Genomic DNA, 72,089 nt, shown 5'->3' on the forward strand with positions numbered 1-72,089 from the left:
ACCGGAAGAGCTATCCCTCCTCTAGATTTTAATCTTTTTGGACCTGAGGGATTATTGCACAAAAAGATCGAGCGCTTGTTTTGCTCGGCTCGTTAAAGCAATCGAAAATTCATCCCTTCTGTATTGTTTTATACTTTTTCGGACTTAAGGGATTAGATGACGAAAAAGGAATTTTGGAGTTGACTTTATGTACCTTTTCAGACTCTCTAAAAATGAAAAGGACCGAGTTATCCTTGTCGTTAGACTCGTTAAATTCATTAAATAGCGACAAACTTGTCTTTAGACGAGAACGAGTTTCCCTATCGCTAGGCTCGTTAAAACATAGCGATGGGCTTGCCCGAAGGGCAGGTTATAGAACAAGCATATGTTATCCTCCTCAAGCTTGACAAAAATAAAGAGGTACTGGTCAGCAATGACTGGGGAAAAATTGGGAGAACCTCACAGCTTTAATGGTAGCAAGTCGCTCTTGAACATGACACTTTGTCCTCCGTATCACATCGGGTTGGGTTGTTTCATTCACCGGTCTCATCACCATGGTCCTCGCCACACCATCCACATTTGGGGTAATGCTACCGATCCATCACATCAGTGTCGTTATATGTTCAAGAGATGTTGTTCTGCAAAGAGTCAACCGTGTCCCATCCACTGCCATACATTGTCCTTCATCCATTTCATGACCGCCACCCTGGACCATACGTCACAGTTTGTTTTCACCTCATCACAATCACTAGCTCCATTCCGTGTCACTGATGTGGGATTCATTAAGGCCCTCCTTTGACGGATCGCTCCTTGTCGACATCAGCTCATTATCCAAGGAGTTGATCTAGGAACAACCCCTTCAGTACTTTGAAGCTTGCATGCCTCAATGGCAAGTTTCTCACTTCCGGCGACAGGTATACATCAATGACCTTCGACCAGAAGATTTTGCATGGTGGTCGACGCCAAGTCCTTTATTCCCACCATGTGAATTGTACTGCTGTACCTTGAGGGTCATCATCCTTATCGGTGATTCCTCTCGCGCTTGTTAACGGTTTACATCATTGACCGGTAATCAAGCGATGTCTTTCCATGTTCAACTTCAAGAAATTCTCACATGGATCGACTTGTACATCGAGTGAAGATCGGAAGAGATTGAAGACCCCGGATCTAGTTTCATCCATCCGGGCTGCGATATATATTCAGGATATAAAGACATTTGATATGTACATCATTGCAGCAGATGATCATCCTTCTCAAAGGATGATAATTTCAGCAGAGAATTATCAGTCTACCATCAGACGATCGTCTGTTCTATGTACCAAAATGAATTTATAAAGCTGAGCATGGGAATGCCCGCCTCAGCTAGATCATGAAAAAGTATGAAAAATAATGTATTGTATTGTATCTTATTACAGGACACTTCTCAGCAGATTGAATGAACTTCGGATCCTCCTAATAAAGCATTTCACCCGATAAACGACCTCATACTTTAGGGGGCATCTGTTATAGACAATTTTGTGCCTTGCAGCATCAGGCATGAATTGTCAATAATCCAAGGGATCCAAAGTCCCTAAACATGATGTTCCTACCCCTAGAGGAACAAGGTCAGCAAACCAACAGCTCTCAGATCAGTTCTCCACCTGAAAACACTCAAAAACAAGCAATCCTGAAATCAAAGCAGGTGCTCCACTAGGCTTCTGCGCTGAAACTCAACTCCTCCATGGTGTACCTGCGTTGCAAAGCAAGTGGAACAAAGGCCACCTGCGCTGAGCGAGATGGGACAAGTGGCACACTGAGTCATTGCTCTGGAATCTTCCAAAAATGACACTTGGATCAGGGATTTCGCCTTGTGATGAGTCAGAGGCTCTGTTTCTCCAAGTGGAAGCAAGGTTCTCCAAGTGGACTCAAGAACTGAAGATCAACTGAAGAGAGAGAGGACACAAGGCAGCTACACATCAGTTGCAAGCTGACTCATCCTTTCTCAATTCATCTATATATTGAGCTCTCTCCTATGAGCTCAGCAGGCTGGAATTTTGTGCAAAGTAATGATATGCTGTTGGTTTCACTATAGAACTATTGGGTGATTGCTTGAAGGAGGTGAAGAGGAGAAATTCTTTCTGCTGGGAGGTGTCGCTGGATTGGGGCCTTCAATGGTTGTAACACTCTCAGAACTTTACTTCTTCTATTAATAAAAGCTATTGAGGTTCTTCTATATACATTTGTTTCAATGATGTGTTGTGATAATTGTATATTTGATTTATGCTAATCCTTGAATCAGTTATGATTGCATGCTTCTTGTAGTTTCCTTCTTTGTTATTTTACAGGATCTCATTGTAGCTGGGCCAGTAAAAGAGCAAGGAGCTGGGAGCAAGCAAGCAAAGAGAAGAGTTTGGATTCGACATTAAGCGCAAGGCAACGGTTAGTGCATTTCTTCATTCTCTCTTGCTTTCATAAAGAAGTAAATCTTAAGTAGTTTTCTTTACAGTTGTTGCTGAGGTACTATCACCCTTAGAGTGGGATAGGGTCATCCGAATCGGATACTTTTCCCTACAACAGTAAACAGAGGGAAAAATAAGAGGGTTGACATCTTCTTGTGGTTTCTTCTGTTTAGGAGGCATACTGACAGAAATTTGACGGTGGATTTAAAATTATAACAACAAAACTGAGTTTTATAATGGAAAGAAGGTTTCTGACCAATATATGAAGAGGGGAAGTGTACTTGTGAATTTAGACATTTCTCAGACAAGTGATGTAGCTTTGAGAATCAATGGAGTACTTGTGATCGAAAATTGACAGCAATTCTGGCTCTGTAGACTGTAGTATGAAAACAGGAAGTTCGCAGAGGGTTTGAAATGGGTTTATAACAAACTTATTTTCAACCATTGATGGCGCGGGGTTAACGGGAAATTGTAATAAATGAATAACGGGAGCATGGAGGGAGATGATTTTATTCGTTGATGAGAAGCTACATGGCAGCGGCGGGATGGAAGAGTAAACAACGGTCAATGGTAAGTTGTTTTGGAGAAACAACCTTCGGAGGGGGGGTAAGGTTGTTTATGGTTTTGATGGAGGGGGGTTTGAAATCTTGTTATGGTGACATGTAGCGAGCGGGTGGTATGGTAATACAACTTATTTCGGACCCCCCTGCTGATAAAGGTTAGACAATGGAGGGGGTCTGAAATCATATACGGAGCGTTGGATTAGTTTAATCAGTCAGGGATGAACAGTAAACTAGTCAACTTTTAATGGCGCGGCCTGAAACCACATTAAAACTTTTATTCCAATGTTCATATGACGAGATATATGAGGTAAAATGATAGTATGTCAGGAGTATAACTTAGGAAAGTTATATGGTAGGGAGGTAGGGAGTGAAACATAATGTGTCGGGAATAAATTATTGGGAAATAGAAATTAGGATAAAACTATGAGGGGAGTGTGTAATGAAGAAGGGAATTAGGGAAACGAATTTATAGGAGATTATAATGTTGTAAGGTGATTTTTAGTGTAACAATGGGAACATGAACTCCTTTGACAATTCTTCCTTACATATGGCATAGGCTTAGCATGATGATGGTGCATTTGAGCTAGCAACGTTATGTATTCCAAAAATGTTTAAATGAAGCTTCTTTTTCTTTTAGCTTGCCTAACATTTTATTATGCCTTTGTTTTTTAAAGAAACTAACACCTATGATTTTATTGATGTGGATGCCTATCATAATCAATTTTTCCTAACACTTTTAAAACTAATATTTTTATTTTGCATCCATGTCCTACCTTAACATTTTCCAAATTCATATATCTAATATACTAACTTATCAAAACTAGATATGTTACAACACCAGCTCCATCTGGGGACTACTTCTCCCTGTGGGATGCTAAGAACAAGCATATCCAAGTGCCTTCGACTCAGGCTATGGAGTCTTTGCTAGAAAAGATACTCACTTGCAGATTTTGAAATTAAACCCTCTAAATATTTACATATGGTGGATGAAATGAGAAACTAATACTGAATGTAGTGTTTCAAGTATTTCCCATTGACTGGCAATGAGGAATACTCTCCTTCCAGATTCTGCAATATAAATGTGTTGTTTCCTTTGACTTCTGCAATGATGAATGGACCAAACCAGAGATTGTCAAATTTCTGATGCTTACCTTTGTCTTCTCTTCTTGAATCCCATCTGAGCACAAGATCATCCTTTCTGAAATTTCTTTCTCTTGCCTTTCTGTCAAAAAGGTCCTTCATTTTGTTTTGATACTTCTTCAGCTGATACTGAATTTCATCTCTATCTTCATTTAGCTCAATGATTTGATTAATTCTCCTTGAAAAATCATCCTTTTCTTCATAATATTCTTGAAGAAATTTCATTACAAGTAAAGCTAAATGAGTGGGAAAAATAGCTTCCTTACCATAAACCAATTGAAAAGGAGACTTGCCTGTTGACCTTTTAGGAGAAACTTTGTTTGCCCAAATAGCATGGATCAAATGTGCATCCCAGCTCCTTTTGTGATCTTCAAGAGTCTTCTTTATAACCTTAACTAAGCTCTTGTTGGAAGATTCTACCAACCCATTACCCTGTGGATAGTAAGGTGAAGAATGATGCAATAAAATTGAATATTTTTGACAAAATTCAATCATTTTTACACTGCTGAAAGCTGTTGCATTATCTGTTACAATTTGCTGAGGACATCCAAACCTTGATAAAATATTTTCCTCAAGAAACTTAATTACAATAGTATCAGTAGCATTCTTTATAGGTATGGCTTCTACCCACTTGGTAAAGTAATCAGTAGCAATTAAAATCCATCTATGTTGGTTGCTTGATGGAGGATGGATTTCCCCAATGAAGTCTAACCCCCATTGTAGGAAAGGAGCTTGAACTGACACTGGAACTAAAGGAAGTGATGACAACTTTTGTTTTCCTGCAAAAAGTTGGCATGGCACACAACTTTTTACCCTTGCTGCAACTTCTTTGAAAAGTGAAGGCCAATAAAAACCTGCCTTCAAAATCTTGTAGGCTGTTGCTCTCCAAGCATAATGTCCACCACAAAACCCTGCATGGAACTGATCTATTATTTTTCTGTTTCATTTTCAGTTAGAGAGAGAAGAAGGATATTTAAATGATATTTCCAATATAGGTTTGCATTGATGATGTAATATTTAAGTGATTTCAGTTTTAAATCTTTGCATTGTTTCAAACTAATATCAGCTGGACATTAAAAATCTCTGAGGAATTGAACACTATCAGAATTCCAATCAGAAGGAAGATATTTCTGATCTATATGAACAAGAATATTCTGACTTGAAGGAAGAGGTTCATGTGGATTCTCTCCTTCTATATAAGGAAGAGGTTCTTGTGGATTCTCTCCTTCTATATGAGGAGGAGGTTCTTGTGGATTCTTCCCAGGTGAAATTTCAGCAACCAAATTAATTCCCAGTACTTTGCAATTAGATTCAACCAACAATTTGGCTAAACCTTGGCCCTTCACAAGCTTTGTAGTTTTGATGTCAAGGTCAAATTCAAGGATTTTGGCAATCCATCTCCCCCTTTTCCCATCAGTATCTGGTTGAGTTAAAGGAATCTTCACAGCATGACTAGGGACATATGCAGTAATGTGTGAATGTAGCACATAAGTTCTGAAAGCTTTGAGGGCTTGAATAAGGGCATATGCTTGTTTCTCCATGATGTCATATCTAAGTTCAACATCCCTCATGACTTTGGAAAAGAATGCTATGGGATGATCATCATCATTAATGTTTTTCTGTAGGAGTACAACAGCTAAAGTGGTTTCAGATGCAAAAGAGAATATGCTGAAAGGTAGAGAATAATCAGGACTAGCTAATGTAGGGGCTTCAAAAATAACTTTTTTGATTTGGTCAAAAGCAAACCTAGCAGAAACTGTCCATTTTACTTCGTTATTTTTCTTAAGCATGTCAGTTACATCCTTTACTATCTTTGCATAATTAGGAATAAATCTTCTAAGGAAATTATTTTTTCCAAGGAAAATTTGTATTTCCTTCTTATTTCTTGGTAGAGGCAATGTTTGAATGGCTGATACTCTTTTTGGGTCAATTATGACTCCATCCTTTGAGATAATATGCCCTAGTAATTTCCCTTCCTTGACAACAAATAAGGATTTCTTAGGATTAAGGGAGATACCAAATTTCCTACATCTATCAAAAACCTTGCTCAAGTGCTTTAAATGATTTTCATCAGAATCAAAAAAGACAATTAAATCATCTAAATATATAACAGTGAATTCAAAAGTTTTACCCATAAATGCTAGGTCCATGGCTCTTTGAAAAGTGGCCCCAACATTGGTCAATCCAAATGGCATCGAGGCATACATAAATGTACCCCAGGGAGTGACAAATGCAGTTTTATCTTGATCTGCTTTGCTCACCATGATTTGGTTATAACCTGAAAAACCATCAAGCATAGATATCCTACTAGATCCTGAAACCTTTTGAAGTAAATGATCCATTTTGGGTAATGGATAATTATCTTTTAAGGATGATTTATTCAGATTCCGGAAGTCTACACACAGCCTAATCTCACCGTTTTTATTTATGACTGGAACTAAGTTAGCTACCCAATTTGAATACCTCAGAGGTAGAATAATGTGAGCATCAAGTAGTTTTTTTAGTTATTTCTCAATAGTTGGGAGTAATATGGGATTGATTCTTCTTAATTTTTGCTGAAAGGGTTTTGCATCTGGTTTTAAGGGAATTTTATGTTCAATCAAAGCTGTGTCATAGGTTTTTAACTCACTATAAGACCAAACAAACACATCTTTATAGTTTTTAAGAAGATTCAGATATTTAACTTTTACATCCAAAGGTAGGGTTGATGATAGCTTGATATTTCTAACATCCTCTGTTGTCCCAATATTACATTCTTCAACTTCTTCATCAAGTGTTTTAGACATAGGTTTCTTAAAGACATCATTATCATAAAAAATCTTCTCTAATGGAATCAATCCTTTAGGAATAAAATTATTGGACAGTTGTATGATTTCATGATCAAGAATTTTTGACTCAAGTGGTTTATCAGAATTTTGGTGAATTGTTTCATGGACCTCTTTTTGATCTTCCTCAATCTGCATGTTTGAAAATTCTTCAATGACTTGAAGAAAGGATTTTAGTTGTTCATCATCTTCAAAAACCTTCCAATATTTTAAATTGTTAGGTATTGATGGTCTATATTTAACTTGGGTATGATATTCTAACAGTGTTGGCTGAGGAGTTTTAAAAGAACTGGCTGAAACAACAAGTGAATCTGCATGCATGTTTCGATCTCTAGGAATTGCAGTAATGTTGAAACCAAAGAAAAATTGTTCAATGACATCCCAAACTTCATTCCTATAGGATCTTAGTCTTGGGTGTTTGGTTTGACAAAGGTTTCTAACTTGTTTTACAATAAGTTCAGAATCTGAAAACACAACCAAGTTTTGCACCTTTAATTCTTTAGCCATCTGAAGACCAAGCAGAAAATATTCATACTCAACCACGTTATTAGTTACTTCAAATTCTAGTTTACATGACTGAGTAATATTTTCTTTATTTGGTGATATTAAAACAATTCCTGCTCCAGCTCCATCCTTTGAGCAAGAACCATCAAAGTAAAGTTTCCAAATATCTGATTTTTCAATTTCTGGTTTGGAAACAATATTTTGAATAGCAAGTTGAGAGTTTGATGCATTTTGTGAGGATAATTGAAAATAGCTGAAGTCTTGATCAACAACATAAATAGGGGAATTCCTTGCTTGATCAACTCTACAAACAGTATGAAGGAATCTAACTTCCCTATATAACCTCAATTGTTCACCACCAAAAATTGGAATAGTTGCATAAGACATGTCCATCTGTAGAGATCCTCCAAGTTTGGCACAACATGATCTAGAAAGAAGCATGCCAAATTTAGGTGGGATGTCAATGACAACAATGTCTAAGACTATACTTTTAACATGAATTTGAGCCAAGGTGACAACTAGGTCTTTAATCAATCCTAAGCAAGGTACTTTCTTGTAATTGAATTTGTAAATGTCATGATAAGATCGTGTGACCTGTAACTAAAACTGATCCATAATTACCTTAGGCATAATGTTGTGTGATGCACAAGAATCCAGCATACAGTTATATAAAAAATAATCATGAGCTTTCACAATCACATAAAATGGTGGAACAAATTCATCAATTATGACAGAGCTAGGACCAAAAACCACAGAAGGTTTTTCATCCTGCAAACTAATAACATCTCCTTTAGCATCAACCCTGGAAGACTGGATCCATTTTGAAACTTGGTTTTTGTAACCAGGATTCTTAGAAAGTTCAGCCAAGGGAATGGGAATCTTGACTCTTTCCAACTCTATTTCAATATGGAAAGCTGTCAGAATAGTTTTATCAGGTGGAAGAGTTTCAGTTGAGGAATCTGTAGTTTGAGGTGTTGGGGTCTGGGTCTGAATAGACTTTACTGCAGGTGGAAATGGTCTTAGGAGGTCTACCAGGGCCTGCTCTTGGTCTGAGATCATATATTTTATTTAACTTTGGAATAAGGAATTCAGAGAAAGCTTGATATTTGGAGAGTTGAGTGCCTTCTTGTTCTTGTTCCAAAGATTGAGATGAAGATGAAGGGACAATGGCCATTTGTACTAGTGAAGAATCAACAACATTGATATCTTCAGTAATTACAGGAATTGTATCTTGTGGCTGCTGATCATAAATCAACAAAGGAGGCTGAATGTTTAAATCTGTCCTTTGAAGAATTTGAAGCTGAGGAGTTCTCCGCTGTTGATTTTGATTTTGATTTTGAGGTCTGACAGGAACATGTTGCGAAGTCCTAGGCTGTGTTTCAATTTTGGAGATCCTATTAGACAAATTTCTGAGTAAAGATGTGATTTCATCAATTTTTTGATCTTCAAGTTTGGATTTAGAAGAAGATGATTCATCAAGTTTAGCTTTTAATTTTCTTTTCTCTTTCTCTTCTTTAGCTTTGATTTTACTAGAAGCTGACCTATTAGCTTCTACCTCAATGGCATTTGTTTGCATGTCCTGTAATGTATTAGAAACTCTTTCCCTCAGCATAACCGCAAAGTCATCATCAAATGCTTTGGAAAATCTGACTTTTGCAGCTGCTACTGGTGGTTTGCAGTCAGCAGGCATTTTGTGGTAGAGTTTATTAAATATTTTAATAAATTCAGCAACTGGTTCACCAGGATTCCTCTTCAGTTCTTCAAATTCAGTGAGAAAATAGACAACATCTTTCTTTACCCCCCATTGGTTTTTAAAGATGGAAATGAGTTCATTCCAATTCCTAATTGAATTAGCAACAAGTTGTCTAAACCAAACTCTGACATTTCCCTCTAAGGATTGTACAAAAAGTCTCATGTAGACATTTTCTTCTTCTATGTTCATATTGTCAGCAAAGTCTAGGAAGGCTGAAATGTGATCTTCAGTTGAGGGGCCTATTTCTCCATTGAATCTGGGTAAATGTTTAAGGTAACCATTAGGAAAATTACCCAAATTCTGAGGAAGGAATAATGTAGCATATCTTGCCTGCACAATAGGCTGAACAACCATAATAACAGGAGGAGTATGTGGTGTATGAGTGGATGATGAAGATCTAGGTAATGATAGAGGGGGTGAACTACTATGTGGAGGTGAATTAGGAGGAGATAAAGAAGGTGGATACCTCCTGAATGATTTTAAAGGAGTTTTAATCAGCAACTTGTGGACCTGAGAATGAATATCCTCTTCCGTTTCAAAGAGTGGATTTGAATATATAGCAAAGGACTCTTCAAGTTTTTTAGAAGTAGAAGATTCTGCTGGTTTAGAGGTGGAATGAAATGAATAGGTGGTGGGGGATATAAAATCTATAGGTTTGTATTCAGGTAGATGAACACCCAGGTCAGACTCAGATTTAGGTGATCCCAATGGACGTGGGGGTTTTGGATGAGATTCAAGTGAATGAATAAGGAAAGCTGATTTGAAATCGACTCCTCTATCTAAAAGTTGAGCAACCCTAGGAGATAGGTGAGTGTACTCTCGATTGGAGGGAATGTTACTATAGGGATCAAATTGTAATATGTCTTTAGACTGCAAGGTTGAAGTAGAAGAAGATGGTTTATGTCTTCTTCTAGGACTAGCCTTTCTCACAAGTCTTTCTAGATTTGATAGAGGACTAACTGTGCCATATTCAGAATGAGATCTAGTGTGCTTAGAAGGTGCCAGTTTGATATAGTGGAGTCACTAGGTGAAATATTTTGACCAATGATCTAACCTTTATTCACCTTAAAGGAAAGAAGAATTTCATTTTCCCAGAGAAAATTTCATTTCCCTGACAACGACGCCAATATGATGTTGTCCTTTGAGATAACCCTAGGTCAGTTGGCTATGCCAAAGCATCTGGAATATTTTGGGGTTTTTAATTTTGTGGATGACCAGAGAACAGTTAATTAAAACAGGTGTTTCTAAAACTTAGAAAGATCTTAAATATAATGAAGGGTTGTTTTTTATTTGCACATAGTAATTTAAATTTGATGTGTGATGATTTTTAGAAGAAAAAGGAAATGTAAATGATCATATACTCAGACAGAATACTTAAACATTTACAAGAAGAAATCATTAAAATTGTGTTTCAATGATCAACATAATACAACCAAATTATAACATAAACCTAATGCAATTTAACATTCAAGAGGAGGTAATAGAAGAAAATAGCTCTGTAACTTAGTCTCTTAATTAAATTACAATTCACAATGAATTAAAAATGAAATTGATACTCAATTAAGATTTTTAATTGGATAACTGTCTATAAGATGAATTACATGAAGAAACAATTATGATAAACACAAATAAGAACTCACTAGAAGACAAGCCATGTGTAGATAACTCAGAATTATTTATTGACATTCAAAAAACTCCAGCTTAGTACAATTCTGTTTAAAAACTAATTCCAAGGTGCAACCCCTGATTCATTATCAAAATGAGGTATTTATACAAAAAAGGAGATTTACAATTAATGCCTTATTAACTAAGAGTGCTAAAATATCTAAAACTACAACATAATTGAAGGATTTGATCTTGGAAGAGTGCATCTGCGTTCTGTCCATGTTCTGTTGGAATCTGTTGCTGAGTCGCCTCTTTTTTTTGATATGTCGGCAACTGATTGTTGTGCTGGAGTGATGTGCTGGAATAATATGCTAGCAGGTTTTACTCCTTTTGATATTCTTCCAATTTCTCCCAACGTTCGGAATTTGGGATTGTTACCTTTATAGCCTTTCGGTAGATTTCATCTACCTTAGTGTATTTAGTAAAGGTAGGCTTTACTAGAAAAACATGTTGAATCTCATTTTGAATAAGACAAATATTCCCAACTGCTTCATACAAATCTCTGCTAGTGATTGATCCCTTCATTGAAGATGAAGCAGCAATTCAACTTTTCATCTTTTCCTGTAATCTTTGAAAATAATTTGTTTTTTCCATCAGCTTGTCATTCAACACAAAAATAGAAGTCAGTCCTTTATTAATCAATGCCTCAATTCTTGACATAAATATGTTAATCCGAAATTCCAGAGGATGGCATTTTTCTTCTAGTTGTGTTACTAAGTTCTTCTTAGTAAGAACCTTTTTTACTTCAAGGATTGTTTCAGTCCTGTCTTCCACTCCCAATTCTTCTAGCTCATATTTTATCCTTAGAATTTAGAAACTTAATGATTTTGTTTGCTTTTGCAGGCATTGTTCCTAACTGATTATTTATTTTAGAAATAACTTTGTTGGATTTTTCTACCAATTCTCTTTGTTCAAACATAATCTGGATGCAGGGCCAAATTTGTTTCATTTTATTGATGATGCTATTCCAAATGATTTCTTTTACTGAGCAAGGGGAGAACCAATGGCATTTTCATTTGCTGACTTCTTCCAATTCTCTATCTGAGTTTGGGCTCTTTGGAGTTCTATTGAACGATTGGTGTTAGACCTACTTTTAATGTCTTCCAGTTGCTTTACCTTTTTCTCCAACTTTTGGATTTCTTCAGAGTGAAGTGAGATCTTCTGAACTGCTTGGGCCAGTTCGATAGCATCTCCTTGAGTGCTTGTGGTAGGTTTGGATGAAGGCATATTAGTGATTGGAAGTGCTTGTAGAGGAACAACTAATTTATTAGCTTCATTAATAAGTCTTTCTATTTGAACTTCCATCTACTTTATCTATGAATTTTGTTCAATAATGATCTTCATCATATCTAATTTGTGGTTCTTTGTCTCACTTATTTCCTTATCCAAAGGATCTTCAGTTGCTGGGAGTTTGAGTAGTTTCTTGAGTGCAACAATATGTTCATTCTTCTTTTTGATTAATTCCTCTGCCATTTTAACATTTGCAAGGTCATAACCCAATCTGATTACCAGGTCTTCTAGTGTTTTAATTCTAGAGTCTTTGGCCTAAGAAGAAATCCTTTCCATGTCAAGGTGTGATCGAATGGTGGAAACTGTAGCCTATAATCTAGACAATGTCATGGCAGTGTTAGTAGCAGAGGAAAATGTTGACACCTAATCATCAGGATTGGGTGAATATAATGTAAATAAATAAATAAGTAATATGAACAGTCATCTGGAGATGAAGTGAACAGTCTCTCCCTCATGTATATAATGAAGACCAACCTGAAGGAATAAAACATATGAATCAATTTTGCTTTGAGGAGTTACTAGCTGGTCTGAAATGGTATTAAAGCCAGCTCCCAAATTAGTTGTAACTCCCTTCTGCCTACTGTGCTCTCTGTCCTCTGCCCCTGTGGAGTCTGCCTACTGCGCTCTCTGTCCACTGTCTACTGCACTCTCTGTCCCCTCCACAGTCACTGCCACTCTGTAGTCACTGCCACTGTCTAACGCATAACCATTCCACCATTTCGCTTCATAGATGCTCTGTTGAAGAACCATCCGTTGAACAAAATCAAAACCATTGCCGGGATCTGTGTGCGTGAATCAGGTTCCATTGCTGGGATCTGCGTGCGTGAATCAGCTGTGTATTTTCACGCTGGTCTCATATTAACGCTGTGTATTTTCACGCTGGTATCAATGTTGTGTATTAATGCTGTTGTGTGTCAAAATTTTTGAAGGGCTGCATTGGTGCCTCCACGCAGGAGCGAACTACGTTGGTCTTGCATCTTGAACGCTGCTCCAGTTATTGAGTTGGCATATCCGTTGAAGAAAATTGGTGTTGCAGATTGGTGTTGGCATATGCGTTGATGCTTGACTGTGAGGGTGAGAATCTGAATGTAGCAAAGATGAATGCGCCTGCGGAGCTATTGTCTGCAGCAAATGCACATGCAAAATACTTTACTCCTTACCAATCGAGGTAGCTCAGGATTGAATCAAGCATATTGAAGGCAGTGCTTATTTAGTATCAGATCATTCTGTCTACTATGATCGATGGATGAGCTGTAACTCTCTGGCTTTTCATGGTGGGTTGAAGTTTTTTTGGCATATAAAAATCGTTGAATGCCATAAAGTTTTTAAAAACGCTCGGTATTACAATGTTGTTGGAACGCTGATATATACCTCTGTTGTATGCGTAGTAAAGTTTGTGTCCAGCGTTGTAATTTTTTTTTTGTATATATTTAGGCTGCCATATATATACACAATCATTCACCATATATTTAGGCTGCCTCACCCATATATATTCTATACTTTAACACTATCCAGATGAATGCCAATTGACATTTGAATTTGCTGTCCCGTCATATCAGATTTTTTTTTTCCCATTAAAAGTAAAAGTTTTGTAGCAAAAGTTTTTTTTGTTACAGTATGCATTCAATCATATCCATCGTGGGAATAGTTCTCACTAGCAAAGAGAACTATCCTGAGTGGTCCCGGATGATAAAACACACGCTCATTTTCAATGAGTTGTGGAAAGGAGTGTGTGTTGGAGACGGAGACAAAGAACCAGAACAACCTACCTCAGACAAAGAGCTCGTCATTTGGGAAAACAAGAACAACAAAGCTTATGCATTAATCGCAACATCTGTAAATGAAGAGGTGAGTCGCCATATTTTGCCATTTTCAACTGCTTTTGAAGCCTTACAAAAGCTGAAAGAACTCTATGACTCACATTCTACACTTGAAGTTGTTCAACTCATGATTAAACTCTTCACTCTTGAACTGCAAAATAATGATCCTCTTGCTCTTGCATCTGAAGTAAAGTCTATAATGCATGATATCAAATCCACTAAGGTTGAATTGGATATTCCTCTTATCACTTTTCTCAAGGCACTTTATCCTACTTACTCCAATTATCTTGAGTCATTGCAAGCAAATGGAAATCTCAAAGATATCAACTTTGACTCTCTTGTGAAAAAGTTTGCTGAAAGAGAGAAAGCTTTTGGAAAGAAGACAACCCTCGAATCTTTTGAAGAGGCTATGTGTCTTGCTCATAAAGAAAAGCATCCTGCTCAAGATTCTTCAAGAGGAAGAGGTGGTCAAAGAGGAAGAGGAAGATATTTCAGAGGCAGGGGGGGCAAACACCCTCAAGGAGAAAAGGAAAATTTGCACTGCATATGCTGCAAAAGAAATGGATCACATGATGCCTCTACATGCAAGTTACCATGAGACAAAATTGAGCAGCAAAGAAACCAACAGAAAGGTAAAAATGATGATATAGACAAAGGTAAAGCACCTGAATCTGCTCACTATGTTGTGGTACAATGTAATATTGGAGTACATGAAGATTTATTTAATGCTTCACTTGCTTCTGGGAAAAATGATTGGTTGCTTGATTCAGGAGCAACCTGCCACATGACTCATAGAAAATATTTTTTTGAAGAATTTACTGACAATGTTGATGGAGTAGTATTCTTTGCAGACCAATCAAAAATCAAGCCATCAGGGCTTGGCACAATTAGGCTTAAACTGCCTAGTCTTCCAGACTTTCTTCTGCATCATGTTCTATATCTCCCACAGCTCAAGAGAAACTTGCTGTCCTTGGTTCACATCCGCCAGCAAGGTCACTCCATTCATATGTTTGATGGCAAGATTGACGTAAGAAAAGCATCTGACCGCTCACTTGTCATGAAGGGAATAAAAGAATATAGGCTTCTGAAACTGCAAGGTACCTCTGCTCGTGCACAACATTTCTCATACAATTCTCATCATGAAGAAGGTACACTTCCATCAAGTTTATTATGGCATGATAGACTTGGACATTTGAACTATGACAACCTCCGCTTGCTGAAGAAAAATGGTGTTGCTGGTTTACCTACAGTTCCTAAGAAATTTAAGCAATGCGATGCTTGCATTCTAGGAAAGCATAGCAAATAGTATTTTCATGATTCACATTCAAGAGCACATAGAAAACTTGAACTCATTCATTTAGATTTATGTGGTCCTATGCCTGTTCCTTCTGCAAATGGAAACAAATATATGATGACATTTATTGATGACTACACCAGAATGTGTTGGGTTTATTTATTGAAGAACAAATTTGATGCTTTTCAAACATTCAAGAACTTTCATAAATGGATTGAAAATGATGCACAATCTCATATTGGGTCTATTCGCACTGATAATGGAAAAGAATACACATCAAATGAATTTTAAAACTATCTTCGCCAACATGGGATCAAACATCAAACAATTGTGCCTTATAATCCCCAACAGAATGGTGTAGCTAAAAGAATGAATAGGACAATCTTAAATATGGTACGATCCATGCTTTTCTTCAAAAATGTAAAGATAATGTTTTGGGTTGATGCTATTCTATGTGCTGCATATATAAAGAATAGATGTCCATCTAATGCTGTTAGAAACAAGACTCCATATGAAATGTGGTATGGACATGTTCCTTCGGTAAAGCATCTCAAGGTCCTTGGTTCCACCTGTTATGCCTTGATACCAAAGGTACATAGAAACAAACTTGGTGCTAGAAGTCGTAAATGTATCTTCCTAGGGTATTCAAACACCTCCAAAGCATATCGTCTCTATGATGAAGTAAATAAAAAGTTTGTTGTATCTAGAGATGTAATTTTTCTTGAATCATCCGAAACTGACAATTTTGTTGAGTGGCAACTTGATTGCTTGGATAGATTCACAAAAGCAAAATCATTTCAAGAATTTGATAATCAGATTCCACATCTTGAAGGGGGGATTCCTATACTATATCAACATGTGGACTCTTCTTCTGAAGAACACTCTCCCCTGCATGAAACTCCAACAACGGATGATGCTTTAAGTGTTTTGATTGACAGAATTGGGAGACTCAACCTTGATTAAGTCCCAACTCAATCAGCAGAGCAGCCTGGACCATCTAAGAAAGGTCCCCCAAAGTGGCCGATAAAGACACTTGAAAGTGTTCATCCTGATGAGGTTGGAAAGATAGGAACTAGAAATTCAAACCAGCAAAATGGAGGTGATGTAGATGATTCTAATTCACATGTTGATATGGATGTTTCTTATGATTGTGAATTGAACTTATCTACAGATTTTGAACCAACTTCCTTCAAAGAAGCTGCTTCTCATGATGAATGGAAAGAAGTTGTTAGACTCCGTCTTGTCAGCCCGCTGCAGTCAAATTCACCAAGGTTCATTTCTCGTCATTTATAGTCATGAATGGCAAAGAGTCTTTAAGAGTTTTTAGGTCTAGAGTTTTGTTGACTTAGCCGCATGAAAGGTTCAGTTTCCATTGCTAAGTTTCATCGTCAATAAGGCTTGAGATTGATTCTTCTTCAAAACCCTGTTTTGAAGAAGAAATCATTAAATGTGTTTTTTTAGAATATGTGATTTGTCAAAATGTTTCAAATTCTCTAGCTCTTCAAATGGCAGCAGCTTCAGCAGCTCCTGTCCCTACAAAAGCACAAACAAAAAGAACATCATCAGCAATCAGAGACAAAGAAATCAAACAAAACAGGGTTTTGCATCCAAATGTCAGAATGCCAAATTATACAACGCACCCAACTGTTTGGTGGAGTTGATGGTTATAATCTTGAAAGTGAACCATGTGTGGGTTGTAGCTGGCCAAACATTGGCAAGAAAACTCATGGTTTCTCTCATAGATAAGGCACAACATAATCAACCTTTGAGTGTGGATCCAAAATTTTTTAATGGACTAAGAATTCTTCTCTGTAATTCGAGTTTGGACAAAGGCAATCACTGGAGAGGGAACAATGTGATGGAGTAAAGGTCGAATTAGAGAAGTGGAGAGCGAAAGTTTGTTTACAGAACCATGGAGTGGAGGTATGCGTTACCCATACAGAGTGCGCGCTACCCATACACAGTGCGCGCTACCCATACAGAGTGCGTGCTACCTACATAAGGTGCGCTACCCACATAAGTTCCACAGCCAGTATTAATTAACATGGGCGCTACCCACTTGTCGGGCGCTACCCGTTGGGCAGGGGCGCTACCCATACAGTGACAGAGCCCAGAATTTTTTTGTCTTACACCCAGTTTCTTATCAAATCAGCTCCATCGACTTGCAAGTAGGCTTCTAAAGGTTGCTCAGTAGATTTTAGCATGATTGTGGTGTTATTAATGTTGGGAAACAAGCCTTGGTTGAAGAGAGAATTGTATTTCATTCTCTGTCATTCCAATTTGATCGAAGATAGAACTAAGAAGTTCTGGATTGAGTGGGTGACAGGATGACACCACTTTCAAGGAGACAGTGGAGCTTCTTGCAGTATGAATCTGCTCGATATTGGAGTAACACAAGATACCGCAGTTGAAAAGGAAGGATACCAGTTGACTCCCTTTAGATGTGTAGAGGAACGCTTTGGTTCTATATTGCTGGACATGTTTTAAATTGTTATATATGGTTCGCGGTGTCGTTGAACAGCTGGAAGACAAGCAACGATATTCATATATTTTTGTTTGGAAAAGTTCGTTGCATATGTTTGAAATACACAAATGTTTTTGTCTCAGGCCATTTTAAACTCTAAGGTGCAACATTATAACATAAAATGTTATGACGATTCTGTCTGCTTAACATATATGTAGACACGTTGAAAGAGGCTTGTAAATGGACATTTAAGACTACTCTCTCTGCGTACTGTCATATACTTCGTTTTAGGTGATTTTGTTTATCATCTCTGCAAGGATGGAATGGGCGAAATCATGTGGTATTTTGTTTAGAACGGTCTGAGTTTGTTCTCTGTTTCAGGTTTTAGTTCTCCTCTTTGTCATTTGGTTTCACAGAATAGGAGGAATTGTGCTTATCAGGTTCAGCCTTTGAATCAGATCTGTGCTGTGGAAACTGGTTGGTTGGCTTGGGTATGAATCAGTGGCCAACTCTCACGGCCATTCTAAGCACTGTGCAATGTGTGAGAATTCAGACTTGCATAGAGGAATCTAGAGGTGTGAGATGCATGATGGTGTTGTCCATGAGTGGTTTTCTCTGTATATTTGGAAATGGGAAGGATGGAGGAAAGAATGGGAAAGAAAGAATGCATGGAAGCACATGCTCTGCTAAAGAAACACGGTTTTGATGTGAGTTCTTATGGGACGGGAGCTCATGTGAAATTGCCTGGTCCAGCAATAAGGGAGCCGAACGTATATGACTTTGGCGCTCCTTACAGAGGAATGTTTGATGATCTAAAACATAAATATCCTGAATTATATAAAAGAAATGGTCTTCTCCAAATGCTAAAACGAAATCTGAATGTGAAAATGGCACCACAGTGCTGTCAGGAAAATTCTGTTGATGGTCCATTTGATGTCGTTTTCACTTTTGAGGAGAGGATGGATGCCTTCACATCTTTGAATGGCTTAGCTTGCAAGTTTTACTGTATCACCCAACACCTACAGTTCATTTAGAGACTTAGATTTCCGCCTGGACTCAGTTTTTTTGGCTTCAACGACAAAATGATGGCTCTGCAAGCTACTTTAGCACGTGATCAAGTTTAATTCAGGTTTGTAACAACTGGGCGTCAGCTGGCACGGAATTTAGAAGCGCAGTCACTGAATGACCTTGGTTTTTCCAAGAGATATGTCCGGTGCCTACAGATATCTGAGGTTGTGAAACAGCATGAAGGATTTGATTGATTTTAGTCGGGAACATAATATGGGGCCAATTGCAAGTTTAAACAATTTCCCTCGTCAGATTTCTTCTAACCTGCAAAGTCAGCAGATGCAGCAAGGAAATCCTGTTGGAAGCATTCAAGGATTAGTTTCAGACCATAACAGTGTAAAAAAAAAGAATCCGATGCATGGTAATATGAACAATCATCTAAAAAATTATGTGAGTGGAATTGTTAATAATTCTTCTCATAATGCTACAGCCCTGAACAACTATCAAAATCTCTTGCGCCAAAATTCAATGACATCTTGTTCCTTTGGTGGCTTAACGCAAACACCACCATGCAATTCTTTACAAAGCCCATCTCACTCTATTCCATTCCAGGGTGGAGCTTTATCTTCAATGCCAGGAACCCTGCAAAATACCTCTCTTATTGGTTTGTCCAATTCTATTCAACAGAACTCTGTGGGTGGAAACCTGCTGCAGCAAACATATCCACAGTCATCCGAGGGCAATCAACCTTATCCACAGCAAGGAATACAATAGTTGTTGCAAGAAATGATGAATAATGGAGGAACATCACAGCAGGCATTGGTTGGGTAAGGCTTAAACGGAAATGTTGGGAATATGCTTAATGGTTCGATTGGATCTGGGGGCCTGGTCATTGGTTCTGGTGCAGTGCGAAGTGGTGCTGACTTGAAGTGGCTTCAGAATTATGATTGAACATGCATGGCAATCCCTTAGGAAAAGGCACACTACCGATTTCCAGTTGTTCCTCGATAACGGATTACTGCAAGATTTTCCTCCTCCATTGACAATTGCAACATTATCTTGCAACCATGCAACCCTCTCCGGGCACAGTTGTCATCATGAGCTGGAATTGGCAGAATTTTAGTTTAAAGGCTATTATTATTAAAATCCGTTTTATTCAAATAACAAATGTAACGTAGCAGTTAGAGATCGAAAGGCTAATTTGAAATGAAGATATTCATCACAATAGAAGAATAGGATTCGATCTCCTATTAAGGGCTTCAGTTAAATCTCCAAGTGGATCTGCACTCCAATATTTGTCTCTTAGTTGGCCATCAGAGGATTTCAAGGGAAAAGTTGGTTTGGTTTTTTTAGAACAGAAAAATAGTTTTTTCTATTTCTGCAATTTCAGTTGAAACAACGCCCTTATTGTTGGGTCGATCTGTTTTCTTCTAGTATAGTTTATTTAATGTATGGAATTTTTTTTTTTGTAAAGGAGGGGAGAGAATTCTGAGAGGTGCGTGGAGGAGAACAGAGAGCTTTATTGTACAGTTGTTTGACAGAGATTTATTGAAGAGTACAACTCTGATTTATAAGATTCTCGTGGCTTGAAATTTGGCATATGTTTTCTCTGTTTCATATGTGTCTTGTAATGTTTTTCATTTCATTCATAAATCGTTTTAAATTTGAATGTTTCTGAGTGAAAAGGGTAAAATTCAGCTTACTGCTTTGCCCTGGAGAAGCATTCATGTTTTGTGTTTCTTCCTCTGTCTGAAAGGGATTCATACATTAATGCCCCTTTCAGCTTTCTTAACAGTCCTTCCATTTCATATAATTTCAGTTTGGATGCTTAAACTCTTGCCTACCTTGCCTTATGGAGTAATATGTGTCTTTGATTAAATCTCTGCTCTTGTTGTCTTTGCCCCACACAACCCAGAAAACCAAATCATTTATCAAAAACCCCTTTCTATCTCTTTACTAGCCTAAAATCAGTATTAATTTTAAGTCATCTCAGCCCTTTTGAAGACCTTTGCTGAGATAGACCCGGAGAGAGCCCTCTCCTGTCCTCGTAGGGCTAGCTACGAGGCTGAGCTTGGTTTGATGTGGCCTTGAGTTTTGCCTTCCTCAGCCTGAGGCAGATTTGAGCGCTAACATAGTGGCGACCATACTAGGGAAGATGGTTTGCTATTGATGTGACATTCGACTTGTAGATTGTTTTTCTCCAGTACATGAAATCAAGTTGCAGATCTGATGTTGATGGTGGACAACAGTCAGACACATATGAAGGCTGAAACATTCACCTGGAGACTCCAAATTGATCCAGACATTCCAGTGATTGCTAATCCATTTATGCAATGGTAGGGTATGTGGAAAACCCTGCACTGTGTGAAGCTGTAAAATCAGTAAGAAATCAGTTAGCAGATTTTGAAATTAATGAAGATTTTTTCAGTGCCTTGCTTCAATGTTTAAAATCTCCGAAGTTTCCTCTTGAAGCTAGAACTGGTGTCTGTGAGTTAGTTGTTGAAAAACTTGAGAAGGAGATTCAATATTTGAATGAGCAGATCCAATCATATGATTTCCGAGACCCTAAAAAGTTCTTGGAAACTCTTCCTCCTTCGAAACAAGAAATAATAGAGTTGCCTACAGATGTTTGCATTGACAGTGTGCAACTAGATGTATGTATTACAGAGTTGGGGCAGCAAACGGAGTCTGGATTTCGCGATCCTATTGCGATGTACATGGAAATGTTTTTCAGTTTGACTGACAAATCAAACTGTCTTTTACATGATCAGGCTCATTACGTGCATGAAGGGCTGCCAACAATTACATCTGTGTTCTGGTGGAAACATTCTCAAGCGGCATCATTCTCAGGTTTACTTGAATGGTTGATCTGGCATTTCAGTATTACCTGATCTATTGTTTTTACAGCAAAGTAGGGTAGATTTTGTAAATAAATAAGCAGCCATAAGGCAACATTTCGTTCTGAGTTTCATTACAGTTTTAGTGTGAAGTTTGCCGAGCCAGTTTTTCATTCATTTCAGTCAAGTTTAAGTCCATAAATGAGTCAGAAGTCTCGTGTTGTCTGTTGAAATAATGACTCCATAGCCCAATGGATGGAGGCACTGTCTGCTCTCCCAAAGATATGCAGTTCTTGGCACCTCCAAGAAGCGGCAGCTGCCATCCCCATTGGAGCCAATGTTAGACTCCGTCTTGTCAGCCCACTGCAGTCAAATTCACCAAGGTTCATTTCTCGTCATTTATAGTCATGAATGGCAAAGAGTCTGTAAGAGTTTTTAGGTCTAGGGTTTTGTTGACTTAGCCACATGAAAGGTTCAGTTTCCATTGCTAAGCTTCATCGTCAATAAGGCTTGAGATTGATTCTTCTTCAAAACCCTGTTTTGAAGAAGAAATCATTAAATGTGTTTTTTTAGAATATGTAATTTGTCAAAATGTTTCAAATTATCCAGCTCTTCAAATGGCAACAGCTTCAATAGCTCCTGTCCTTGCAAAAGCACAAACAAAAAGAACATCATCAGCAATCAGAGACAAAGAAATCAAACAAAACAAAGTTTTTCATCCAAATGTCAGAATGCCAAATTATACAACGTGCCTAGCTGTTTGGTGGAGTTGATGGTTATAATATTGAAACTGAACCATGTGTGGGTTGTAGCTGGCCAGACATTGGCAAGAAAACTCATGCTTTCTCTCGTAGATAAGGAACAACATAATCAACCTTTGAGTGTGGATCCAAAATTTGTTAATGGACTAAGAAGTGTTCTCTGTAATTCAAGTTTGGACAAAGGCAATCACTGGAGAGGGAACAATGTGATGGAGTAAAGGTCGAATTAGAGAAGTGGAAAGTGAAAGTTTGTTTACAGAACCATGGAGTGGAGGTGCGCGCTACCCATACAGAGTGCGTGCTACCCACATAAGGTGCGCTACCCACATAAGTTCCATAGCCAATATTAATTAACACGGGCGCTACCAACTTGTCAGGCGCTACCCGTTGGGCAGGGGCGCTACCCATACAGTGACAAAGCCCATAATTTTTTTGTCTTGCACCCAGTTTCTTATCAAATCGGCTCCATCGACTTGCAAGTAGGATTCTAAAGGTTGCTCAGTAGATTTTAGCATGATTGTGGTGTTATTAATGTTGGGAAACAAGCCTTGGTTGAAGAGAGAATTGTATTTCATTCTCTGTCATTCCAATTTGATCGACGATAGAACTAAGAAGTTCTGGATTGAGCGGGTGACAGGATGACACCACTTTCAAGGAGACAGCAGAGCTTCTTGCGGTATGAATCTGCTCGATATTGGAGTAACACAAGATACCGCAGTTGAAAAGGAAGGATACCCGTTGACTCCCTTTAGATGTGTAGAGGAACGCTATGGTTCTATATTGCTGGACATGTTTTGAATTGTTATATATGGTTCGCGGTGTCGTTGAACAGCTGGAAGACAAGCAACGATATTCATATATTGTTGTTTGGAAAAGTTCATTGCATATGTTTGAAATACACAGATGTTTTTGTCTCAGGCCATTTTAAACTCTGAGGTGCAACATTATAACATAAAATGTTATGACGATTCTGTCTGCTTAACATATATGTAGACACGTTGAAAGAGGCTTGTAAATGGACATTTAAGACTGCTCTCTCTACGTACTGTCATATACTTCGTTTTAGGTGATTTCGTTTATCATCTCTACAAGGATGGAATGGGTGAAATCATGTGGTATTTTGTTTAGAACGGTCTGGAGTTTGTTCTCTGTTTCAGGTTTTAGTTCTCCTCTTTGTCATTTGGTTTCACAGAATAGGAGGAATTGTGCTTATCAGGTTCAGCCTTCGAATCAGATCTGTGCTGTGGAAAATGGTTGGTTGGCTTGGGTATGAATCAGTGGCCAACTCTCACGGCCATTCTAAGCACTGTGCAATGTGTGAGAATTCAGACTTGCGTAGAGGAATCTGGAGGTGTGAGATGCATGATGGTGTTGAAAGAGGCTTGTAAATGGACATTTAAGACTGCTCTCTCTACGTACTGTCATATACTTCGTTTTAGGTGATTTTGTTTATCATCTCTACAAGGATGGAATGGGCGAAATCATGTGGTATTTTGTTTAGAACGGTTTGGAGTTTGTTCTCTGTTTCAGGTTTTAGTTCTCCTCTTTGTCATTTGGTTTCACAGAATAGAAGGAATTGTGCTTATCAGGTTCAGCCTTCGAATCAGATCTGTGCTGTGGAAACTGGTTGGTTGGCTTGGGTATGAATCAGTGGCCAACTCTCACGGCCATTCTAAGCACTGTGCAATGTGTGAGAATTCAGACTTGCATAGAGGAATCTAGAGGTGTGAGATGCATGATGGTGTTGTCCATGAGTGGTTTTCTCTGTATATTTGGAAATGGGAAGGATGGAGGAAAGAATGGGAAAGAAAGAATGCATGGAAGCACATGCTCTGCTAAAGAAACACGGTTTTGATGTGAGTTCTTATGGGACGGGAGCTCATGTGAAATTGCCTGGTCCAGCAATAAGGGAGCCGAACGTATATGACTTTGGCGCTCCTTACAGAAGAATGTTTGATGATCTAAAACGTAAAGACCCTGAATTATATAAAAGAAATGGTCTTCTCCAAATGCTAAAACGAAATCTGAATGTGAAAATGGCACCACAGTGCTGTCAGGAAAATTCTGTTGATGGTCCATTTGATGTCGTTTTCACTTTTGAGGAGAGGATGGATGCCTTCACATCTTTGAATGGCTTAGCTTGCAAGTTTTAATGTATCACACAACGCCTACAGTTCATTTAGAGACTTAGATTTCCGCCTGGACTCAGTTTTTTTGGCTTCAACGACAAAATGATGGCTCTGCAAGCTACTTTAGCGCGTGATCAAGTCTAATTCAGGTTTGTAACAACTGGGCGTCAGCTGGCATGGAATTTAGAAGCGCAGTCACTGAATGACCTTGGTTTTTCCAAGAGATATGTCCAGTGCCTATATATATCTGAGGTTGTGAAACAGCATGAATGATTTGATTGATTTTAGTCGGGAACATAATATGGGGCCAATTGCAAGTTTAAACAATTTCCCTCATCAGATTTCTTCTAACCTGCAAAGTCAGCAGATGCAGCAAGGAGATCCTGTTGGAAACATTCAAGGATTAGTTTCAAACCATAACAGTGTAAAAGAAAAGAATCCGATGCATGGTAATATGAACAATCATCTAAAAAATTATGTTAGTGGAATTGTTAATAATTCTTCTCACAATGCTATAGCCCTGAACAACTATCAAAATCTCTTGTGCCAAAATTCAATGACATCTTGTTCCTTTGGTGGCTCAACGCAAACACCACCATGCAATTCTTTACAAAGCCCATCTCACTCTATTCCATTCCAGGGTGGAGCTTTATCTTCAATGCCAGGAACCCTGCAAAATACCTCTCTTATTGGTTTGTCAAATTCTATTCAACAGAACTCTGTGGGTGGAAACTTGCTGCAACAAACATAGCCACAGTCATCCGAGGGAAATCAACCTTATCCACAGCAAGTAATACAACAGTTGTTGCAAGAAATGATGAATAATGGAGGAACATCACAGCAGGCATTGGTGGGTAAGGCTTAAACGGAAATGTTGGGAATATGCTTAATGGTTCGACTGGATCTGGGGGCCTGGGCATTGGTTCTGGTGCAGTGCGAAGTGGTGCTGACTTGAAGTTGCTTCAGAATTATGATTGAACATGCATGGAAATCCCTTAGGAAAAAGTGCACTACCGATTTCCAGTTGTTCCTCGATAACGAATTACTGCAAGATTTTCCTCCTCCATTGACAATTGCAACATTATCTTGCAACCATGCAACCCTCTCCGGGCACAGTTGTCATCATGAGCTGGAATTGGCAGAATTTTAGTTTAAAGGCTATTATTATTAAAATCCATTTTATTCAAATAATAAATGTAACGTGGCAGTCAGAGATCGAAAGGCTAATTTGAAATGAAGATATTCATCACAGCAGAATAATAGGATTCGATCTCCTATTAAGGGCTTCAGTTAAATCTCCAAGTGGATCTGCACTCCAATATTTGTCTCTTAATTGGCCATCAGAGGATTTCAAGGGAAACGTTGGTCTGTTTTTTTCAGAACAAAAAAATAGTTTTTTCTATTTCTGCAATTTCAGTTGAAACAACGCCCTTATTGTTGGGTCGATCTGTTTTCTTCTAGTATAGTTTATTTAATGTATGGATTTTTTTTTTTTGTAAAGGAGGGGAGAGAATTCTGAGAGGTGCGTGGAAGAGAACAGAGAGCTTTATTGTACAGTTGTTTGACAAAGATTAATTGAAGAGTACAGCTCTGATTTATAAGATTCCCGTGGCTTGAAATTTGGCATATGTTTTCTCTGTTTCATATGTATCTTGTAATGTTTTTCATTTCATTCATAAATCGTTTTCAATTTGAATGTTTCTGAGTGAAAAGGGTAAAATTCAGCTTACTGCTTTGCCCTGGAGAAGCATTCATGTTTTGTGTTTCTTCCTCTGTCTGAAAGGGATTCATACATTAATGCCCCTTTCAGCTTTCTTAACAGTCCTTCCATTTCATATAATTTCAGTTTGGATGCTTAAGCTCTTGCCTACCTTGCCTTATGGAGTAATCTGTGTCTTTGATTAAATCTCTGCTCTTGCTGTCTTTGCCCCACACAGCCCAGAAAACCCAATCATTTATCAAAAACCCCTTTCTATCTCTTTACTAGCCTAAAATCAGTATTAATTTTAAGTCATCTCAGCCCTTTTGAAGACCTTTTGCCGAGATAGACCCGGAGAGAGCCCTCTCCTGTCCTCGTAGGGCTAGCTACGAGGCTGAGCTTGGTTTGATGTGGCCTTGAGTTTTTCCTTCCTCAGCCTGAGCCAGATTTGAGCACTAACAGAAGTGATGCAAAAGGAGCATGATTCCCTCATAAAGAATCGCACTTGGAAGCTGGTTGATCCTCCATTAGGAACCAAACCGATTGGCTGCAAGTGCGTCTACAAGAACAAGTATAAAGTTGATGGCTCACTTGACAAGCACAAAGCTAGGCTTGTGGCAAAAGGTTTTGCACAGAAGGAAGGGGTCAATTATGAGGAGACTTTTTCCCCCACAGCAAAATGGGCTACCATCCGGACACTCTTTGCCCTAGCAGCGCAGAACGGTTGGAAAGTCCATCAAATGGATGTAAAAACTGCTTTCTTGAATGGAGATCTAAAAGAGAATGTTTTTATGTCCTAGCCTGAAGGATTTGCTGTGAAAGGACATGAACATAAAGTATGCAAACTTGTGAAGTCCTTGTATGGCCTCAAACAAGCACCGCGAGCTTGGTATGAAAAACTAACTGAGCATCTTCTGAAACTCAATTTCAAACATTATGATCTTGATGATGCAACTTTATTTGTCAAGAAAGTTGGCAAAAAAGTTGTATATCTTGTGGTATATGTAGATGATCTTTTGATGACAGGGAACAATGAAAGCTACATTGCATCCATAAAGAAGGAATTGGGGAAAAGTTTTGAAATGACTGATTTGGGCTATGTTCATTACTATCTTGGTATTGAAGTAACCCAACATCTGAAGTCCATATTTCTTTCTCAAAAGAAATACATTGGAGATCTGTTGAATAGGTTTGGCATGATAGAATGCAATCCTCTTGCTACTCCAATGGAACAAAACTTAAAGCTCACATCTATTGAAGGAAAAGAATTTGATGATGCAACAAAGTATAGACAGCTTGTAGGAAGTCTCAACTACCTAACTACTACTAGACCAGACATTTCGTTTGTTGTTGGAATCCTCTCCAGGTTTATGCAAAAGCCTTGTGAGGGACACTGGTCTGCTGCAAAAATTGTTCTAAGGTACTTGAAGGGAACTCAAGACTTTGGAATCAAGTATACACAGGTGGACAACTTCAGCTTGATTGGATACTTTGATTTAGACTTTGATGGAGACAAAGAAATTGGGGTATCTACTTTAGGATATGCTATGAGTCTTGGATCAGGAGCTGTCTCTTGGAGATCACGCAAAAAATCAGTTCCAACAGATTCCATAACAGAAGCAGAATACGTGGCAGCAACTGAAGCAATAAAAGAAATTGTGTGGCTCAGGAAAATTCTTGAAGATTTGCAGGTAAAATAAGTACAATGAACTCCACTCATGATTGACAATACCTCTGCAATAAAGTTGGCCAAGAACCCAAAGTTCCATGATCGAACGAAGCACATCAATACTAAATATAATCTGATTCGACATCATGTTGAGGCCAAAACAATCCATCTCCATCATTGTTCTGTTAGAAAATTATATATTACGGAGCAATGGAACACATAAAATATTGCAGAAATATAACCACAGAAAACACATAAAACAATAGAGACACAGATATACGTGGTTCACCCAGTTTGGGCTACGTCCACCCCGAACAACCAGTCCTTCCTTTCTATTATCCAGCAAAAATGAAGAGACACAACCTACAACAGATCCGCTGTAATATCCTCTATTTTCTCTCACAGTCTCACCTTTCTACTTCTCACTCGGAGAATACACATATATTACACAGACTCAATATAATGCCCTCATACAAAGAGTGGGGTTGCCTTCTAGGGCAAAAAACCCTAAACTAAACACAAGTTCTACCGTCAGATCATTTGCTTAATGAATGGCCCAGATTGACTAGAAATTACTATACTTTTACATGGAAATTTTACATCTGTTTTTAGCTTTGGGGGCACTGCCCCCGAAACCCCTCGCCAGGGGGGGGGGCTCCCCAAAGGTCACAACCGCCCCCCCCGGACCCCCCTGCAACGAATATTTTATGGGCGGCGTTGCCGCCCCATTTCGAACTGGGGTCCAATGTGGCGATACCTTTGAATACAGAAAATAATCAGGCTCCACATCCAACAATCTCCCACTTGGAGACTGATTATAGAAACTCCACCGCTACTTCATTTACTGGACAATGACTCCTCTTTGGACCTGGTTGTTTCTCATCTTCATCGTCATCCTTGAAGACCAATTGAAACTGAGCATATTCTCAGTTTCTCCCTGGTTACAACTTTTGTTAGCATATTTTCAGGATTCTGGCTAGTGTGTATCTTTTCCAGCTTCAACTCTCCATCTTCTAACACTGATTGTATGAAATGGTACTTGAGATGTATGTTTTTAGTCTTGGAATGAAATGTTGAGTTCTTTGCAAGATGAATGACACTTTGGCTATCACTATATAACATGCCCATATCATGCTTCTTACCCAATTCACCCATAAACCTTTGTAACCAAATCATTTCTTTACTAGCCTCTGTAGCAGCAACATACTCTGCTTCTGTTCTTGAAAGTGCAACAACACTTTGGATTTTTGAAACCCAACTGACAGCTGTTCCACCAACAGTAAATACATATCCTGTAGTGCTCCTCCTGTTATCTCTGTCACCTGCCATATCTGCATCAACAAATCCCTGTAGAGAAATGTTTGAACCACCAAAGCATAATGCTTGATTTGTGGTACCTTTCAAATATCTGAGAATCCATTTCACTGCCATCCAATGTTCCTTTCCTAGATTGTTCATGTACCTGCTTACAAGTCCCACTGCATGTGCAATATCAGACCTTGTGTAGACCATTGCATACATTGAGCTTCCAACTACTGATGCATATGGAACTTTAGACATATAATCCATGTCTTCTTAGGTCTTTGGGCACATTTCCTTACTAAGTTTGAAATGGATAACAAAAGGTGTACTAACTAGTTTTGCATTGTGCATATTAAATCTTTTCAACACCTTTTGTATGTACTCATTCTGAGACAATGTTAATTTACAATTTTTCCTGTCTCTAGTTATTCTCATACCAAGGAATTTGTTTTACAACTCCCAAATCCTTCATTGCAAATGAATTTGCCAATTTTCTTTTGAGCACATTTATTTCCTGCATGTTAGACCCTGCAACAAGCATGTCATCTACATACAATAACAATATAATATAGCTGCCATCATTTTTCTTTTTCAGATAAACACAATGATCAAAGTGACATCTAGTATAACCTTGTTCAGACATAAACTTGTCAAATTTTAGATACCACTGCCTTGGAGCCTGTTTTAAGCCATACAAGCTCTTCTTCAACCTGCACACTAGTTTCTCCTTCCCTTTCACTTCATATCTTTGTGGCTGCTGCATATATCTCTTCCTCCAAATCCCCATGGAAAAAGGCTGACTTTACATCTAACTGCTCAAGATGCAAATCTTCAACTGCTACTAGACTTAAAATAGTTATGATTGAAGTCATTTTAACAACAGGAGAAAATATTTCATCAAAATCAATACCTTTCTTATGTGTAAACCCCTTCACCACAAGTCTAGCTTTGTACCTCTGTTTTCCTCAATCTTCTTCCTTCAACCTATAAACCCATTTATTCTTCAATGTAGTTTTTCCTGTAGGCAACTTGACTAAGTCCCAAGTCTGGTTATGCATTAAGGAGTCCATCTCTTCTTCCATGGCTACCTCCCACTTCTTCCTGCTTTCAACCTGCATTGCTTCTTCATAACATTTGGGTTCACCAGAATCAGTCAACAATAATATAATGAAAGAGAGTATCGTTCAAGGGGTTTACTTATCTTGGTAGATCATCTAACACCACTTTCAGGTGTTTGGGGTGCCTGCTACTGTTGTGGTGGTTGCTGTTGTTGTGGTTGTTGATTTTTATTATTTTCAGGCACCTTTACTTTTTCAGTGATTTCATCAAGAACTGCGTATTCCTTGTTTTCTTTTTCCTATTTCTTTTCCTACAACTGATTCTTATACAAGACCTTTTCATTGAATATTACATCTCTGCTCCTAATGATTTTGTGATTTTCATAATCATATAAGTGATAACCAAAATCATTAACACCATATCCAATAAAGGTACATTTCTTTGACTTTACCTCAAGCTTTGTTCTATTTTCTTTATCAATATGGACAAAGACCTCACAACCAAAAGGCTTTAAAAAAGAGTAGTTTACCTTTTTACCTGTCCATGCTTCCTCTGGAACACCACCATACAAGGAACTTGAAGGCCCTCTGTTTATTAGATAAACAACAGTATCTACAACATCTGCCCAAAATTGTAAAGGAAATCCTGCATGCAATCTCATGCACCTTGCACACTCCATGATTGTTCTGTTCATCCTTTCTGACACACCATTTTCTTGTGGTGTTCTTGGAACTGTCTTCTCTCTGCGAATTCCATGCTTTGAACAGTACCTATCAAACTCTTTGCTACAATATTCACCTCCATTGTCTGATTTGAGACACTTTAATTTCTTTCCTGTCTCAATCTCAACCAAAGCTTTCCATTTCTTGAAAGTATCAAATACATCAGATTTATGCTTAATACAATAAATCCAAGTTTTTCTAGTTGCATCATCAATAAAAGTAACATAATAACGAGAGCCACTGAGAGATGATACATGAGTAGTTCCCCATACATCTGTATGCACAAGTTCTAATTTTTCGCTCTTCTTTTCTTTCCCAACTCTAATAAATCTGACTTTCTTCTGTTCTCCATAAATTCAATTCTCACAGAAGTCCAAATCAACATTCTTCAAACCTGGCAACAAATTCCTTGAGTGAAGAATCTTCATCCCCTTTTCACTCATGTGTTCGAGCCTATGATGCCATAATGCTGCATCTGCTCCTTTGGAAGTTAAAGCATTATTAGAATTAGAAATACCATTGCATAAATACAATGTACCAACCTTTTCACCTTTTGCTATTACCGGGGCTCCTTTGGTAACCTTCCAAGCTTTATCTGTGAAAGCTGCCACACAACCTTCACCGCCTAACTGCCCTGTTGAAATCATATTTTTCTTCAGATCTGGAACATGCCTTACCTCCTTTAATAGCCATTGGTTTCCATTCTACTGTTTTACAAGAACCTTACCCATTCCAACAATTTTACAGGGTTTATCATCACCCAAACGAACTTGTCCAAAATCTCCTTGAACATAGTCATGAAAGTATTTCTTATCAGGTGTGGCATGGAATGAGGCCCCTGAATCTACCAACCAGGAATCAATAATATTTTCAAAAGAAAGAATCAAAGCATCTTGTAACACCTCACCTGTCACATTTGCTTCATGATTGTTTTCTTGCTATGCATCTCCTTCTTTTCCCTTCCGAGATCTACAATCTTTCTTTAAGTGTCCTTTCTTTCCACATTTCCAGCACACTATCCCCGATCTAGACTTGGATCTGCCTTTCCTTGATTTACTACGATATCCTAAGCTCTTTCCTCTTTCCATTTTTCTTCCCCTGGACTCTTCACTCAAAGCATTACCCGATGTCTCACCGGAGCTTTTCCGTCGCATTTCCTCGCTAAGGATAGCACCGACAACATCATCAAACTTTAAAGTACTAGATCCAGAAACAGAGTTACTAATGGCCATTACTAAACCATTCCAACTTTATGGTAATGAGCACAAGAATAACAAAGCTCTAACTTCATCATCAAAGTTTACCCCTACAGAACATAACTGACTTTTTTTTTTTTTTTTTCCCCGAAGAAAAAGAGAACATAACTGACTTGTAACAGTATTAAAATCATTTAAATGGTCTGCAACAGATCCACCTTCTGACATCTTCATATTAAATAACCATTTCATAAGAAATACCTTGTTTGAGGCCGATGGTTTTTCATATAGTTTCTCCAACGCCTTAATCAAACCCTCTGTCATTGTTTCCTTCAAAATGTTGAAGGTGACTGACGCTGCAAGGCACAACCGTACTGTTCCTAGTGCCTTTCTATCGAGAAGGTTCCATTCTTCATCTGTCATTCCCGTCGACATCTTTGTTTTTCCGCCCAATGGTAGGTACAGATCTTTCTGATACAGATAATCTTCCATCTGCATCTTCCACAGCGAGAAGTTTTGGCCATTAAATTTCTTGACCCTAAACTTACCATCTTCCGCCATTGCTCCCACTCGAATGAGGAACCCTTCTTTCCTGCGAGTTTATCAGCCAAATAAACCTTCGGCTTTGATACCAGTAGTTAGAAAATTATACATTACGGAGCAATGGAACACATAAAATATTGCAGAAATATAAACACAGAAAATGCATAAAAGAAGAGAGACACAGATATACGTGGTTCACCCATTTTGGGCTACGTCCACCCTGAACAGCCAGTACTTCCTTTCTATTATCCAGCAAAAAAAAAGAGACACAACCTACAGAAGATCCTCTATTTTCTCTCACAGTCTCACCTCTCTGCTTCTTTCTCGGAGAATACAAATATATTACACAGACTCAATACAATGCCCTCATACAAAGAGAGGGGTTCCCTTCTAGGGAAAAAAACCATAAATTAAACATAAGTTCTATTGTCAGATCATCTGCCTAATGAACGACCCAGATTGACTAGAAATTAATATACTTTTACAAGGCAATTTTACATCTGTTTTTAGCTTCGGGGGTGCTGCCCCCGAAACCCCCCGCCAGGGGGAGGCTCCCCAAAGGTCGCAGCTGCACCCCCCTGGAACCCCCCTGCAGTACTGGCGACATTGCTGCCCCATTTCGAACTGGGGTCCAATGTGGCGATACCTTTGAATACAAAAGATAATCAGGCTCCACACCTAACATGTTCCACTAATGAGCAAATTGTAGACATCTTCACCAAAGCGCTTGGAAGAGAAAAGATTGAACGATTCAGAATGAGGCTTGGACTCACCAACATCCCTTCAGATTAAGGGGGGGAATGTTGACACCTAATCATCAGGATTGGGTGAATATAATGTAAATAAATAAATAAGTAATATGAACAGTCATCGGGAGATGAAGTGAACAGTCTCTCCCTCATGTATATAATGAAGACCAACCTGAAGGAATAAAAGATACGAATCAATTTTGATTTGAGGAGTTACTGCCTGGTCTGACAAAAAATATCATCTCTCCTGTTTTTTTGTGCATTTCCATCTGATCAAATAAATTCACATCGTTAATATCAAACTCAAGAGTGGATTTATTGTAATCTGCCTCTCCTTTAGGTTGAGGTACTTGAGCTTGGAGAAATTCCATGTGCATTCTTTCTTTCTCTGAATCAAAGCCAATTAACAATCTACTCTGTGTGCTAGATGTCTATTTCAAGAATTGATTATAGACAATGATCTTTAAAGCTTCATCCTTTAGCTTGATTTATTTGTAGATGTCCATTGTACTTTTCTCAAGCTCACTTGATGAAGATGCTTCTTTCTGTATGATATGCTGCTGTTGAATTTGAGAAGGTGTTGAAGAATTAGGAGGATCTGTTGATTGCTCTTCTCCTGATATAGTTGCAGGAATTTCCTTTGAAGTGTTAGGCTACTGCTGTTGTGAATATTTGCTGAATTTTAGCCTTGAACTGAGTTTTTCCTTTTTCCTATATATTAGTTTGAAACCTGAGTTGATAATGTCAGTTTCCATGGGAGACACCTCTTCTCTATTTCTCTCTGGTGTCTTTTATTCTTGCAGGGAAGGTGTATTCATCGAAGAAGTAGAGACTTGTTGCTCCTTTGATTCCTGTAGAGTATTTGGTAGCCATTCTTTTTTATTTTTATATTGTTCAATCCCTGGCCTTGTTGTATGAATGTAAGGTGTAGATTTGGTTTCCAACCTTAACTTAGAAATGATTCCTCAAGGGTCATAAGACCAAGTAAAAATCAAATCAAAATTCATGGTTTTCAATATATTCTCTGCCTCTTCTCCTGCTGTCTTGCTATTACAAATGAACGGACCAAGCCGAGTCTTTATTCTGAATTGTAATGTCTTTTGGCAGATGTAAAGTGAATCTGGTCGATTTTTATCATCTGTCTGATATATTCAAGTGCAAAAATCCTCATTGGGAGGTATTTAGGCAGCTTGAAAGGTGGTAGTTCACAACCAAAAATTCTAATCTCAGTGTAATTCTCATAGAGATACCAATCTCCAGTCTGTGCCTGTTGTGTAAGCTGCAAAATTTTCTGAATTTCTTCACTTATTCTGCTCTCAGTACTACCACTCAAAAGACTCATGGTAGGATGAACAAACATGTCTATGAATTGTTTAAATGAATATTCATTTTGTTCTTTCCTGACCATGGTAGTCCAAAATATTACTGACTGCTGTTCTCCTTTATCATCTAACTTATACAATGACAAATTTAGATGATCTCCTTGGAAGTATATGAACATATAGATCAAAACAGAAGTATATTTAAAAACCTCTTGAGTATCAAAGTTAACAAACTGCTGGTGGATAGATTCTGCTAAAAACTGACTGAAATTAAACACAATGGCGGGCTGGGCATCATTAGAAAAGATGTATAGGAATCCAATAATGGCATTATTGACCCATTCATTAGAGTAATAGCGAAATAAATAAGAAATCAGAGTGATAATTTGCTTGGCTCTTTCTGGGAATATGGATGAAGGTATGGAGGATTCTTTTTAGGCATAGGGGCATCCTTTGAAAGGAATAACTCCAGGGTTTCAGCTCTCTTGGAAAAATCTAGTTTTTGTTATAATTCAACCAAGGTTTCATGAGAAAATAGAGTGTTATCTTTGACAGTTGGAGCTTGCATCATTTGGTCAATAGATTTAGGGGTTATGGTAAAGAGAATTTGGCCCAAGGGTTGAAAATGGCTCTTTAATCTGGGAGATAAGAAGCTTGACACTTTCTGACAAAGTCTGGGGCATTGAAGGTGAGAGGAAAGATGTAATAGGGGAGGTTTGATTTCCATAGTTGAAGTTCATCAGTTTGGTCGACATATTTATCTTCTAGCCAACAATATATCAATCTCACAATTGGTTTCATGAATCATATAGTCTCTATCGAGTAAAGGAATATGGTGAATTTCAATAGAGGGAAAAATAAGAGGGTTAACATCTTCTTGTGGTTTCTTCTGTTTAGGAGGCATACCGACAGAAATTTGACATTGGATTTAAAATTATAACAACAGAACTGAGTTTTATAATGGAAAGAAGGTTTTTGACCAATATATGAAGAGGGGAAGTGTACTTGTGAATTTGGATACTGCTTGGACAGGCGATGTAGCTTTGAGAATCAATGGAGTACCTATGATAAAAAATTGACAACAATTTTGGCTCTGTAGAATGTAGTATGAAAACTGGAAGTTCGCAGAGGGTTTGAAATGGGTTTATAATAGGCTTATTTTTAACTGTTGATGGCGTGAGGTTAACAAACAATTGTAATAAATGAATAATGGGAACATGGAGGGAGATGATTTTATTCATTGATGAGAGGCTACGTGGCAGCAACGGGATGACAGAGTAAACAACAATGAATGGTAAGCTGTTTTGGAGAAACAACCTTCGGAGTGGGGGTAAGGCTGTTTACGATTTTGATGGAGGGGGGTCTGAAACCTTGTGATGGTGACACGTAGAGGGCGGGTGGTATGGTCATACAACCTATTTCAGACCTCCCCTCCTGATAAAGGTCATGTGGTGGAGGGGGTTTGAAATCATATACAGAGCATTGGATTAGTTTAATTGGTCGTGGATGAGCAGTAAACTAGTCAAATTTTAATGGCGGGGTCCGAAACCACATAAAAAATTATATTCAAATGTTCATATGACGGAATATATGAGGTAAAACGATAGGATGTCGGGATTATAACTTAGGAAAGTTATATGGCAGGGAGGTAGGGAGTGAAACATAATGTGTCGGGAATAAATTATTGGGAAATAGAACTTAGGATAAAACTATGAGGGGAGTGTGTAATGAAGAAGGGAATTAGGGAAACAAATGTATAGGAGATTATAATGTTGGAAGGGGATTTTTAGTGTAAGAATGGGAACATGACCTCCTTTGATGATTCTTCCTTACATATGGCATAGGATCAACATGATGATGGTGCATTTGAGCTAGCAACCTTATGTATTCCAAAAACTTTTAAATGAAGCTTCTTTTTCTTTTAGCTTGCCTAACATTTTATTCTGCCTTCTTTGTTTAAAGCAACTAACACCTAACATTTTATTGATGTGGATGCCTATCATAATCAATTTTTCCTAACATTTTTAAATCTAATCTTTTTCTTTTGCATCCACATCCTACCTTAACATTTTCAAAATTCATATATCTAATATACTACTTATCGAACTATATATGTTACAGTATAAGAGACACACATGCAACTGACATGCATGCATGACCAAGCACCTTCACCCAAGGTGAGCGCAACCTGGCTTTGATACCAATCTGTAACACCCCCTCCTCGGTCTACCCAAAATAACCATGCCAACCAGGATAAACATGAGACGAGAGGTTACTATGATCAAAATTCACCTCCTATGTGACCTTAAGGAAGTGGAATCCATAGAACATCACACATAGTCCTCCAACATCATCAACAAAACCCTCAGGAGAAAAGTCAGCCACTCAAACAACCTGTCCATGGGTTCCACTGCTATTCTGGAACTCTTAGGCCATAGTCTCTCTCATGTTATGGGCAAGGGAGTGACCAACAACCTAAAATCACTCTCACAGGCCTGCTTGCCAGCAATTGTGGACCAAAATTGCCAATTATGTGCCAGCGACTCCGGGATTTAAGCCACTTTTCTAGCCTAGAATCCCGACCTTTGCCCAGAACTTGATACAACCTTTAGAATCCATTAAGGACATAATAAAAATGATGTTAAATCAAAATCAAACTTAGGAATAGGCCTGAGCATCCCAACCGGGACTGACATTCTGTCAAACACTTGGCATCAATGCAATCTATAGGTCTAGGATACAAGACAAAGCATAAATGACTGAAACAACTTATGAAACATAACTAGAAGGATCACCTCTTTCTCCATTTAACTACTACATCATAAATTAGGTCTTTCATCCATCCATTTAACAGTTACAAGTAAATACATGAAATAAATATGACATAAACCAGTCATTAAACCATGGTTATAACCAACATAAAACCATATAAATATCATAGATATGACATCCATTAAATCCTTATATAGACAAGTGAAAAAGTAAGAGAACTTAGCTTTTATTAGTCATAGGAAAATTCGATCAGGTTCGGTACTTCCACGTACCACTCGACCATAGACATGGCTGAACCAAATCTCTCTTTCAGCTAGTCAGCCTCATGCCATATTCCAAGCATGAATGTCGGATCTCTTAGAACAACCAATCCAAGAACAACCAAGGGAATCCAAAGGTTAAACCACCTCCACCCTCATCAAACCATGACCAAACCAAAACTGATGCTCAGATCACAACCAAACCGAACTTGGAATGCCATCCGAAATCCATCACTATCCTTGAGGAATTTTTCGTCTCCTTATCTCTCAAGCTTTACCGCAATCCAATCCCGAATCACTAGGTCCTAAACCGAGACCAGTCTCTCAGGATTTACCGCAATCCAAATCCGGATCACTAGGCCCTAAAGAAAGACTTCTCCCTCAAGCTTTATCATGTATCTCGCTAAAACTGGTCAAGGGATTCCTAGGCCTTTGGGAATGGAACTTGAGACCACCTTCACCTTGGATTCTGAAATCCATCTGGCAAACCAAAGCTAAAAAACCAAAATAAACATCCCAACACCATGGCTTCCGGAAAAAATACAAGGCTAGGCTAAAAATCATTGTTATAATTCGACAAAACCATGCCACCGACAACAAGAGAACCATACACCAACATGCAAAGCCATGCATTTCCAAACTAACTAGGAAATCACACATGTAAAAGGTTACCCACAAGTATTCTTGCTGAACTTGCTTGATCCTGCTTTCCTTCCTTGACCCTTGTTTGCTTTTCCTTCCTTGCTCCAAAGCTAGAGTGCTCCAAGAAAACTTTGAGTGACCAAGAGTGAGAGAGAGAGGGAGTAAAGAGAGAGCTCCAAACTTGAACTAACAAAAACTTTCCCATTGATCCTCATAAGCCTTTTTATAAATGAGGCCTCTAATTTCTTCATTTTCCTCCTCACATGCAACCTATGACCTTTTACCTTCCTTTTCTCATATTTTCCTTTATTTTCATAATAAATGTGCCGAAAATGCCTTTTTTCCCTTTAATGCCTTTACCTTAGCCTTTGAGAATTTTCCTTAGCCAGAACACACATCCACTGATGCCCACTAGGATATATTTCCCCAAAATTCAGCTTGGAACAAGTGTCCCTTAATCGTGGTCTTATTTTTCCTTTATTAACTTTTATTACATGAACTTTTCACCAGGGATATTACAGAAGTCCCAATTATGCCTCACACTATTTGGTGTAGGAGTCCCATCTGGTATAAAGGCCCAATTTCCAAATCCTTAAAGATTTGGCTTGGCTCTAGCTGTCAGCACGAGGGATGCAATGGTGTCTTTGAAAAGCAAGGGGGTGTGCTTTGTGAGTGTTCAGTTGCAACTATGTCGAGGTTCTTCTACTACAGAGGGGGGAGAAAAGTGAGACTCTAAGCGAGAGGTGTTGAAGAATCTAGGGCAGGTATATTTAGGATTATTCTTCTTAGCATGATAACAATTTTTGAAGTATTTATGAAATTTAATCTTAGCTTGATATTTCATTCATTATTAGTGTGTGTGAGTTAGCTTCATCAAATTTCCACCAAAACAAAAGAGACAAGAACACAAATGTTTGGCTTTCCGCCAGGACCAAAACCTCTCCCTCTTAGAGAGGAAAACCCATGAAAAATTCTTCTTATAGAGATTTCATTGACAAATACCAAGACCATGACCCTTGACACAACCTGTCTCTCCAAGACCAAGACATCAATCCTCTTCCTTTCCATTGCCAATATCATCATTATCACTGTTGCTTACACTGATATCATCATAGTTGCACTATTGCTACACCTTAACTGTTGCTTCTTCACTGAGACCATAGTTGCTATATCTGCATAGAAGTCACCATTGCTGCACCATAGAGGTCTTCACAACAGTATCACCGAGATCATTTTCCATTGCATCTCTTCTGTCCCTTGCTGCACTGAGATCATTGCTGCACCTCGACACCATGAGATCACTGAAATACAAGATCATGATCCATAACTATTATGATTACAGTTCTGCCAAGATCAAGACTGTGATCCTTGTCACTGCTCCTTGTAGCACATCAAGACTGCATCATGCTAGATTTGAATACTGTGATAACTAATGAGACTATATGTCTCCCATCACAGGTATGTCGAGGATCTCTTGATCATCACCGAAACCTATTACATCATCAGAGTTATGGCAAGACTGTAATATATATATATATATATATATATATATATATATATATATATATATATATATATATATATATATATATAGGAGATTGAGACAGCATTTAACATAATCTTCATTGAGCCGAGAGAGTAGATCTATCACTGCTGTTCAATGTCTAGTCTTCTACAGGAGTACCACCGAGATCTACATATGCCATGACTGCTTCTCTATCATGCGAGATCAATTTATCACTGTAATGCCGAGATTGCAATACATAGATATGCCGAGAATGTCCAGAACTCAAACTATTGATGCGTCCTTTCACGAGGCCATTCCCACTCCATGTATCTGAGATTATGACTGCACCTAAAACCAAAAATGAGGTGCAGTCAATACCCTACTGCAGCTCTGCTTTTATATGCGAAATTTCAGAGGCATCCAAAATTTTTCCTTGTGTCATTTGCGCTGAACCTTCTTGGGTATTTATAGTAGTGAATGCTCTTTGAGCTGACTTGAACTTATGAACCATATGTCTATATGCGAAGCCAACATGACTTCTATTTATACATTTAATTCAATTTAGGAGCTGACATTAGGATTCCTTTGATGTTTTGCTTGCAAAATTTGGTAGGCTTGCTTTTGAGGTATGGTCTTGGTCTTGGAGGGTTGTTTCACAACTTTGAGGACTTGTATACATTTACATAAACTCATAAAGGGTTTCTATACATATGACATGACTCTTTGACATATAAATAAATCCTAAAGACATCAAGAATAAGTCTTTCACCTAGTGACACTTTTTGCTCATGAAACCCATGTAGCAAGGCATACAAAAATATTTTCCTTTTATTACATCGTTTACAAAGATCATGTCATCATGAAGACCAAACCTAGTTACACTTTTTTCAACAAGAGGTAATAGTTCCACCTAAGAAGATACACACGTGAACCAAAAGGATTTGTCTAACATCTAGCAGAATAGTCCATAGCGTATGTGACGATCATTATAGCCAATAAATGAAGAAGGATTTGTTTAGTACCCTGTGGAATAGTCCACAAGAATGGGAAAATAATAATAACCATTATAACAGATTCCCAATAAGATAAGCATTAAAATAACCAAAATAGTTCAACTATCTTAGCACATGTGAAAGCAAACATGAAATGAAAACATTCACAGAATAGTCTTACAAACATTCATAGTCTATGCATGAAGATCTTGTTTTCTTTGAAGGCTTCTATTATTAAGTAAAAGTTCCAAGACACTTGTTTACAATGTACATCACTAGCCCCAATAGTGGGACATTGGAGCCACTCCTTGCTCCTCAAAGAACTAGTTGATCTCTCTAATGTCTTGCGGAAGGAGCCAAGGTGAAAAGTCCTTTGCTAATACAATGAGGGAGTATATATAACCAAGGGTGACTCTTTGACTACCCTCACAACCATTTCACTTTCTATGAATTTTCAACTTACATGACTCTTTACACCCCATGTGTGTCCTTTGGACTTCCACTTTACAATACATTTGAATACAATATACATGGTCCACAATAGTGATGTGGCATATGACCACTCATGACATGACATGACATGACACTGTTGACATGGATTGCTTGATGATGTGGCAATGTCAAGTCATTGTTGCTACTAAGTGTTGGATGTCTTCTTGGATATGTTTTATCTTCACCTCCACATGGCTTAGTGTTGCAGAATCTTCAATGATATTTAGTCTTGGATGGTAGTTTCAAGCTTGTGTCCCTTTGTTTTCTCTCAATTGATCAACATGTAAGTTCAACTACAAGAGAGTCTTTAGGCATGATTCCCTCCTTGTTCTCCTTCTCCATCATATTTCCATGACATGATAGTGTACCTATTACTGCAATTCACTCATGACGAGACGACATAAATCTGAAAACCCCCTAGTCTAAGATGAAGCATTTTGATCGATCAAATGAGCCTGGGACAAGTGACATGTTGGGAAGAGGGGCTCAGTTACTACTCATTGCGTAGTTCCAACAATCAAGGGGAGAGCTTGGGCTCTGAGACTGTGCAATGCACAGCTCAGGGAGGCTTGAAGGACATGACTGCACAGTTTCTAGAGGCAGTGGGGTATGGCTGAGGGAAAGGGCACTGGAAATCCAAATGCAAAGTTTTGGATGTCAAGGGAGTCTGGGATTTTGTGCATTGCGTAGTTCCAGTGGCCAAGGAAAAAGCTTGAGGGTTGAAGATGTGAAGTTCACAGTTCAAGGCAGGCTGGGAGACATAACTGTACAATTGTGGGGATTAATATCGAGAGTTAGGCACAAGAATTGTGCATATCAGTAACCCTGCAGACAAGGTCTGCAAATTGCGTAGTTCCAAGCAGGAAGGTCACATCTTGGAGGGTTGAGACTACGCAATGCACAATTTCATTTGGGGCCCGATGAAGCTAAGTTGCTCGATTAGGAAGATTTTCTGAAAATGGCTAACTGTGGGATAAGTGATGTACTATGATGAACCTTGACTGTGATCACACACTTAGCATACTTTGATGACACGAATACATAGATCATTAGAACACATGAACAAATCATTTCCCTCCGTGTGACCACCTCATGACAAGTGCGAAACTTAATATAGACTTTAGGACGACTGTGACGACACTTGTGCGATAATGCTCAAGAGTCCATGTATGGATGTGACATATGTTTGCATGGTGAGGAAAACTCATATACACAAAGACCGACCTTCGAAACCATTAGAATAGGCTTGAAAATTTTGCACGACAATCAAACATGCCAAAAGGAAAAAGTTAACCCAACATGCAAAAGGGACCGAGGCACTGCAAGAAATATCATGAAATGAGCTCTAGTGTTTGAAAAAACAATGTAAAAGACCAAGGAAGGTTCCAAAATTGAGTGTAAGCCAAAATTTTGGAGGGTGTTGCAGCAACTACAACATGTTAGTTGGGCACCCAACTTCTAGGGGTGGTAACTTGGTCATATTATCCTCATTTGGCGCATAGAATACATCATTAGAAAGGTTTCTCTGAGTACTATAGGATTTATGGCAGACCCATAGATTGTTGTAGACCTCAAAAAAAAGTCGTTTAGGGGGGTCAACATATCCTCAGAATTTTAGGACCCAAAAAATTGCTTAAAATAGTAAATGCTGCTATAATTAAGGAAATGGATGAAACTGACTCGAGGTCTATGTAATAGGCGGGTGGCCACCAATATCCACCTAGATCAATCCTCCTCCCTTAGGAAGTAATGGTCCCAATTGCATGCAGAGCCTCCATGAGGTGAGGAAATTTTTGTTGAACCTGGTCCCTGTTGAGTCGCTTGCCCAATGCAGGAGTTGGCCTACTTTGACAGCTCGATATAGGTAGATCCTCTGTTGGCAAGTGTTCTTGATATGTTTGTACATGATCCTATCAATTGTGTCATGTTGGATACAACTTAGGTTTAGCTCTATTGGTATTAGTTGCTCAACAACGTCAGATGTGTCCAATAATGGGGGAAAGTATGGTTGCATCCGGTCCACATTGAATATTGGGTGTAGACCAAGGAAAGGTGGAATGTTGAGTTGGAAATCATTGTCCCCTACAACCTTAGTGATGGTGTAATACCCATATAGGATCATACGAATCTTGCGGTGGGCCCCAGCGAAGCACTCCTTCTGTAAATGTCACCAAACTGTTTCTCAATTGAAACTTGTGTGGCACCAGATGTTGATCATAACAATATTTGTATTTAGCATTTGTTTTTTCCAATATGTTATGGACCTATTGGCAGATGCGTTAGATGTGCTCAATGAATTTATTAGACCTATCAACTTTGGACTAGACATGAGCCAAATTTTCCTAAGTAGCTGCAAATGGTATGACAACATCAATGGGACATAGTGGTTGGGATCCCAATCCTACTTAAAAGGGTTTGTGGCTAGTTGAGCTATGGAGAGCCCTATTGTAGTTGTGTTGGACACAGGGGAGGCTCTCATCCCATGTGTGAGGGTGCTTCAAGTTGTACATGCATAGGATGTGCATGATCATCCTATTGGCGACCTCTGTTTAGCCATCAATTTGGGGGTGGAAGGTCATGGACTTAGTGAGCTTGGTATCCAACAACGGCCATAAGCTTGATCATAATGCAGTTAGGAATTGGTTGTTCTGATATGAGATAATGGACTATGGGATACCAAAGTGTATCCATACTTGTTCAAAGAAGATTTTGGCAATGGCTTCTGTTGTGATACTCTTATCGCAGGCTGCAGGAATGGCCATCTTAGAAAATCTATCGACGACAACAAAAACATAGTCGTTGCCGTGCTTGGTAGAAGGAAGGCTCGACATGTAGTCCATGTATATGGATTCTGAGGGTTGGCTAGGAGTAGCTAGAGGAGTATACATGCCTTGCTTCTTGATTGTAGATTTGGCAATGACACATGTAGTGCAAGATCTTATGTACTTCCCAAAATCTTGTCGAAGGTTTGGCCAATAAAAATACTTTTGTAGAATTGCCACTATATTAACTACCCCAAAATGTCTAGCGACATGACTGTTGTTGGGATGGGGTCCCCTGGGTTAGTTCGGGGTAAAGATAACCCAAATTTTGGTACAATTTTGTAAATAATGTAAAGTCTCCGCGATTTGTGGATGCGGAGGGCGTAGACTATGAGGAGCCAAATGGGATTAGCCCCTTGTTTGGATAAGTTTTGAGTTAGTTTTTGAGATTCACCCATGGTCCGCGAACCATGGAATTATATGAAAAAGTCTATAAATAGTGAGTCTTATCGAAAGGAAGAAGTAACAAGAAGTAGAACAGAGATAAGGAATTGGGTAGACTGAAGGAGCTAGGGCAGGAAGGCTCTGCTTCCTGCGCTTAGATAGAGAAAGAAAGGATCCACAACTTAGTGCGCGGAGGCCTAAGTAGAGTCCACAACTTAGTGCGTGAACCCCTGCAGCTGTGTGTGCAAGGCAGTTTTGAGTCTGTAAGATGTGAATTGAGATCATAAATACAAGTTTATGAAGAATTATTGAGTATTTCTATTCATGCTTGTTTATGTTATATGGTGTTGATTAATGACTTGTGTTATGAAATATTGATTGAATACTACATGAATCTCTTGAATAAGTCTTAATAATGTACGCAATGCATGTTTAAATACGTTCGCGAAGACTTTGGTGATTCCTCTTATGTTTATTAACAACTTAAGTAGATCTATGAGAACACCAACTTGGGATTACTTTATGATGTGCGTAAGTAGGTAAATTAACTATTAAAGGTCCGCAAGGACTGATCGCAGACCTTCGCAAAGGTTTGAAGGCTCTTTAATAGAGTTTTAGTAACATGCACTAAGAGTTTATCGATCTGCGGAAAGGCAGATCCAAGGCACAGGAAGACATCACACTAGTCTTTGGATGCAGAAACTTGGTTCTTGCACCCCTGCATACTACTTCGGGTGAGATTGCAGCCTGCGCTATGTGGGTTGTTGCCGAAAGGGCTAGTAGTGCAGGGTTTTGTTGGTTGGCGCAACTAACTCTGAACCTAGGTCATGACCCTCTAAGACAACAAATGGGTTTGTTGTCGGGACCAAGATATGCTCAAAATAGATGTGTTATGTCGCATCATTGGAATCCGACCAAGAAAGAAATTAAAAAGTGGTTAGATTGGAATATTATGAGTTCGCGGTGCAAGAAAGAAGGAATCCCCCAAGATCTAAAAGATTAAAATGGATCTTGTGTGGGATGTCCCCAAGATCTAAAGAATTGCAATGCTAGAAAGAAAATGACAGAACAAATAGTAAATAAAACCACAAAGAAACTTTTTATTAAAACCAATAATAACTATAAAGGCTACATTGTGGCAGACAATCTGTCCTTTTACAAAATGCGACTTGTTACTTATAGTCTTTTTTAGTTACAATCAATTCCATGGGTGAATGAATACCATGGGTGGATGTCACAATACCATGGGTGAATGAATACCTTGGGTGGATGTCACTTACAATACCATGGGTAAATTCCATGGGTGGATGAATACCATGGGTTGATGCCATTTTCTATTCGGATCATTCCTCCCTCTTTAAGAAGCAATGGTCCCCATTGCATGAAGTTCCCTCCTGCAAAGCCTTTGTTGAATATGAAGAGCCACTGAAGAGAAGGGTTTTATGTGGTTAACCCATAACCATGATGAATGAAGATCCGAGGATAGAGATACCCTGTAATGCTTGTGACCAACTATGATAGTGACAGTGTGCGACCTAGCAAATGGAATTCGATGAAGTGTGGGTTTGTGTATGACCCATAACCATGATGAGCAAAGATCCGAGGATAGAGATACCTTGTAATGCTTGTGACCAACTATGATACTAACAGTGTGCGGCCTAGCAATTGGACTTTGATGAAGTGTGGGTTTATGGATGACCCATAACCATGATGAACAAATATCCGAGGATAGAGATACCTTGTAATGCTTGTGACCAATTGTGATACTGACAGTGTGCGGCCTAGAAAATGGACTTTAATGAAGTGTGGGTTTGTGGATGACCCATAACCATGACAAACGAAGATCCGAGGATAGAGATGCCCTGTAATGCTTGTGACCAATTGTGATGCTAACAGTGTGCGACCTAGCAAATGGACTTCGATGACAATGATTTTGTGTAGTTGACCCATAACTGTGATGTTGGTTGTTGATGAAGTAGCAGGTGCCTACATAGCTTGGGGTGAGGGCACATCTCCAAAGAACCCAAACTAAATGCTTCTATGCTAAAACTGATGAATGTGAAGTAGGTGCCTACTAAAGTAGGGTGGTAGGGCACATCTCCAAAGGGAACCCGCTTCGAATGCTGGTCCAAAATTAAAATGGACATAACTCAGATTATTTATTATAACCTGTTTTTGGAAATAGAAGGGCTATTTTTCATGTTTCCATGTGTCGGAAATCCTTATTTGGACACTCTAGAATCTCATATTCGCGCTGCAACGTTTCCGCCGTCACAAAAGTTCTGAAAAAACAACTGATTTTAAACCAACGATATCTCGCACATCTGAACTCCGATTCGACCCTTTTTTTTTGAAATGGAGCAATTTTTCAAGAGGAGCTCAAATCTACAATCACATTTATGAAATTATGCACCAAAATTGCAAAAAAATAAATATAAGAGAACCGCCATCCACGAATTTGCGTTAGAAACATTTCTGCAACATAGCTGATTTTAAATTACCAATATCTCCTTCATTCAGACTCCGATTTGACTGATTTTTTTTTTTGAATTTGGGTATTTTTTTGCAAGGAATCCAGATATATTATCTAGTTTTGAAAATTTTGCACTAGAAATTTCAGATCTGATCTGCAAACTCGCTGCCCAAAAACATTCCCGCAAAAAAAATGAAAAAAGAAAATTTTTTCCTGCTTGGCCCAAGAAAATGCTCTGTGGAGGACGTAGCACATGCCTGTAGTTTGTTGAATATTGCTGAAAAATTTGAAACTGAAATATGCATCAAATGATCATTCCCATGGAATCATAACCTACTTTGATACCACTGATCTGGATCTTGGGGGGAGGCCCCCAAGGTCTAAAAGATTGAAACAGATCTTGTGGGGGATGCCCCCAAGATTTGGAGAATTGCAATGCTAGAAAGAAAATGACAGAACAAATGGTAAATAAAACCATAAGGAAATTTTTTATTAAAACCAATAATAACTATAAAGGCTACATTGTGGCAGACAATCTGTCCTTTTACAAAATGTGATTTGCTACTTATAGTCTTTTTCAGTTACAATACCATGGGTCCATTCCATGGGTGAATGAATACCATGGGTGGATGTCACAATACCACGAGTCAATTCATGGGTGAACGAATACCATGGGTGGATGTCACAATACCATGGGAAAATACCATGGGTGAATGAATACCCTGGGTGGATGTCACTTACAATACCATGGGTAAATTCCATGGGTGGATGAATACCATGGGTTGATGCCATTTTCTATTCAGATCACCGGGCCTGTTGAAGGAAGAGTGATTGAATAGGTATCTGTATACAGAGATACACGAGATCTTCTTCTACACCTTCCCCATTGAACTGTATGAGTGGTTGGCTAAATTAATAGACAGTCAAGGAAGGTGGAAGCTCGATAATCCTATAGTGTGGACTCCATAATTAATGCGATGACTAGATTCCTCTGAAAACAAGATCGCACGGGCTATCGATCATTGGATCGATTGAATTCTAGGAATATTTGTTACAAAATTTGTAGTTGATACCTTAGTCTGCTATAGTGAAGCGAAGTGAAGATTCTTCAAGGGACCGTGAGGTAATTACTTAAGGTCATTAAATAATTGGATTAAAATGTTGTTATGTGAAAAATGTGTGATGCCATTACCTTGATGTTCGGAGCTACGCGAAGTGGATGATTCTTTAGAAATCGCGAAGGATCAGGACTAGAGTATAGTCCCTTGATTAGACCTCCTTCAAGTGACGATGTAGGGGCAGGGCAGACTACACTGCGCAGTGTTGTTTAGCTAATCACTCAAGGGATTCCAAGAAAAAACCATCCATCCACCCCACCACCACCTCCACCTCCACCGCATACACCTTCGCCCACACCTCAACCTCCACCACCACCTTTCAACATGGCAAATGCAATGAAGGTGCTAGCCTTCAAGGGCATAGGAAGTGAAGAACCAGAGTAGTTCTGGTTTGTTGCAAACGTTGTATGGACAGTGCAATAGATTACTGATGACAATATAAAGAATGCACAGTTGGTTACCGCTTTGTAGGATCGCACACTAACTTGGTACATTAAGTATTGTTCTGATAACCCTCTTGCAACGCTAGCAGATACTAAGGCGACTTTCAACAAATAGTTTAGTAAACCTAAATATGAATCAGAATCAGTAATTGGATTTAAAGAGATCATGATGAGGGTCGAAGAGACGCCTTGGGAATTTGATTAAAGGTTGAAATGTCAAATCAGAGAAGCTAACATGTAGATCACAGATATCCAACATCGTGAATGGTTCATATCGTCTCTTTTGTCCCACTTAAGAATCGCCCTGTCACAAAAAAGGATAGAAACGCAGGCATAATCCTTGGAGATCGCGATGAGGTTGCATGCATAACCTATTCAGAATACGAACCTATGAGTTCAAAAAATCCAATCACAGTCAGAAAGCTTACACTTAGAAATACAAAGTTTGAAGAAAGGCAAGGAAATTAAGCCTGAAGTGCGTGTGAAATTCTAGTGTTTAAAGTGCAAGGGCCACGGGCATGATAAGGATCACTATCCCATGTATGTGAATTATATTGTAGGAGGAGGGCCGATCCCCTTGAAACTAGAAGCCCTAATATGGCCGAGCATAGTGGTTGTTCTGTGGTGCGCCATTTTACAAGTTATTGGGCAACATGCGACAGACAATTGCCATTTACTTCAAAAGTTCGTTTAAACACCCCAGCAGTTGTTCTATAATTTCTGCAAATCTGTGGGCCACGATGAGTGCCACTATCGAAGCTATGAGTTGATGATGGAAAGAACACCTACATACTGTATGCAAGCAGAAAATCAGTCTCTAGATCAAGGTGCAGGAGGAGCGCGTATAGGATATCAGGGTTGAGGACGGGGTCGAGGAGGAGGAGGACCTGGCAGAGGTCGCGGTCAGATTATCTTCTACAACTGCGAACAACTGGGGTACTATGCGCGAGAGTGCCAGAATCCTACACACCCATCATGTCAATACTCTAGACAATTTGACCATATTATATAAGAGTGCCTGATGATGATAGCCAAAATGCAAGAAAAGAAAACGCAACCTCTGCAACCTATGTAGAATTTACATATGATGAGGGCTGAGCCCCGTGAGGAAGATCAAAGCGTTAATATTGTGTTGAGAAGTGGAATGACGACTTGCACTAATACAGATAAACAACCTGAAGAAGAAGGATGGGTCTGAAAAGTGTCAGAGAAAGAAGTCGACTTTGACCTGCACCATGCTAAGGAAACTTTTATGGAAGAGAAGAAGAGCTTCGCGAAGGCCTCCACATCGGGAAGCTAGGGCAAGATGTAAGAAATCAGCACACCTGCAGATGTTGATCCTTCTGTACTCACTACATTTTTGGAGATCTGCATGAAACTGTTGCGCAATAGCAAGGCTGTGGAAGGCCTAAAGTAACTAATAAATAAATGTGCTAGCAAGGAAAAGGCCCCTGGTGAACACTGCGCGGTCAGAAAGATTGGCAAGCATAAGGCCCAAACAGGGCGAGAGATGAGGCTAACCGCGTAGATAGGTGATTATGAAATGGATTAGGTCATCTTGGATTTTGGGTCCGATGTGAACGTATTACCAAAACAAACATGGGAAAGGATAAGGATACTTATGCTGCAGTGGTCTTCGATTAAGCTCAGAATGGCGAACCAACAGAAAATCATCCCCATGGGATGATTGTATGGAGTAATAGTTGATATTGAAGGTACAAGCATGGTAGCAAATTTTGAATTTATAGGAATCGTTGACGACAGTAATCCCTACCCCACGCTCCTAGGAATTGACTAGGCTATTGATATGAATAGGGTCATTAATTAGAAGAAAAGAATGATGTCATTTGAAATAAAGTCACTTCAGGTTATACTGAAACACTACACGATTATGAAGAATGTGATGATGAACTAGATCAGATTTACAAGATAACAAAGTGAGATCATGACTTGATCAATCCAATGAAAAATGGATTGATTGCATGGGACCAGGAGAGTTCTTGCACCTTAGATTCAGACGAGGAGTTAGAGCATTGGAAGAATCGCTTACATGAAGTGTCTGCATTGCGATGCAATATGATGACAAAGTCGCTGCGTTGTGTTTCCTCAAAGGTAAGGAAATTACCCTATTATGATGGTTTAAGTAATGTAGATTTGGTTTTGGATGAATTTGAGTGCAAAGTCCCTCAGGACCACCGCTTCCAAGCATTAGAGTTGGCACTGCGTGCTACGCCTGCACGATGGTGGGGTACACATAAGGATAGTTTTGCTGGATGGTGATATTATAGAAGAATGATGAAGCTATGGTTTGAGTGTGCTAACACTAGAATGACTGAGAAATATAATGGCAGGGACGATCTGCGCAATCACCTAGCAAAATGGGCTAAAGCGTGGGGAACAAAACCTCATCCAGAGTGGGTACATTTATTTTTACATACCTTGGATACCATCCCCGTGAACTAGTATCTTGAAACGGAGCTCCGCCATGGCACCACAGAATGGGATGTATTAAAGGAAGGATTATTATTGACTTTCAATTTTGAGGGCAGGTTTGCAAGCATCGATGAATCATTGTAGGAAACTAAAGCGGTTATCTTCAGAACATTGACGAAACCTATGGAATGGACCCAACCAGACTGGAACACCCAACTGTGCCACACATTAGAATGCTATAATGTGACCGCTGAAGAGGAGGAAGAAGACCCTAGGAACATCAATATTCTGGAGGCGGAAGGACATCACGAAGTTGAGGGGCCACAAATAGAGAACCCGGACATCTCTGCACCTTTAAAAACAAAGCAAGTACATATTGGCATTGAGGAAGAACCGAAGTTCGTGAAAATTTGAGATTACTAGAATGACACTACAGTAGATAAAGTTGTTGAATTACTTCGCGAATACGAGGATCTCTTTCCAACTAAGTTTTTAGATCTAAAGGGCATAATCAGTGACTTGGGCATTATGTAGATCACACTGAAGCCAAACATGAAGCCTGTTAAACAGAGACCTTACCACCTTAATCCTAAGTATAAGGAAAAGGTTTGCCAAGAGTTGGATAAGATGTTGGAGGCATGCATCATAGAACCTGTTGAAGAATCTGACTGGGTGAGCCAGACGATGGTTCAAGAAAAAAAGAAAAAGGGTGAAATAAGGATCTGCGTAGATCTGAGGAAGCTTAATGATGCATGTGTCCATGATCCATTCCTGACGCCGTTCATACATGAAGTGTTAGACAATGTTGAAGGGCATGAGGCTTATTCCTTTATTGACGGGTTTTCAGGGTATCATCAAATCAAGATTGCGTTAGAGGATAGAAGAAAAATGACCTTCGCAATGGAGTAGGGTTATTTTTAGTACACTGTAATATCATTTGGGCTAAAGAATGCGCTTGTGATATTTTCCTGTGTAGTCATCACAATGTTTAAGGAGTTCATTCATAAGTTTCTGGAGGTATACTTTGATGACTAGACGGTGTTTGGATTACTGAAGCGCCATGTAGCAAGTCTACACCTGATGTTGGATACATGTCGTAGATACCAGATCACACTGAATTTGAAAAAATGCATATTTTGTGTTCTTTTTGGGATCTTGCTGGGTTATGTTGTGTCCAAGCAAGGATTGATGGTGGACCCTGCAAATATTGGGGTAATTATGAACTTGGAGGGCCCTAGGAACGTTAAGCAGCTATGAGAAATGCTGGGACATATGTGATACTATAGAAAATTAATTAAAGCCTATGCTCAAATTATTGTACCCATGGAGAAATTGCTAAAGAAGGACACGACATTCTGTTGGGATGAAGAATGCCAACATAACTTAGATGTGTTGAAAGAAAAGATGGTCACTGCACCGATCTTAGTATTTCCCGATTGGAAAAATGAGTTTCATGTGCATGTGGATGCTTCTTGCATTGCATTGGGTGTAGTACTAACACAGGTCAGTGAAGGAGAAATGGACCACCCTATAGCCTTCACAAGTCAAAAGTTATTGAAGGCTGAGAAAAATTATTCAACGACTGAGCGCAAAGGGTTGGCCATGGTGTACATGCTGCAAAAATTCAGGCATTGTCTGTTAGGAGGACAATTCAAGATGTACGCAGATCATTTTGCCTTGAAATACTTGGTCAACAAGCCTATGTTGGGGGGAATATCTGCCGATGGTTTCTATTATTTTAGGAGTATGACTTTGAATTCATTGTGAAGTCGGGGAGGTTAAATGCCAGACTTGACCATATGTCGCGAATCGAAATAGGAGAAGAACCTCATAATTTGGAGGAAGGGTTGCCAAATGTGAAACTCTTTGAGGTGTGGGTAGCTGATGACCATTTTGTAGACATTATTCACTTCTTGACTACGGGGATGGCACCAAAAGGATATACAATTCAACAAAATAAGGAATTAGTAGTGTGCGCGACCAATTTTTCAGTTGTTGCAGGACATTGGTATAACATGGGTGCAGATGAAATATTGCGAAGATATGTGCCAAAATTTGAGCGGGACAACATTCTCGTTGAAGCTCATGGGGGAGCTGCGGGAGGCCATTACGTAGGCAAGGCAACTACGCAGAAGATAATGCACACAGGTCTATGATGGCCAACATTGTATAAAGATTCCAAGGCATATTGTAAGGTGTGCGATGCATGTCAAAGAATTGGCAGACCATCGCGAAGAGATGATCTACCACTACACCCTTAGGTATCTTTGTAGCTCGTTGAGAAGTGGGTGATTGATTTTGTGGGGCCCATTCAACCCCCTGGAAAGAAAACAGGTGCGCGCGATATTATCGCTGCGATGAAATATCTAACCGAATGGGCGGAAGCACAACCAGTTAAGGATTGTACAGGGGATACGACTGCAAAATTCTTGTTTGAGTATGTCTTAACCTGATTTGGATGCCCAAAAGTATTGATGAGTGATGGGGGTACGCACTTTCTAAACGAAACGATCAACACATTGAATGAGGAATTACAGGTCTACCATCAGAAGAGTACAACCTATCACCCGTAGGCGAACAAAAATATTATTCTTTAACAAGATTTTGGAGAATGTGCTGACGAAGATCTACAACATGCAGTGGAATGACTCGGATGTGCGCGTACCTGCAGTACTGTGGGCTTATTACATTGTGCCTAGTCTGCGCGTTGTAGATTTCACGAATATGGCAGATCGCGAGGCCTTGGAGGAATGGCTCGCGCAACTAATGGAGCTCGAAGAAGATCAATTTTTGGCATTTTCCATCAACAAGTACAGAAGGAACGCGAAAAAGCATGGCATGATCGCCATATCAAGCTTCACACATTCAAGGTAAATGATCTTGTCCATGATAGTAAATTCACTAGATTTCCAATTAAATTCCAGATGCATTGGTTAGGGCCATATATTGTCAAAAAAATTACAGATGGAGGTGTAGTTCAGGTCGCGAAGCTGAATGGGGAACCCTTCCTAGGAAGAGTGAATGGGAGTAGATTGAAGTTGTATATAGGGGATCCTACGCAATGACTATATGGTAGTAGGATAATCTTAGTGCCCCTGGAAGTTGCAAGGGAGCGAGAAACTATAAACTACACTACCCAGTTTGAAGGATAAAGCAGTGAGCAGGATGCACGGAAAGTGACAAAGATGTAGCCAATGAAGCTGCGCTCAAGAAACTTCACCAAAGGGGAAGGTATCGTGCAACCCAACAGGAAAATGACCGTTGGAGTCACTGTTCATGACTTAACGGCCAGAAGACAGTTAAGAGGAGTGGGGTGGCGGCAATTAAGGTGAAAATATTTGAAGATATGCCGCAAAAACATCATTTATTATCAAAATTTGGGGGGAACGGTTACATTTGAATTCAAAAACCCTATAAAATACGTGTTCCGGTCCAACAGAGAACACTTTGCGCTATAGGATGTGTTGCTAAATTTTGATGTCTGTTGCCTATGAGCCAAGTGTTCTGGGAAGAATTCTTGTCTCGAGCAAATGTTTCTCCCGTAGCCTGCAAATTGTCTATGGAGAGAATGACTGCCACTAATCCTGCTGAAGCCCTAAGTTAGGAAGTCATTGTGTCCGACACACTAGAACCATAAGTGTCGAGTGTAGAGGTTACGCCTGCAATGCCCACAATGCCGAGGTCTCCTAGGCCGAAACAGACTATGAAAAAAGACAAACAACCTGAAATGACAAAAAAAAACTACTAGTGAAGGAGAAATAAAAGAAGCTGGTGCCAGTGCCCACGTAACCCAAGATACCTACCGAAACATAGGAAAAACAAAAGAAAGATAAGTAGCTAGCAAGAGTAGTAAACCTAGAGCATGAAGAATTCTAGGGAATGGAGGATATTGATGCCGAAGGAGTGGAACCCATGAAGAGGCTACCAAAGTATATCCCTCAATAGAAGGGAAAAGCAAAGGTAACGGAGGACCCTGATACCAAGAAGTTTACAGTAGCCATGCCCCTACTTCCTGAGCAAGTCCCTTTTGAAGGTCCTCGTCTCACGCGGATCCTGTTGCTAAAAATGGAGGATTGGGACCTCGTGGACCACACTAAATTTCCACATTTGACGTCAGAAAAATATATATGGCAGGTCTATTATGAAGAAACATGTGTTACATCATTGGAGACGATGGAATGGGTCCGCGGTGTCGAGAAATAATGATTGCTCAATCTGTTGTTGGTGCTCCATTATCACTGCAGCCCCATTCATATGATATGTGTGCGCTAGCTCCTCACACTTGTACATGATTGGTGCTTGTGGCTAGGATATCCTATCCCATCACAGACATGTTGATTCACAGAATCACACGACTACCTTATAAATGCGCGAACCCTGCCAAGGAGTTTGGAGGGAAGACTGGGGAGAAAGAACTTGCAGACAATATGAAGAAGGATTACGAGCTCCTCAAAAGTCACAAGGGTATTCCATTTTCTCCATAGCAGACCAGGCAGTTCAATTTTCTACTTAGATTGTTGCGCAAAGGCGTATAGTTTAATTGGGTCAGGTACCTTTGCCAAGAGTTCCTAGTGAATTGCCGTGAGGACTAGGAGGAAACCAAGTCGTTCCACTACAATTGGTTCTTACTGTCAATTGTGCTCATTGCATGGAGATTGCCAAAGGATAGCCAATTTCCTCCGCTTGAGGAAGGATTGCCGGAGGCAATGAAATTCGCCTCTTTATGGTCTACAAAAGATGTTGTGTGGATTACAGAAACAAAGATATTTTGGAATTTTGTGGAAATGGATCTCCATATGGCAATCAATCAGCGTCCAAGGTTGTCCCCAACCTTGTTCACACAGCTGTCAGCCTACGCGGCATTCAAGGCTGACTTCCATAGAGTATATATCCAAGCACAAAAGGATCTAGAGCAGAAATGGCACCAATTGCACTATTTGGTGTCAGAAACAAATGTGCAGGAGGTGGTAGGCTTATGACCTACAAAGTGATGCGCCCTGTCAAAAGTAGATGTTGGAACAAGCATGGACGCAGAAATTTCTATTGCACAGAAAAGAAAGGATGTTGTTAAGCAAGCTGCATGTACCCTAGTAGAACAAAGAAAGAAGAAAGTTGGAAAAAAGGCTTGCATAGAGCAAGAACATGCTGCTAAGGAGCAGGCGGAGAAAGAGTAGCGCGAGTCATAGAAAGGTGATAAGTTAGCTTCACCAGAAACAGAGGAAGAAGAGATTTCAAGACAAGGCGGTGGCAGTGATGAAGAGCAGCGCACCTCTTTTAATTTGAAAAGACGTGGCACGGAGCGGAAGGGTGGAACACAAAAGAAGCAGAAATCTGATAAAACACGAGTTGATCCCATGGTACTAACAGAGGGCGATATCGATGAGATCGATGATAAAATTCAAGAAACCACAACCGAAGTGCTGCAACAGTTCGAGCAACAACACATGCAGATGCTTCGAGGCATCTAGAAGGATTTTCGTGAGTTGCAGCTCCGAGAAACTAGAATTTAGGAAGATGTTGGGAAGGCCAGCGGTGCGTAAGCCAGTCTGGCATGAGGAAAGAGTATAGTCACGAATATGGATTGGCTACAGGATGTCAGAGTCTTCCCTTTGATTAAAGGGTCAGTCGGTGTAGAAATGGATGAACAACACATGATGCTTCACATAGTAAAAAACATGGGAATGAACCTTGTCGCGCTGTCACTTGAGTCGCTACATGCATTCCATTAGGGGGTCATGGAAGAGCTTAGGATTAGAGAACAACGAGCACTCACTTCCGTTAGTGAGTTTAAAGTCAACAATCAACAATTGTTCATTGAGAAGACGTAGGCTTTGAAGGAAAAGGAGGCACTACAGGCGTGTAGTTCATGAATGGAGTCAGTAGTAGCAAAGGCATAAGTCAGTGCCTAAACTTCACATCCCAGAGGATGCACAAATTGAAGCCAAAGTTAGAAAATTAGCTGATGGTGTGCATGAGGCTAGAGCAGAAGTTGGATGAGTCACTTTCCAGTTCAACATGAAGATTGCAGAGCTCCAATTAAAGTTGCAACCCACAACTTTTCCTGAGGTTCGACAGCAGCGTGAAGTCGCAATTAAGGAAGGCATGGCTACCTTGGATACCATAGTCACTGATTGTGCGACGCTGTTTGATCAGGCTATGGAGTTGTTGACCACTCTGCAGGAGGATCCAAACCTGCAAACATTGAACACCTAGGTAAGGGAGATGAAATGCCAATATGATGAGGTCAGGGTGACTGCGTGCACCTTAGCACCAGTGCAATGCCTTGCCAAGTTACAGGAAGGAAAGCAGCTACTAGCACAAGTAGAGGAACCGCAAAAGAAAGAAGCCTTGCTAAAGGCTAGGTTGCAACCTTGGTTGGATGAGGCTTATCAAATCATGCTCTCCATTCAAGATAAGCTTAAGGGACTGCAACAGACGCAACAGACGATGAGGTTGGAAATAGAAGGACCAACTACTGAAAAATTAGTCGAGGAAGTTCGACAGGCAGCAACACAGAGCATTGCTGAAGTTCTAGTAATCTAGGTGGAGCTGGGGGATGTTTACACTAAGATCGCGACACCAGCAGAGTGACTCGAGGGCGAGTCACGTATTTGTGTTGGGGGCCTATTGGGATGGGGTCTCTTGGGTTAGTTTGGGGTTAAGATAACCCAAATTTTGGTACAATTTTGTAAATAATGTAAAGTCTCCACGATTTGTGGATGCAGAGCACGTAGATGATTAGGAGTCAAAGGGGCTTAGCCACTTGTTTGGGATAATTTTTGAGTCGGTTTTTGAGATTCACCCATGGTCTGCAGACCATGGCATTGTTGAAAAAGTCTATAAATAGTGAGTCTTAGCGAAAGGAAGAAGTAACAGGGAGTAGAACGTAGATAAGGAATTGGGTAGACTGAAGGAGCTAGGGTAGAAAGGCTCTGCTTCCCGTGCTTAGATAGAGAAAGAAAGGCTCCACAACTGAGTGCGCGGAGGCCTAGGTAGAGTTCGTAACTGAGTGTGCGGACCGCTGTAGCTTTGTGCACAGGGTAGTTTAAGTCTGTAATCTGTGAATTGAGATCAATAAAGACAAATTTGTGAAGAATTATTGAGTATTTTTGTTTATGTCTATTTATGTTATATGTTGTTGATGAATGAATTGTGTTATGAAATATTGATTGAATACTACAAGACTCTCTTGAATAAGTCTTAATAATGTACGCAATGCATGTTTAAATACGTTCGTGAAGACTCTGGTGATTCCTCTTATGTTTATTAACAACTTAAGTAGATCTGCGAGAACACCAACTTGGGATTCCTTTCTGATGCACGTAACTAGGTAAATTAACTGTTAAAGGTCCACAAGGACTGATCGTAGACCTTTGCGAAGGTCTGAAGGTTGTTTAATAGAGTTCCAGTAATGTGCCCTAAGAGTTTATCAATTTGCGTGAAGGCAGATCCAAGGCATTTGAAGACATCACACTAGTCTCTAGATGCAAAAACTTTGTTCTTGCATCCCCCCATATTGCTTTGGGTGAGACTGCAGCTTGCGCTACGCAACTTGTTGCCGAAAGGGCCAGTAATGTAGGGGTTTGTTGGTTGGCGCAACTAACTTTGAACCTGAGTTAGAACCTCCTAAGCCAACAACTGTAGTGTGTCTCCCAAATAATGTTGGTACACTTGTTTGAAAGAAAACAGAGGCGTCCCAAGTGGCATAATAGCGTGTTCTAGAGGTGAAAGTTTAGAATTTTCTTATCTTCTAGGAGTATTTGGTATGTGGTGTCAAATTTTGGATCACTCTTATAAATATGTGGCTATTCGGAATTGTCATGTGCATAAGAGTTGAGAAAAGTGGTTAGGGTCATGATTGACGGTTAGCTGAGGTAGTCTGCAACATTATTGGTGCTCCCTTATTATACTTAATGTTCAAATGGAACTGTTGCAGGTATGTGGACCATTTCTGATGGCAATCGTTTTGCAACTTTCCTTGTTTCTATATGAATTGCAGGGGTCGGTGATCTGTGTGATGACTATTTCCTTCCCCATGATGTAATACTTCCATTGTTAGCATGCCTGCATAATGGAATACATCTCTTTTTCATATGTGGGATACTTTCAGTCTGTGTCTGAAATTGTATCACTGTGATATGCCACTGGATGCCCCTACTAAGTAAGAACTGCAACAATGGCAGAGTCGGAGGCATCTATCTCAATCTCAAATGGTTGTTGCAGGTTTGGTAATATGAGCACTAGTGCAGAGTAGAGGAAAGATGCAACTCGAAAAAAGCCTTATGTCGGTATTCATACCAATAGAAATTTTATTTTGCTCTGCCCTTGGTGACTTGACTCAAAGGCCAAGTGATATGAGAGAAACCCAACACAAACCTGCAATAGAAATTGGAAAGACTCAGAAAGTTGTGGAGCTCTATTAGAGTGGTTGGGGCTAGCCAATCCTAAATAAATTGTATATTGGTTGGGTCCACATGCATACCTCACTCATCAATGATTTACCCTATCTATTGAACCTAGGTCATACCAAAATTGTACTTCTCCAAATTGGCACACAATTTGTGTTGTCACAGGGTTTGGAGGACTTGTCAAATATGGTGTAGGTGCTCTTCCCAACTTTGCCTAAAGATTAGGATGTCATCCAAATAAACTACCACGAATGAATTGGTGAAGGGTTGCAAGATGTATTCCATCAACCTCATGAAGGTTTTGAGGGCATTCATCAACCTAAAAGGCATGGACAACCATTTGAAAAGTATCTCCTTGGATTTGAAGGTAGTCTTCCACACATTGGAGGGTTCGATTAGTGCCTAGTGATAACCAGGCTTCAATTCAATATTACTAAAATATTCCCGCCCTTTGAGTTTGTCCAGAAGGTCATAATTATGTGGGATTGGATAGTTATTCCAAACAGTTATATTATTCAGTGCTTGATAGTTAATACAGAGCCTCTAGGTTTCGTCTTTCTTCTGTACCAACACAATCGGGCTCCCACATGGTGATGAACTTGGCCTTATGTGCCCTTTCTGCAATAGCTCATGATTTTTCCTCTTGATTTGAGCATTCTCCAGAATAGAGTGTGGGTAGATCAGTCCATTAGGTAGCGGCACGCCTAGGTTCAGATCGATGGAGTGCTTGACCTAACAGTGTAGGGGTACCCCTATGGGTGAGGTAAAGATGTCCTTTTATGTTAGCTTTTGTATCATTGATTGTGTTATAGCCATGAATTTTGGTGGAGAGGCCAGAATACATGAGATCTCCAAGACCCAAAAATCGTTTCTTGAAACTCCACCTAGAAACGACGTAATTATATTATTAACCAATTTGTAAATATTTCCTAAGTCTAAAATTAAAGAATATGGTTAATTAATTAGAATTAATTAATTCAAGGTGAGAATTCTCTAGAAACTCACATGGATCGACTCAGAGATGATCCTATCACTTGATTAATTTTTAATCTTGGTCATTAGAGTCCCAACAAAGGATTATAAGAAGAAGTCAATGGGCACTTGGAGAAGACACACAAGAAGTTAAATTTCCTTGGCATATCGATTTCGAGAGAGCATCAAAATTTATCGGAGAGCTAGAGATAAAAGCAGAGATAGTGAGGGGAAAAGACAATGATTTGGAGGAAGTTTTCTAGATCTAGAGAGGCTGCAGCAAGGGGCTGAGTTATTCCCATTGAGGCAGCGTAGAGGACTGCGTAGTTGCTTTAGAAGAGAAACTCGATTTAGTGGGAGGAAAAATCGTTTTTAGTTCCAGATGTATGGTATAGGTTCCAAAGTGCCAAAGAAGTGATTTCCTTAGAAGAGATAGGAAGAACAAATTCATGAGAGGTAGTTTAGAGGCTAGATGTCACAAGGTTTGCGCTTGATGCACAGGGTCTAGGATGACGAGTTTCTAAAGGGAAGTTATGTTGGGGTTGCTTGTGGAAGAAGGGTAATTCCCTAAAATAAATTTCCCCAGATTTTCTTATTTTTTGGATTTCCAATTGGGCATCCATAGATTGTACTCAGAATTCGCTGTTGCATAATAATAAATACCCTTAGTTGTTGCACTGGTTTTCCCAAGTTGGGTTTTTCTGGGGACATTTGTCCAAAAAAATGGTGTCATTTTATGTGTGTGTGCTAATATTTTATCAGTTTATAAAATTATTACTTCTGTAGTTTTATTTGTGAAGATTGCAGTGTGATTTATTTGATATTTGTCATATGAGATAAATTGCTAAAATAATTAAAATTAGAAAAATAAATTATAGTTGTTGCAACAGGACTTCAGTTTTGAAAATTTCACATGGTATCGAAGCGTGAGTGATCAACCAGGAAGCTCATAAGTGGAAGAGAGAATTTAACCACTCAAAGGAAGAAGTAGGCTAAAATTATTAGAGGCAACGTAGTTTCTTGACAAACGAGCCAAATTATTGAGGCAAAAATTCGATTTTCAGTTGTAGGGTTGTAGAAAAGTCTAGTTCCTCGGGTTATTAATTACAACAGTTAGAGGGAGAAATTGTAGCTTAGTTTTTCGCTGAGAAGATTCCTTGGTTGGATGTAGAGGGTTTTACAGCAGCAGAACTAACATCGTGTGAAAGAGAATAACACACAAAACAAAGGGAAAATTTCACTTAGCGAACTTCGAGTCTTAGAAGTTTGATTTTTCTAGGTAGATTAACAGTAACAACTAGTATATTCACGTATTCTAGAAGCTAGTGCAAGTAGCCGAGAAGAATTCAAGCTAAAGTGAGTGCGAGTAGCAGAGAAGAATTCAAGCTAAAGTGAGTGCGAGTAGCAGAGAAGAATTCAAGCTAAAGGAAAGAGGGAGTTTTCAATAGTTTCAAATATGGCCACTGTAGGGATTAGAGATCCATATAGGTTGGATGGATCTTCTAACTATGTCATTTGAAAGGCTAGGATGCCCTTCCTTCTAGATGAATATGGCCTGAAAGCCTACATAGATAATGTGGTGGCAGTTCCCCAAGTTGTTGATCTACAAAAATAATACAGGATGGAGATGGAAAACATGAAGGAGTTAATCCTGAATGGAGTCTGATACCATATAGTCTCACACATAGCGGCCAAGGGAATGGCCAAAGAGATGTGGGATGGTCTCTCCACACTATATCATGGTACTTCCAAGCAGTGGAAGATGTTCCTGAAAGAAAAACTGAGATGCATGAGGATGCAGAAGGGGGAAGGCATAAATCCATTCCTCACTAGGATTCAGGAGGTCTAAGACCATCTTGTCATTGTTGGGGCAGTGCCTCAACCATCAGAGCTAGCAAGGTTGACACTGAATATTGTCTATGAGGAGTGGAATTTTTTTGTCCAAAGCATATTGCACAAAGACATGCTACCAAAATGGGACAGGATGTGGTTTGACTTATAATGAGAGGAGTTGAGACAAGCTTTTCTAAAGAGCTCCATCAATGGTAGCAACAATAACAGTAGATCAAAGGTGGTGAAGGAGGAGGAGAATGTGGCCCTCACATGAAAGGGCCCCAGTCAAGGGTAGATGGGGCAGAGAAATAAGAATAAGGACATATCTAAGGTCAAGTGCTTCAGGTGTGGCGAGTTTGGCCACTACAGTACCCAATGTCCTCTTAAAAAGAAGGACAACAAGGAGAAGCAAGACCAAGTAGCACCACATGCTGAGATATATAGGTTGTCCTCTAGTTTGGGGGAAGACATTGCGATGATGGCAACCATACCTTTAAGAGTGAGGTGGGGTGACTTAGAGTTGTAGCCCCTAAGAGCTATAGATTTGGGTATGGTCTACTAAGGAGTTCACCTCATGGATCATTACCTAGCTACGGGGGCCCACAGTATTCAGTAGAAGGATGGATCAGTGGTAGTTGACGCAGTCAGTACCAAAGTGATAGTTGTAGACTAGTAGCAGTCAGATGCTGGGGAGTGCAGTGCAGAGTTGCTAGCAATGCAGAGTGGCACAATGTAAAGTTAGGAGCAATGCATATTCTTCAGAGATAGTGTAAAGGTTAGTAACAGTTAGAGACTCACGAGATAGATGCATCATATTGAACATAGTTGATTCAGTATTTCAGATGCTTCTAAGTTACAATCGTTGCAGTTGCAACAACAAAATATGAGAGGGAGTTATAGTGCAGATGCAAAGTTGGCAACAGTATGGTAGTGTCAGGAGAAACATAGATGAAACATTAGAGTTGTGCAGTGGTTGTGGGCAATGTTAGGCATTCATAGTGGCCAAACATGAACAACGTGATAGGATATGATACAGAGACAAAGTGTTGTGTTAGGGTGTGCAACACTAGAACATAGTCCTCGCTAATAGGGAGTGTTATTTTTTGTGGCATCAAACGTGTTCTAGCCACAAAATTTGGTGGAGAAGCTAGAATACATGAGATATCCAAGACCTAGAAAACGTTTTTGGAAATTCCACCTAGAAATGACTTAATTAGATTATTAACCAATAATTCAATATTTCCTAAGTCTAAACTTAGGGATTACTGTTAATTAATCGAAATTAAGTACATCAAGGTGAGATCTCTAGAAACTGACACATATCGACTTAGAGATGATCTTATCCCTTGATTAAGTTTTAATCTTGGTCGTTGGAGTCCCTACTGAGGATTATAGGAAGAAGTTGATGGGCACTTGGAGAAGACACACCAGAAGTTTTATTTCCTTGGCAGATCAATTTCCTAAGAGCAACAATAGTTTCCAAAGAGACAAAGATTGAAGCAAAGACAATGAGGGGAAGAGATAGCGATTTAGAGGATTTTTTCTAGATCCGAAGAGGCTGTACCAAGGGGCTGAGTTATTCCTAGTGTGGAAATGCATAGGACTGCACAATTTCTTTTCTTTAGAAGGTCAACTCGATTTACCTGGAGAAAATTTGTTTTTAGTTCTAGAGGTCGGGTAAAGGTTCCAGAGTGTTGAAGAAGTAATTTCCTCACCAAATACAAGAATAATGACTTCATCAAAGGTAGTTCAGAGGCTATACATCATAGGGTCTGCACAGAGCCAACACAGAGGCTAACTTAGAGGATCAAAGAGGACGAGTTTCTGAAGGGAAGTTGTGTCGGGGTTGCTTGTGGAAGAAGTGTAATTCCCTTAAATAATTTTTCCTAGATGTTATTGTTGTTTGTATTTCTAGTTGAGAATCCATAGATTGTACTTAGAATTCATTGTTGCATAATAATAAAAAATCTCAGCTTTTGCACTGACTTTCCAAAGTTGGGTTTTTCCAGGGACATTTTTCCAAAAACAACGGAGTCATTTTATGTCAGTGTGCTAGTATTTTCTCAGTTTCCAGCATTATTATTTCCACAATTTCATTTGTGAAGATTGTAGTGTGATTTATTTGATATTTTTCATAGTAGATAAATTGTTAAAATAATTAACAATAAGAAAAATAAATTCTAGTTGCTGCAATAGGATTTCAATTTTGAAATTTTCACACTGTACTCCTCCATGACCTTGTCCATCTGTTGACATTGTGTGGAGGAGCCATGTTTGGAATTCATGGATGTGGCCACAATCCTTATTTTGTGACGATGAATCATAAGGAATAAAAATTTCCCAATCTGGGAAATGATCTTACTGCATTGCTTCACAGAGATCAAAGAGATAGCGATAGGCGGTGCTACCTCTGGTATCTTATATAACTTATTGCCCAAAGTGATAATCATAGTGCAAGGCATAAACTCATACACATCATGATGTTTCCATAAATATGGTTGGCCTAATAATACATCACAAACTTCAAGAGGAGAAACATCACACAATACCTCATATGTGAAGGGCTGGATGTTGTAGGGAAGGCGACACTGATGGCTGACGTAGAGATCTCATCCTTGGTGAAGCCACCCAATGTTGTAGGGTTGTGGGTGTGGTGTGGTTAGGCCAATCGCTTCATGACCTCTATTTAAATGAGGTTCTTTTGGCACCCATTGTTGATAACGAATTGCAACAGAGAACCCTTCACCCACATTTGTGAGTGGAAGAGACACTCCCCTTCCTATGGATCTTCGGGCTCAATCTTCTGGACCTTAATGGTGGTAATGGTGGCACTAGGCTCGGCATTAATAATGCGCTTCCCTTTGTCATTCCCCTTCTCAGGTTCTGACTCAGAGTCAGAAATTTCATCTGACTCTGAAGCCTTCAGCTCGACCACCAGTGACTGCTTGGCCCAACACTCACTTATGTTGTGAGTGGGGCTCATATGGAACTCACACTATTTTATTGTTTCCTTCTTTGTCTTCATGGTGTTTTTATTTTCTTGCAGCTTCGTCAAGTTGTCCTGGTTACCCTGCCTTGGCTTTGTCCTTTGTTATGCGGCTTGGGGGCACCTTTCCCTTGCTCCAGATTCACAAATCCAAAGTCTCACTTCTTCTTTTTAAATTTCTGCTCGATCTTGACAGTGTATTGATATGCGATACCAAGGGAGGAGATGTCTAGGAAATCCATCTCGTCCTGGATGTACTTGTGTAGAAAGTCATGGTATTTGAGTACTAGATGCCGCTCAGAATCCTTGATAGCAAACTTCGTGCAAAGGCTATGAAAAGTATTTGTGAATTCTAGCACATCTTGGTCCCTTCCCTACCGCAATGTGGTCCAATTTATGTACTTATCTTTGTATCTCTTGACAGGGTAATATTGTTCCTTGATGGCATCTTGAAAAGAATTCCAAGTGGGTTCAACTGAAAATAGTGAGGGTTCCCTCTCATTCATCTTCTCACATTAGATTTCCCACTAGTCCTTGATGTGGGGGGTGACTTTGAGGAGTACAAAAGTAATATTTTCCCTATTGGAAAAATCATGAATAAAAAAATATCCTTCCAATGGATTCAACCATTTATCTAAGACATCTACATCTATTTGGCCTTCAAATATGGGTATGTCAAAGTTGACTTGTACCTTAAAAGGAGTGGTGTCTCTAGAGTGGTTGTTGGATGAAGATGTGTCGCTTGTGGGTAGCCACCAAAGGATTTGGGAAATGTTATCCATCATCGTGTTAGATTGTCGCTTGAGGGCTTCTTTGAGAAATATTTTGAAAGGATCTCCTATTCCCTCACCTTTCTTTTCTTCTGCCATGGGGTGTCGTTAGGGTTCGTGAGGTTGGTCTTGCAAAGGTTTAACCAGTTCTAGCCCTACTCTTTATACCCCGACCTCATTGGGTTATGCAGACCGCTTTAATACCACTGATCCAGACTTATGAAAGAATGTAAAAGAATACAGATATAAACAGAAACAAAAATATGCAACATAAAGAAATCTCCATTTCATTAATATCAAATAACTAAAAGATGCTTACATACAAAATGGAAATAAACTAGCTCGGGCGATGGTAGCTTATCTCTAAGAAGAGATGTGGTAGCTACATGCCTATGAACTATGTTAAAATGAGGCTCAATGGCCTTTTATTATTGAACAACAAAGGGAAACCCTAAAAACCAAAACCCTAACCCTAGGAGATGGAACACTAAGAGTTTATGGGCCCCATTGGGGTTAGTTGGGCAATCAACTTCCTGGGGTCGTAACTTGGTCATATGATCTCTGTTTGGTGCATACAATACCTCATTAGAAAGGTCTCTCTGAGTCCTATAGGATTTTTGGGAAGCCTTACCTATGGCTCATAGGAAAGGGCCTATTGTGGGCCTAAAAAAAAGTCATTTAGGAGGTCAAAACAACTCCGGAAGTTCGGGACCTGAAAAATTGCTAAAAATAGTAAATTTTGTTATAATTAAGGAAACAGATGAAAACAACTAGAGGTCCAGGTGGAATAGGCAGGTGGCCATCAATATCCACCTAGATCAATAGGAGGTAGTTAATTTATAGGGTAAAAGAGGTGGTTTGGGATTTACCATTCTAGGACTTAGGTTCACATTAAAGGGAGGATAAGTTCTAGGGATAAGAAATAAGAGCTCAAGAGTAGGAGCTCTAGATCTAATCCAACAGTAAATAGTTAAAACCACTTGGGAAGCTTTTAGAAAGAGAAGATTCAAAATTATTCTTTATTTTTACCATATTCCAGGGGCCATTTCACTTGTAGTGAAGGCAACATGTGTCGGTCAGTGCAGTTTCTCTGTGTACAACTTGTAACAATGTAGTTTACATGAAGACAAAGTGTGATGAGGCTAAAAATTATGGTTTTGAGTTGTTTAACCCAAAATTATTGGAACTTTTGGAGAGAGGATACTCTTGGCTTTGCAGGGGATGAATGCAAAGTGTCAATGGATGTTAATTGATCTGGTTTCAAGGTCATTTGATTGGATGTGACAAAATGACCTAGAGCAAGAGGGTTGACAACATTTAGAAAAGAAAAATAAGTGGAGAAAACACTTTTGTTGTGGGATAACAACGCTAGTGAGGAAGAGGCTCATAGTCTCTGATCATGAGCTGTTAAGGTGATATTTTACAATGGCATGAATATTTCCATGATAGGCCTAGATTTGAGCATGTAAGAGGAATCTAACTTGCATTCAAACAGGTAGAAGGAGAAGGTGTTACCTAAATGTTTACCTAGATCCATAGGGAACGAATGCTCAACAAAGACCAAAAGCCCATGCTCACGAAAGATAAAAAAATCATGGTCAAGAAAGGCCACACACCATGGATCACAAAATAATTGGATTTATGTAGAAACTATGTGCTTTGATACCATGTTGAACACAAAAAAATAATAGCCAAATTAGATAAATCATAGGTTTCATATTATTCACAAGATATACATATTTATACACAATTTTCTTGACCCTTGTTTTTCGTATTCCAAGAGGTCTTTTGGACTTTTATGACTGTTGGCCTTCAAATGAGGATTTTCGCCTTCCTCTTAAGTGAATAAGCCAAGTTCACACAACCCCAAAAGATTATGTTTCCAATACAAATCACTAATTTCCTAAGATATTAAAGACTTTGACCATATAACATGATATTTGGTTAATTACATTCCTTTTATATACTTGGAATTCCTTATGATAAAGGCCCCTCACCAAAATCAACCAAAAATTATGAATGGATCAATCTTGTAGTATAATTTTACAAGAAAGAAATGTTAAAGTTTGAACAAGTTTCCCCTATATAAGACAATTTAGGAATCCATGTATAACAAAACACCTACTCTACAACAAATTTTTTACTATAATCTTATGCAAATTTTCACAGTTATTCGTATTGTAAGATAAATTCACAAACACAGTTATTTTCCAAAACTTCACCTTACAAAATTTTTACTACTTTACAAACTTGAGTATCAACACTTTTGCTAGTATTTCAATATCAATTTCCACAATAACTAACTCCAATTGATTAGTGGAAGAAAGAATGATTAGATGAGTTTTGAATTTTATTTGACCTCATGTTCAAAGTTCCATTTAATAATATTATATAATATTGCCATGTATATGGAATTTTTAATGAACTTTTTCAATTATTGGCTTCATCCATCCTCTCCCCATCCTTCCATTAATGCACAATCTATGTCACTTTGTCAACCAAGGTAAGGGGTAAGCAATTATAATTCATTTTAAGTTGTGTTGATCATATGTGGTAGACATGACACACTAACAAAACTTGAAATATATAGAAATGTACACAATTTACAGTGTTGTTATCCCTCATAAAGCATCTCACTCATAATTAGTATCCCAATGTAGGCCCTCCACACTATGAATTCCACATCTAAAATTCTATATATATATATATATCTGAATAAAACGAGCAGTCCATTGTTTATTAGTGAGTGTGTTTGGGAGTTAAAGGGTTAATCTATGAATATGTCTTTGAGTTAGAGGGTTAGCCTCTATGTCTCTACATATGTTGATTTTGTGCATGTATATTTTTTATGTTCATGTCAAATTATACATATCTTTTATTATATGGGTTTTATATACTTGTATCATCATAATAGATCTATAGGCTATATGGATTTTGGGATAATTCTTAGATGATGACACTACTCATAGGGAAAGAAAGACACATGAGGGAAGATAAGGTAAAAAAGTTGCAACCAATGAAGATAACACTAACGATAAGACTTTAGTGAGTTGTAATTACATTATGATTATTATATAATATTGAAAAATATATATTTATTTTATGACAAGTTGCGCTCACAATTTAATTGTTACTTAATGTAGTCTATTTAATGTTGCAGAATTTGTTTTGATAAACAATCTTACATTATTTCTAAAGAGTGTAACAATAAAAAAGGAAATTACACTTATATATGGATTACTTGTATTCAATGTAGTGAGGAGAAAGCTCCAAGAATCTTAGTTAGAGTAGATATGAGCATGTTAGTCACGGTAAAATTTATCCTATTTTTTTAGAGAAAGTTTTAATGTAATTAAATCCAACATATTACATTTTAATGGAATTTATTTATCTTATGACATGCATATTGATGTTTGAGCATAAAGTGTAAATATGAGGACAAAGATGAAGACTTATTTCATTAGCAGTAGACAAAAATAATTCAATCTATTATAATGTTACTAGTTAATACAAAGGAAAAATTTTAAAATTTGGTAGGATACAATTGCCCATGATGAATTTTTTGACATATTCATGGTAGTTGAAAGAATACCACAAAAAGTATGAAGAAATAAGTAGTTTAGCAAGCAAAGAGAATTACAATGGAAGGTTATGTAGTGTTAAATGGGCCCTTCATACATTCTCCAAAACTCATGTTTCTAGTCCTTCACCTATTATATTTCATTTGTGTCATTATTGAATTTTATAGGTGATTTTGTTTTCAATGGTCTTGAAGAAGATTAATAGAAAAATCATAATGTCCAATGAAGAAGAAAATACTATAAAAAGAGACCATCCAACACTATCAACTCTATATTTTCTCAAAAGGATAGTTCCAATATTTGAAGCTCTTCAGGATATCCTCAGACTTTTCTGCAAGGCCATGGGCATGGTCCTCAATGATAGTAAATCCTTGATATCCATCTTCAACTTAAATGATCATTCCACCCACCAGATCAATCTTATGTTCCCTTTTGAGATCATGCCTCTTGACAGAGGTATACAATATTTGGGCTTCCATCTTAAGCCAAATTGTTATATGAAAGAAGATCGGAAATGGTTGATTACAAAGTTGGAGAAATGATTGAAAAGTTAGAGTTTTATATGGTTATCTAGAGTAGGTCATCTGGTTTTAGTCAAATCAGTTCTCGAAGTCATTCCAATCTACTAGATGTCCCTGACTTGGATTCTTAAGGGGGTTTTCAAACAAGTACACAATGTATGTTTCAAATTTCTTTGGGCTAGTTCTCCAGATGATTATGTGCTCCCATGGGTCAAATGGCCTCACGTTGCTGTGCCTAAACTCCTTGGAGGCCGGGGTTTAAGAAATATTTTTATTTTCTCTCAAGTGTTGGTTGCAAAGAGTGGGTGGAGACTTATTGATTCTCATAGTCTTTGGACTCGAGTCATTACTCAAAAATAGTTACACCCCACACATTCAAGGAGTGGATCTACCTTCCTTAGTATTCTAGATCAAATAATTATGTGGTTTGGAGGGATGATTTAAACTCCTTTCATGTGATATCATTAGATTTGGCGTGGAAATTGGTTATGGAGTGAAGTTTGGCTGGATATGGACCCTTCAATTGGTAGTGGTACCAACCACATATTATCACTGACATTGATTGTCCTGCTCAGGGATCATAGTTTTTTTAGCTTTACACATATAAATGACCCAATGAGCACTTCCATATGGTGGGGTGCTTATCGAATACAAGTCTAAGGTTAGATAGGGCTTATCGCTAGGAATGGGTCGTTTATTTAATTGCTTTATATTCCTCGCGTATTCACCTCACAAATACTCAAGATGTTTTGATCTAGTCTAGAAATGCTCATGGCTCATATTCTCCAAAAGCGGGCTATATTCAACTAAATAATTTAGCTCAGGAAGTGTATCCATTATGGTGGTGGTGGGTGTTATGGACCATAAAATGTCCATCCATATAAAAAAGAATCTCAGTGCATCCTCATGGGTAAATTCCCCACCTGGGATGTAAGGCAACGACGACATAAAATCAGTTCAGGTTGGTGTATTTTGTATAGGTATGAAGAAGAATCTAGTTCTCATATTTTTTTTTCATTGCCTGTTTGTGAGGCAAGTATGGTTGTCGTTTCATTGTGTTCTTGGGGCGGCTTTCCTGTGGGATGGTGCTATATTTTCATATATGCAGTGGCGTTGCTTTGATAATAAGGAAACATTTACTTTCAGATCACTACCTCTCCTCATTGCTTGGGGCATTTGGCTGGCTCATAATCGAGCTATTTTTTTGGGACACCTCTTCATTCCCAATCTAGACTACGACAAATTGTACAAATTGTTTATCTATTCTAGATCATTATCCCCAATCCCGTCCAGTGGGTGGGCATCATATAATTATGGTTGAATACCCAGATATAAATTTTCCTTAGGTTTTCTTCAATGGGGATTTTCAGGAGAAGGGGGCTCAATGTGGTGCGGATTTTGTTCTTTTTACTCTTTGACCAGATGTATTTCCACATCAGTCTAGGCATTGGGCGAGGCTCAAATAACTGGGCCGAACTTCTGGCATGTAAATACTTGATTTCCTATTCTCCAGAAAAAGGTTGTGTTCGTCTTCAAATTTTTTTGGGATTTGGTACTGGTGGTCAATTGGGTTAATGTTACTCAATCTTCCCAAATTGTTTCTCTTTCACATATTACGTCTGATATTTTTCGACTAAAATATGTTTTTGTTTATATGAATATAAATCATGTTTTCAGGGAACGAAACAGGGTTGTTTTTGTTTCTATGACTATAAATCATGTTTTCAGGGAACGAACCAGGGTTGCTGACAGGATTTCTAAGGAAGGTTTGCTCTAGGATCGGGGGCTTTGGTAAGTGAAAAAATATGGCGAACCAGATCCATATCAGTATTTTCACCGTCCTTTTATTGAGGAGCTCGTTCAGATGGATATGGCTAATTTTTTCAGCTATGGATTTGATGTATATATTTATTATTATGGGCTTTATCATAGTTTTTTTTGTTTTTTCA

At 38.9% G+C, this 72,089-nt stretch overlaps 1 protein-coding gene and 3 pseudogenes across 1 annotated transcript; all 4 read left to right on the forward strand.

Moving 5' to 3' along the window:
• The first annotated feature begins 18,373 nt into the window (after positions 1-18,373).
• On the forward strand, positions 18,374-18,997 carry LOC149217722 (uncharacterized). The gene is made up of 2 exons (XM_089390332.1): positions 18,374-18,732; positions 18,865-18,997. The coding sequence occupies exons 1-2, from the start codon at positions 18,374-18,376 to the stop codon at positions 18,995-18,997; spliced, it is 492 nt and encodes a 163-aa protein (XP_089246458.1).
• Positions 18,998-19,157: 160 nt separating this feature from the next.
• LOC149217723 (uncharacterized) lies at positions 19,158-19,694 on the forward strand (annotated as a pseudogene).
• Positions 19,695-24,128: 4,434 nt separating this feature from the next.
• Positions 24,129-24,494, forward strand: LOC149217724 (uncharacterized; annotated as a pseudogene).
• A 418-nt stretch (positions 24,495-24,912) lies between these two features.
• Positions 24,913-25,448, forward strand: LOC149217725 (uncharacterized; annotated as a pseudogene).
• Positions 25,449-72,089: the final 46,641 nt, after the last annotated feature.

Source organism: Pinus tabuliformis, chromosome 1_1 (assembly GCF_031772625.1).
Source record: "Pinus tabuliformis cultivar Carrire ecotype Pingquan chromosome 1_1, CPIR1, whole genome shotgun sequence".
Lineage (NCBI taxonomy): Eukaryota > Viridiplantae > Streptophyta > Pinopsida > Pinales > Pinaceae > Pinus > Pinus tabuliformis.

Coding starts and splice junctions, on each gene's coding strand:
- LOC149217722 (XM_089390332.1), top strand. CDS start 18,374: ATGGAGGAAAGAATGGGAAAGAAAGAATGCATGGAAGCACATGCTCTG. Junction 18,733..18,864: donor TTGAATGGCTTAGCTTGCAA/GTTTTACTGTAT, acceptor AGTTTAATTCAG/GTTTGTAACAACTGGGCGTC.